This window comes from Triturus cristatus, chromosome 5_2 (assembly GCF_964204655.1).
Source record: "Triturus cristatus chromosome 5_2, aTriCri1.1, whole genome shotgun sequence".
Classification (NCBI taxonomy): domain Eukaryota; kingdom Metazoa; phylum Chordata; class Amphibia; order Caudata; family Salamandridae; genus Triturus; species Triturus cristatus.
In genome coordinates, this window is record NC_140588.1 from 462907359 (window position 1) to 462979447 (window position 72089).

The following is a 72089-nucleotide window of genomic DNA, read 5'->3' on the forward strand; positions in this document are numbered from 1 at the left end:
GGCTCGCTTCTAAATGTGGACTCTGCTGGATCTGTTAGTGTAAACCCTAGACCTGGCAGTCTTTCTGCCAAGGAGTTTCCAGGTCACATTGCATGCCTTATTGAAGGCATGATTCGTGCCACGTATTTTCTCTCCCAAAAATAGGAAGGGAAAAAAGCAGATTGACCCCCACCAGCAGGAGGAAATCTCCTTGCACATTGGATTAGCATTAGGAGTTTGTTTCCTCTGAACAAAAATGTTTGCTGAACGGGCACTTTAAACATGGCGCTCACTTGGCAATTTTTCAGTGTTCTCCAGGGAGCCACCATTGCATCAGCTCCCAAAAGAGTACACAGATCCCTGCCATACAATTGTGGATCTAAGAGGGCTGTAGGTTATAAGCTCAGCTTCACCAGCATGCAGACAGATGGACCATCTATCAGAACCCAAAAAAGATCCTAAGTCTAAAAATAGATTCAGGATTATCTTCAAGGAAGAACAAACCTCCTCAGAAAGGAGTAAGATGATAGTTGGACAGTCTGATGCCTGGTACATATCACAAAGCCTGCAATGACTGAATTAAACAACATTTGGTCAGAAAGGAGTCAAAAATGATGGGTTCAAGGATTGGCATTTCAAGTTGGCAACATAGAAATCTTTTGTATGTTCTTGACGAGTAAAATGGCATAAGAAAATGCGTCCCTTCAAGCCTAGGGAGCATAAGAAACATTCTCAAACTAAGTAAACTTATACATTGATGTTCAGTAAACATATTGAATTATCTTTCATTTAGGAGCCAGATTTGAAGACTTCATAGTTCTGTTTGTCTAAGAGAAAGTATCTAAGTTAGAATTGTCTTCCTGGCTGTTGAAGAACCAGAACCTTTTGGACCTGGCGGCGCAGGGTACACCTTAATCTCCTGGGTTCTCCTGCTTAGCTACACAGAGACACAGGGACACTCTGTCGGCGTAAAAGATTAGATTTATTAGCTGCAGCTAGTACAGTTGTCCTAGAAGTACACACAGTATGTTCTCAGGAGACTGCCACTTCACTCCTTGGCGCACAATCTTATATAGTATATATGTGACATATACATTAACTAAGAACACACCTAAAACATATAAAAGGAGCCAATAAGGAAAGTTGGAAAACAGAACGGAACCAATAGGAAAGGTTTGAAAACAGAGTATCGAGTAACTCGAAGAAGCCTATCCTCTAACTGTGTTTGTTACCCCACCCCACAAGCTAATTCATTAACTGACTTGTAGCTATCTTGCAGGTGACGAGATACGTTTGTGTGTTTTTGGAGGATTGTTGTGAAACAAGAGAATACGAGCAGAGGTCAGCGAAGGCCAGACGATAAGCTAAAATCAGAAGAGAATAGTGTGAACCAACAGATAGGTGAGACAGGGATTAGGAAAACCAGACAGGAATTAGTGTACTCGGCCAGTCTCAAACACCATCTGTTATAAACAGAGGCACAAGGTTATTTTAATACACTATTGCAGGAAAAGCAGAAAAAGACTTAGATCGTCGTGCTGCCTGAGTGAGGGCAATACAAAATGGCGGCGGAGCACAAAATGGCGGGTCGATACGATCGCGATCGAAAATCGAAGTTCCTCAGACCCTCCTTTTGCCAGAACTCAGGCAAGATTCACGGACTTACATTAATCTGAGTCAATGTCGATGGCCATGAGGTCATCGAGCTGTTGCTGTAGCATCATTCTGATATTCTCCGCTCTTTTTGACTTGGGTTTAGGGATGCACATAGTAGCACAAAGGTCGCAGATGGCGGGCCACAGTGCATACAAAGGCAACAAGAGAATACGATGGCTAAAACTACTCCAAGGAATGTCAATACCTTCCAACCCCATTTGGACAGTAGCCCCCAAAACCACTCCAATAATGACCAATCTCCTTCGTCCTGATGAATCGACTCAGAGATTATATGTAATTTAGAGATAGCTTGGTATACTGTCAGAGCGTCATTAGGTATGAAAATACAGCAACTTGACCCGATCAATTTGCACACTCCACCACGGTCTGCAAGAACAAAGTCTAAGGCAACTCGGTTTTGTAAAGTCATAAGACGATCTGCCTGTAGTTCTGCCGTGATATTACTTAAGGCTCCTACAGTGATGTCTATGGTGGTTTCTACGACACAAACCAGTTGCCTTATATTTCTGCTGTTGGCCATCGGACCCCAAAAAGGAAGAAATTCTTTGAGGAAATCTCTTCCCTCTTGTCCTGCTGTGTCCTTGGAATTAATAATCCCTCTGCCATATCTGTTTCGATGATGATTTGCAGAAGCGGTGTATGTAGGGGGAAGAAGGAAAGCTATATAGCAGGTACCAGAAAAACCAGTTGGCAACCACGTGTAAGCCCTATTATAACAGATGAAATATGTACCCTGAGATGGTACTAGAGGCGGTGAATTCTGAGAGGAGTAGACGTATGTGTGGGAACAGCTATTTCTTTGTACGGTGTCAGCAGACTGACCATTTATCTGTAGACAGAAATTACCCTGATGTGGTATAGTCCAAATTGGTGAAGATTTTCCCTTTTTAACTTTATCACTAAGGCTAGTGACATAATGGGTGACGTTCCAGTTAGTGTACGCTTTGCTTTCGTCTACGGAGATCTTACTGTTTTCCATGATTTTAGCCATAGCTACCATTCCCTTTATCAATGAACTATGACCAAAATCTGGATCACCAATATGTGAACTAACGGATCGTCTGAATTTGCTTTGCTAGGCATTGGAGAAGATAACAAAATAAGCCCAAGCAGAACCTTCATAGGAGAATGGAAGAACTAAATATGGCATCCCTTTTTCTACGGTATGTGGCATAAGCCCACACACCCAACAGTCAGTTGTATTGATTACTAATTGGTGTTGATGTAACAACTGGACAAACGAGTTATTGTAATATTCAGTTCTTCTAGTGAGTTTGTGTTGAGGAAGTGTATGAAATAGATGTGGAGATACAGTAGAAGAAGACGAAGAGGTAGAGGGAGAGACAACTTTTTGCTGCAGAGCAATAACAATCCAATTTATACATGCCAAAAGAATACACAATAATATAATAATACATAAAGCAATACCACAACGACTATACATTGATTTACAATGATTCATATTATCCTTACTTTCTCTTTTGCCTAATGTAGTCTCCATCTTTCTAAGTGGATGCTCACGGCAATCTTCCTCAATCACTTAATCACGATTGTCTGCCGTCCCATGACACTGCAAGTCCTGCAGGCCAATTGCCACTACTCAGGTCGCAACCAAGACTCCTACCATGACCCTGCAACCGGGACAGAATACTACAGAGGAGAGAGAAATCTTAAGTGTTCTTTAGTCTAGGTCTTAGGTTATAGTGTTCTTTATCAGGTACAGTTTGGTCTTGGAACAATATTCGCGGATTGGTCGTATTCAAGCGACGATGTGGTGGTATTGCTTCCTGAAGAATGTCGTCATCCTCTTTCTCAGACAAAGTACCACTCAGGCGTGCATCACTGAAAGGTACAAATCGTGGAACCTTTTCACTCTCAGAGTCTCTAATGCCTTTACGTACCCACTGATCGAACGGAAGAGGCAAAGGCACTTTCTTGCAATGCACACCGTGAGTCCAATTTTTCTTTCCTTCGACTTTCACTGCTGTTCTCGTGGTGAGCAAAACCATTCGGGGCTCTCTCCACCTGGGTTCCAAATTTTTCGTTCTTTGAAAGTTCTTTGTGCAGACCCAGTCACCTTGCCGAATGGAATGACCTGGGTCTGTGGAAACCTCCGGCAAAGCACTCTGAACCTGTTGATGGAGAACACGCAATTTAGTCGTAAGGTCATGCAAATAGTCAATTAACATTGGATATGGTAAGTCTGAGTATTTCTTAGCGCGAGGTACTCCCCATACATTAGCTGGACGTCCAAAAACCACTTCGTACGGGCTAAGTCCCAAACGAGAGTGTACTGCAGTTCTGGTGGACAGAAGAGCCAACGGTACAGCATCGGGCCAACTAAGTCCTGTACTAGCCTGAACTTTCGCTAGTTTTAGCTTTAATGTTCCATTGTAACATTCTACTTAACCCGCTGACTGTGGATGATTTGCCGCATGGAAATTTTGCTTGATACCAAGACCCGCACAAACTTTTTGCATGACCTGGCCCACAAATTCGCTCCCATTGTCACTCCAGACAATGCGCGGCAAACCAAACCTGGGGAAAAATTCTTTTAGTAGAACTTTAGCTGTGGATAAGGCTGTGTTGTCTTTTAGAGGGTATGCTTCTATCCATCTAGAAAAGGCGCATACTACCACCAGAACATATTTGAGGTTGTTGCATCACTCCATATGAATGTAATCGATCTGCAACACCTCAAAAGGATATGTCGGAGGAGCAAAGTGACCTGCCGGAGTTGGGGTTCCCTTTCCCGGATTGTACATCAAACAAACAATACAATGTTTCACTACATTGTCTGCACACTTTGGGATTCCTTCATTCTGCCACACTGGAGCCAGAAGCTTGCATATACCTTTCGCACTTAAGTGGGCTAGACCATGCGCCATAGTGACTACTGGCAGCACATAAACGTCCGGTAACAGCCAACGTTGGTGCTCAGACAATTCCACCCAACATCCCATCTCATCCAACATTCCTGTACTTTCTTTCCACTTGCTCAATTCTTTCTCTGTAGCCTCTTTCTGAATTGATCTTACACTTTCTACTGTATTCTCATACATTCCTCTCTCTCTAACCCAATTCGCAAGACCCGCAACATACATTCAACTTGTTGCATCTCTCGCTATCTTTTTCGCTACTTCATCTGCAAATGTATTTCCTCGACCAACATCGTCAGTAATCTTTTTGTGTGCACTACACTTCACAATTGCTATTTGGGTAGGCAAAGAAAGTGACTCAAGAAGATCAGTTACCAATTGACCATGTTGTATTTTAGTGCCATGTGAAGTAATGAATCCCCTCTCTTTCCAAAGATGCCCAAAATTGAACGCCACACCAAAGGCGTATTGACTGTCAGTATACACATTCACTCTTTTTCCTTTTGACAACACACATGCTCTCGTCAAAGCTATCAGTTCTGCTGCTTGAGCTGAATTGTGTCTAATACGTGCTGTTTCCACAACTGTATGTAAAGTAGTAACAGCATAGGCTGAAACTGCATCTCCATTAGGAAGCTTGAAACAAGAACCATCCACCCATAGAATTCCATCCGGATTTTCTAGCGGTGTATCTTTCAAGACAATTCTTCCTTTTGTTTCTTCCTCAGTACGGCGGAAACAATCATGTTGTTCTTGTTCATCTTTGTCTACTGGAAGAGGCAACAAAGTAGCTGGATTTAAAGTGTTACATCGTTTGATGTGCACGTGACTAGGCAAAAGTGTCAACTCATATCCAGACAAACAAGCACTCGTAAGATGTTGTGTTTTCGTTCGGTTTAATAAGGTATCTACTGCATGCGGCACCATAACAATAAGTGTGTTATCTAGCACTACTCCAGCAGACTGTCGAATAGAAATTGCTGCTGCTGCTGTCGCTTTAAAAAAACTAGGCAATGCTTTAGCTACTGGATCTAACGTAGCCGAAAAATATGCACATGGCCGCTGTTTGTCTCCAAAACGCTGTGTTAAAACTGACAATGCACAACCTTCTCTTTCATAAACGTAGAGTTTGAAAGGCTTACTGTAATCGGGAGTACCCAATACAGGAGCAGAACATAGCGCAGTACGCAAGTCAGTGAAACTCTTCTGACATTTGTCAGTCCATGGAAGGGGCTGAGGCGTATCTTTTAAAGTGAGTGCCAACAGAGGTTAGCCAACAGAGAAAAGTTCGGAATCCACTGCCTACAGTAAGAAGTGATACCCAGAAAAACACGTACCTCCTTTTGTGTGGATGGCACAGACATTTGCGTAATCGCCTGAATTCGTTCTGGAGTTAATCGTCGTCCCGCCTTTGATAGGAGATGACCCAAGTAGGTAACCTCTCGATGAACATATTGTAGTTTTGAAGGTGAAACCTTATGATTCAGATTAAACAGATGACGTAACAATGCAACAGTCACATCTTTGCAAATATCTTCTGAATCAGCGGCAATCAACAAATCATCCATGTATTGAATAAGAGCAGCACCAGACGGCAAATGAAAAGCATCAAGATGACATTTTAAAGCTTGACTGTAAATAGAGGGACTTTCACAATAGCCCTGAGGTGCGCGCTTAAACCGGAAGCTTCGGCCTCCAAGAGAGAAGCCAAAAATATCCCTACTCTCTTCTGCAATGGGAATACTAAAGAAGGCATTCTTTAGATCGATAACAGAGAACCAAGTTGCTGTGGAAGGTATCATCGTCAACAAAGCAGTGATATCTGGGACTACAGGAAATTGTGGTACAACAATTTTGTTTACCTCCCGAAGATCAATTACGAAACGATATATAGGAGGCTGAGAAGGATCAGTGCGTTTAAGAACAGGAAGAATAGGGCTATTGCATATGTTACCTCTCGTTTCCTCAACCACACCCTTCTGAATCAAATCATGAATGATTTCCAAAAGCACTTTTTCACCTTCAGTAGAAATTCTATACTGCGGAATACGTGGCAATTCAACATTAGGCTTAAGAGTGACAACATAAGGTGGAATCTCCAGACAACCCACATCATTCGGACCCGTGGCCCAAAGCGTTGCCGGAAGAGAAAGCAATTCAGGTGGAAACTGATCTTTGGACAAATACATTGGAGAAATCAGTTTCTGTCCTAAAGTAAGATGTACACCAGAAGGAGAACAATATATCGTAGCATGCATTCTTTTGAATAAGTCCAAACCCAACAGATTTTCACCGCAACCATTCGTCAAAAGAAGCGGAGCTTCCAAATCATAAGGGCCAACTGAAATAGGCAAAGGGCAAGAAACCGGATTACGAACAGGGGCGCCAACAAATCCTACAGAAACATTTGTTAAGCCAGACAAAGGTGCCCCAGGGAGTTTGGAATGAATGATAGAACTTCTCATCGCACCCGTATCTAGGAGAAATGGCTCTGAAACACCCATTGTAGTGACATTAACATAGGGTCCATTCTGATCTACTGGAATCGACACAACTCCCTTACTTTGTCCATGGCTGTCCTAGTTAGTGCGAAGACTTTCATTCTCGCCTTCAACATAACAATCCTCATTGTAATACTGTGTAGACCTAACATTTTGCTGATCAAATAATTCACGGAATTAGGAGGAGGAAGGGAACGCTGTTCTTGAGTCGACATACCTCGATCTCTACCTCTGTTTACTGACTGGAGGCCACCACGACCTCGTGGAGCAGATAATGCTCCATTGCGCTGTAATAAAACCGAACAACTACTCTTAAAATAACCTTCTTCTCTACAATAGGCACATTGATTAGGTCCTAACAAAGGTCGCGGAATATATGGCTCAGGTTTTTGATACAACCTCTGAAACGGCGGAGGCTGTTGAAACTGAGGCTGAACATAGCGAGGAGGATAAGCTTGTTGCAAGAGAACCTTCGTTTTCAATTCTTTCGTCTTTTTCTCTTGCTTTTCTCTTTCTTCTTTATCTCTATTTTCATAATATTGTGCAGTAGCCAATATCTGGGCAGAAGAAGAAACAGCCCATGAACTTTCAGAATCTTTTAATTTGTGTGACAACTCGGGAAGCAAATTACATACAAATTTGTCCACAAATAATCGCTGGCCACCCTCTGTAGCCATATCTTGACCACTGTGATCAATAAATGTCTCCTCGAAACGAGTAAAGAAATCGGAGACACTCTCATCTTTCTTTTGTTTGCATGCTGCTAATTTATCCCAGTTAACTCTCAAGGCAGGCATCATCGTTTTCATTAATGTAATAATCCCACCAGGGAGTTCTGAAATTAAAGCATCAGGCTTAGCACCACCCACTTGAGCTGCATCCGTGGCAATTATAGCAGTCCAATTACCACCTAATGCTTGAGCATGATCTTCTCTACGAATCTTAGCCCATAAAGCTTGTGGAACTACATTCCCCATTAACATATCAATATCAGCTAGATTCATGATGCAAGCATCAACCGTCTGTGATAATTCTTTATAATAACCTGCAGGATTCTTACGAGGATCCGGTAGAGTCTGTTTAAGGGCTAAAACTTCAGATCGTTTCCAAGGGACATGTACCCATATACGTTGAAAATGAGCAGGAATAGCTGGATTATTACCTTGAGCCGCAACTTCCTCCTTCCAAACTGGAGGAACCTCTCTCATAGGATAATTTTTCAGTGTTAGTCTAACCCAGGGGTCGCCAACGAGTAGCTCGGGAGCTACTGGTAGCTCGCCAGTACCTTCAAAGTAGCTCTCTGAGGTGAAGTCAAGCCCAGTATCAAATTCAGAGAGTAGGTGCCTATTAAAGAAGGCAGCACGATCATCTCAAGACCCTTAGAGTGACAGCCAGCCAAATTTATGACAGTAACTAATACTAACACTCAAACACACACTATGTCGGATTATAGGACCTGCTCCATGATAGTCTGTATCCAATCTCAATATAATTAAGTCACAGGGAGATTAACCATGTTGTGGTCCCTCCTTTATCAGTCACAACATGTGTGTGAACAGTGCACCATCAAAAAAACTATGGCAGCAGTATCCTGAGCTGTAATCAGTGCTTACTCACCAAATTACGGGACTTCAGGAGTCAGAGTGAAAATGTGTCTGTTAGATGCATGATCAGCTCAAGACCCGAGGAGAACAGGGTATGATCCAGACCAGAAAAAATTAAGAGATTTATCAACATTTATCTGTGTGTCCATAATAAACACTATTGCTTCCTGAAACTATGCCTGGTGCCAAGAACTGCCAAATATATATTTGCTAGCTCCCATCATAAGAGTGTTATCTTTGGCATAATTGAGTCCATTCCTGGCATAAAAGTGCCAATGGCATAATAATGGTCATCCTTGACTATTTTAGCATTTGTGGTCTAGTTGTGGTATACTGGCAGCCATCATAGACCTACTAAGAGCATGACTGGTCTTTATCTACCTATTCCTGGCATATTAATGGTCATGACTGATATATGGTCTTATCCCTGATCCATATGGTTTCCAGCCTTGGCACAACTGTGGCCCTAGTATAATGGTGGGCATTACTGGCATAATCCAGGCATCCGTGGTGCTATGGTGAGCATCCATGGCATATGACTGTAATACCTGGTAATTCAAAGTAGTCTGTCCATATGAGGCATTTGTACATGGGAGTACATGATGAAAATGACAAGCTAATGTTTTGACAATGTGCACTTCTCAAAAACTGAAAACTGATATTTTAAAAGCGGTTTTAGTTTTAAAAAATGGGTTTTCTTCTGAAAAATTGAGTTTGTTTGCCCACAGTGGAAAGTGGTATTTGATAGAAGAATGTGCATTTTCAGAAACTGGTGAATGATAATTCAAGCTGAGCTGGGGAGACGTACGTCTGTGCTTATGTCCTTTGTGCCACTGGGCATGTCAAGATTTGAATGTTACTTCATAAGTCAAGGGGAGGCATTTAATATTGATGAACTTTTCCCCACCATTTCTGCTGGTAACCATACTTGGTATACAAGGGTGGTAACTACTGAAAATCTTGCATAGAGTGGTCATAGTGTAGTCACTATTTTACAGTTAGAAAATTTGCTAGTAGCTCAGGAAGACTTTCCTTGAGCAGAAGTAGCTCTCACTACAGAAAAGGTTGGAGACCCCTGGTCTAACCGACGGATCGGAATCAAGGAAAGTTTGAGAGAACAACAAGGATCTAAAGGAAATAAGTGTCCTTACAGCTTTCTCAACCTTAGAACCCACAACAAGTACTTTGTCGAAATCCTTCTGAACATCTAACAGATCCTGTGGAATCGAACCCGAATTCACATCCTCCCATTCTTTAATGAGAGTATCACACATTACATTAAAAACATATCTTTGCGTAGGCACATTCCATAGTGAGAAGGTAGACATAATATCAGGTACACTATACTGGGGACCTCTCTTGATCCATTTACGTGCAAGAGAGTCCAACCTTTCTCGTTCTTCAGAGTCTGGGAACTGACTACGAGATTGTCTTCGAGCAAAAGCCGGAGACACATTTAAAGCTTCAAAGAAAGGAGATAGAATACCAGTGACGGTGTCCGTGAGACGCTTACGCACAGACGGAGAATTGGACATAAGAATAGGGGACAAGGTATTAGGCGAGCTAGCGGAAGGAGAACCGGTGAGTGCAGGAGGAGCAGAAGGCAAAGGAGATCGAAGATCAGAAGATGAGGGCAAAGAAGTTGAAGTTGAAGGAAAAACTGGTAGAGGCGGAGATACTAAAAGGGGCAAAGGCGGAAGAGCCGGAACAGGCGGAGGTACTGCTGGGGGCTGAACAGGCTGTAACAACTGGGGTGCATTAGTACCTTGTACATAGGGCGGAGGCAACCTCAATAAATGGGACATTAGGGGATCTTCTTCTAAATCTTTCTTGTTATCGGAAGGGGAAACAGGCAACACCGGATAACATTTATTTATCGCCATACGATGCTGTCTTTCTGAAATTTCCATCGCATTATTAGTGTCATCATCTTTGAATTGTTGGGCAGCCTGTATAATTATCATACCCTGTGCTTTCTTATCTCGTTTTGCTTGCTTAATTTCTCTCTGTTTGGCTTCCTTACGCCAAAGGCGGAAAGAGTCAAACATTGCCGGCCGGGCTTTTCTTTTGAATAGAACTGCTTCCAAATTATCTAGCACATCAGAATCGAAACTACCATTTTCTGGCCATTTTAAAACACCATCTTCCTTCGTGTATCGGGTCCATGCCTCGTTAAAGGCAATGGGGCCAACACCATGTTTAGAATAGAGCTCATATGTGGGAGTTCCAACCGAAGGAATCGGACAAGAGTCCTCAAGCCGGGAATCCCTATTACAACCAAAGCAACAAAGTTTTCCAAACTTAGTCAGACCAGGCATCTCGTGATTTCACCTGACTGTTCACAAACTTCAAGGGGGTAAAACTCAGTTTACGCAGCACAAATGCACTTACCCTCGGCTTCGGCTATTGCAATAGTCGAATCTAAGGACCAAAGAAACTAAGGAACAAAGTACCAAAATTGTGGGCGCGACCCACGAAATACTTAACTAAGGACGTCTTCTTACGCACACACAGGCCCGTCTATTGTCTCGCCTTACCATACATTACCAAAGGAAGGGCCAAGGCAGGGCGGCAGTTAGGGCAGCAGTCGTTAGTAGCCGTCAGGAAGGAGTAACCGCGCTGAAAAAAGACCTTCGGACCACTTTCGACATACATGGGGTCGCTTGACGTGGCTCGCGATTCCTCCAGAATTTTCTTGCGGGGTTCCTCACGGCCTTCGGGCAAAACCGGTACCACTGAAGTCGCCCCACGTTGGGCGCCAGTTGAAGAACCAGAACCTTTTGGACCTGGCGGCGCAGGGTACGCCTTAATCTCCTGGGTTCTCCTGCTTAGCTACACAGAGACACGGGGACACTCTGTCGGCGTAAAAGATTAGATTTATTAGCTGCAGCTAGTACAGTTGTCCTAGAAGTACACACGGTATGTTCTCAGGAGACTGCCACTTCACTCCGTGGCGCACAATCTTATATAGTATATATGTGACATATACATTAACTAAGAACACACCTAAAACATATAAAAGGAGCCAATAAGGAAAGTTGGAAAACAGAACGGAACCAATAGGAAAGGTTTGAAAACAGAGTATCGAGTAACTCGAAGAAGCCTATCCTCTAACTGTGTTTGTTACCCCACCCCACAAGCTAATTCATTAACTGACTTGTAGCTGTCTTGCAGGTGACGAGATACGTTTGTGTGTTTTTGGAGGATAGTTGTGAAACAAGAGAATACGAGCAGAGAACAGCGTAGGCCAGACGATAAGATAAAATCAGAAGAGAATAGTGTGAACCAACAGATAGTTGAGACAGGGATTAGGAAAACCAGACAGGGATTGGTGAACTCGGCCAGTCTCAAACACCAGCTGTTGTAAACAGAGGCACAAGGTTATTTTAATACACTATTGCAGGAAAAGCAGAAAAAGACTTCGATCGTCCTGCTGCCTGAGTGAGGGCAATACAAAATGGCGGCGGAGCACAAAATGGCGGGTCGATACGATCGCGATCGAAAATCGAAGTTCCTCACTATGACTCAGTTCTAATTTTAAAAGCCCTGAGGTACCTTTGGGAAACTAATCTTCGAACAATATAATGAAAGCAGTGGAATGTTCTATGAAAGATAAGCAATACTCTTCCCTCCCCACCTGTGAGCCCCAGAAACTAATTGACCACTGTCCAGGAAACAGTTGCAAATTCCAAAACCCTTGCAAAATGTAATGGTAAGTACCATTCGGTAGGCTGCTCTTAACCAGAGCAGTTTTTTTGGAGGGTGTGCAATAGCCTAGCAACCCTCTCCTTCATGTGCTCGTTACTAAAACCCAAAGCAGCTTAACTCTCTTCCTCTTACTGAATGAGTCAGAAGATGACATGTCCATGTATTTTAGGGGTGCACTAGAATGGATAAGCATCCCCCAATTGCACCAGTTGTGAAAACAGTTTTGTGTCCAGTCCCATCAACAAACCAATATCCATTATTGAAGCCACCAGAATAGGTTTCTGTTTTTTTATCCTTAATATTTGTAGCATGCCTTTTTGTGCCATGTTATGAAAGGTAACTTTCTACTATCTAGGCCTGGGTGAAAATATAATTCCGCTTGCGGAGTTGGCGGAATTTGGGAACTCCACACTACACGTGTAACTCGGAGTTCTATCTAAATTCCACCATCTGGCACATGGCGGAATTATTTTAACCTTAGCGCATGTGAGCCCTGTTTTGGCACGTGCTGGTGAGTGTGAAGAGATTTGTCAGCCTCTAGTGAGCGTGAGCGAGATTTGCTGACCAATAGAGTGGCTTCCGGTCACCACAGCCCTTTTTGGCACCATTTGTGTGACGCTGAAAGCACAAGTTAGATTTGCAACCCACTAGTGTGGCTTCCATTCGCGACGGCGCCTTTTGGCACCATTTTTGTGATGCTAGCTAGCACTAGTGGGTGCATCTCAAACGGATGTTTTACTTGAGAAGCAGCTAAATTCACACAAAAAGACCGTTTGGAGTTAATATTCTACTCCAACAGACCGTTCAGGCTGTTTTTTAATTTGAGAAGCATTTTTATTATTTTACTTTTCATTCTCAACAAGAAGGAAGTGCCCCAGAGATTCCAACTTTCTGTTCTTGTCCAGCAGGCTCCTCCCAGTGCTTTCTCCATCTCCTGGTCACTTTTCATATGGATTTCGAGGTGGAAGGATCACTTCCTTTGTCTGCTGCATACATACCATTGGATTTAAGGACTTTGTGTTTGTGATATTACAAGTAAGTTCAAAAGCGTTTGCATAAGGGTGTTGTTTGCTTGATAAAGGGCATGCACCAGTGTTTATTTGTACTTTTATTTGATTTTTGAATGTAATTGTGGTGTTGTTCTGCTTGGGTTTTCGGATCAGATAGAACCCGCTCATCAGAGCCTCACTAACCCAGCCAGAACGTTACCCTCTCCCTAGAACCTATTTATAATCCTGCAACCACATATATCTATCACCTAAGGACAGGGGATTCCTACTATGTAAACCAAGACCTCACAATCGGCGGCCTCGCAATCCCATATGGATCCAGACCTCTCTGCCCATACGACAGTATTACAGGTTGCGGCCTCGCGGTCCCATACAAACCCAGACCTCTCTGCCCATACGACAGTATCACAAGTGGCGGCCTCGCGGTCCCATACGAACCCAGACCTCTCTGCCCATTCGACAGTATCACAAGTGGCGGCCTCGCGGTCCCATACGAACCCAGACCTCTCTACCCAGGCGGCAGTCTCAGCACAATCGGCGGCCTCGCGATCCCATACGGATCCAGACCTCTCTGCCCATACGACAGTATCACAGGTGACGGCCTCGCGGTCCCATACGAACCCAGACCTCTCTACCCAGGCGGCAGTCTCAGCACAATCGGCGGCCTCGCGATCCCATACGGATCCAGACCTCTCTGCCCATACGACAGTATCACAAGTGGCGGCCTCGCGGTCCCATACGAACCCAGACTTCTCTGCCCATACGACAGTATCAGCACAATCGGCGGCCTCGCGATCCCCTACGAATCCAGACCTCTCTGCCCATACGACAGTATCACAAGTGGCGGCCTCGCGGTCCCATACGAACCCAGACCTCTCTGCCCATACGACAGTATCAGCACAATCGGCGGCCTCGCGATCCCCTACGAATCCAGACCTCTCTACCTAGACGGCAGTCTCATACGACAGTTCATCCTATGATCACCATAACATACAAAAAGGGAATCAGTCTCACTATTCATCAGATCACACAAGGATTGCCAGTTCGGGCATAGCCTGTTCTCAGGTTCGAGGGGCTCCTCTTTCCTCCATTCAGCTACCACTTACCTGATCATGGTTAACATCTGTTCATGTAGCCACAGCTGACTAGAAGAATAGGCTACCCTCTTATACAAGAACACGCATCACATGTCGGTTCACTACAAACTGGATACTTTATTACTCATTACATACACAATCACATAACATTATGATATAACACATAACCTGCAAAGAAAAGTGAAAGATTAAGTTATACACTCTAATAAGAAAGGGTCGACATCACCTTAGTAGTATGTAGCCTGCACTCAGTGGTCATCTAGGCTCCCTTCTCGTCTGTGCCTCGGCTCGCCTGGAATCACCCTTCTCCGAGTCACTGGGACCTCTTCCTTATCGGCTACTCTCTCCTCTCTGGCTATTCTATTAGGAAAGCATCTGTCTCTCAGTTCTTCTCCGCCTTCAAGATGGCGTCTGTCTTCCCTGGAATAAGTAGTAGCTTTACTGCTAACGGCTAGATGCCGCCTACGGACTGAACATGTAACTGCCTCAGACTTTCACTAATATAGAGGTGCATTTCCTCATGGAAAATTCCGACCCGTAACCTGCCGCCCACCAAATTCTTGTACCTCCCCGTACCAAGGACACGTTCCCAGCCGGCCGGCCTGATGTAGTGTCTTCGGCATGAAGAAAAATACAATCCTTCGATAAGGGCCGGCCTGAACCGGTTCTCTCCAAGCGAATAACACCTCATAACTAAAACATTACTCTTGGCCTAGAAGCATCCCAAGCTGCCGAAGCAGAAAGAAAGATGGAGTCTCTCCCGTTTGAGGCCTACCAGGCCTGAATTCAGCACAGCTCCATGAAATACCCTCACTACAGGACAGGTTATCCCTAATACTAACGAATCTATCCCCTAGGCTATGTGTGCAAGCCCTGATCTATGGGGAAGAGCACAGAATCATGTCGAAGTGCCTAGTAAATAGGCTCCATTCACTACTCTAACCCTTAGGCTTGAATGGTAAGAGACTGAAGTCACATTCAATCACTTGTTAACACAAGAAGGCCAGGAAAATCGAGCAGAACATTTCACCCTTGACTTCAGTCTATTATACATTCATTAAACAGAACTAACATCTGTGGAAGAATAATATGAAACAAAACTAACTGATCTATGTCTAGTACCAGGTGTGCAGAATTGAAGTAGTGAAGGAATACACTGAATAAAGCAACAGATGGAAATCAAAATGGCGATAGTAATCAGAATACCTCCTAATATTTGACGTAAGAAATGCAAATCAGGTAACCAATTAAAGAGCCAGTCAAACCAGCCCTGGTCAATGTGTTTTCTAACTTCTTCTGTCAAGTCATGTAGCTTATTAATGTGAGCTCGAATGGATTGTGTATGATCAGACAAGTTAAAACAACAAAGACCCTCAAAATCAGAACAATCGTGTCCATGTTTAAGCAAAAGATAATCAATGGCCGCTCGATTTTGCAAGATAGCCCTTCGTTCACCCTGGGCGTCTAATAGCATGTCCGACAGGACTGTAGAAGTATTATTAATGGATTTCACCATCCAGCAGGCCATTTTCTCAATATATTTGGCATTATAAACTGCCAAAGCAGGAACACCAATAATTGAAATAGCCAGGCTAAGGTATTCGGACTTAGAATATAAATGCAAAGATGAGTCACAATCCTCCTGTAACCTCACTGTATCTCGAATCACACGAGAGTTGGCATTCGGATGTGAGGAAAACATCAATAAACTCAATCTAGTAATGGCACAAGGGCCTCCAGAAATATTTGCGGGGACATATGGCCAGGAAGTATTACCACATGAGAAAAGCCATCCGGCAGGTAGTAACATCGTGCGATAATGACTGGGGGCAACTACCATACTCTTGCAAGTCATGTTATTCTGAACAGAAGTACATATTTTCGGTGTCCTTTGAAGGCACAAAGTTCGTTCATGAGCGGAGAATGAGGTGGCACCTTTCAATTTTAAACGCATACATTCCGAAATTGCACTAGGATTACACGTAAGGAAAAAACACAAATCACCTTGTGTGATATTATAGGTAACTATTTGGGACTGGATGGGGGGTATCGGGTCTGACAGTTCAGTACACAAGGGGCAATACTCATGGGTAGCGAAATCACCCAGAAGAACATTGGGGCGAGCAGTTGATATATTGAAAATATGAGTCAAAGTCTCCAACGAAGCAGGGACAGCAACCAAACAAGTTGCCAAAATGTCATTCAGTGATCTCATCGGTGTCAAACAGAAATGAGGGGCGTTAGTCACCCGTTTCGCTAGTGAAGTCCAAAAGTTCGACGACGAATCCCACGCAGCGAAGGAACGCGACACTCGGGTTCTCAACTCATCCCGGGTTGATGGGATCCCTCCTCTCTCGTCGTACCAGCCCAAAAACAGTCCAACGCCGACACATCCTGCAGCAACAGTCCAAAGAATGATCTGAAAGAGAATCAAATACAGGCATTATTCATTCTCGTAAGTAACATTTGTCAGCCGGGACTGCTTCCCAGCTATCTTTCCCTGGTCTCATAACTAAAATGGTATTATCTTGACCGGTTGCAATGACTTCTGCTTGTTCAGGGGGATTCTTAGGCGACTGCACCCAAACTCTGGCCCCAGGATTATCTGTGGAGCCAAAACCTATCTGGCCTCGTACCGTTAGCAACGTTGGGGCAGTGCCTTTTGTGATCTCACCGCTGAACACAGGCATTATTAGCAATTGAGCCACTCGGTCAGTTTTATGTATCAGTAAGTCAACCTCACTGCTATTCAGCAGGAGTACCTTAATCTCTCCCTGATAATCACTATCAATGATTCCTCCAAGCACCTGAATGCCTTTTACAGCCAGCCCCGATCTAGGGGCAATTAATCCGAAATTTCCAGGTGGTATCTGAACACCAACACCTGAATAGTGGTACTAATCTCTTCATGACCACCTGGAATACGATACTGCTTCTGACGAACCACTTTTGTCGCCTGGGGAACTTTTATGGGGGGCATTCTTAAACGACCAACCCGTACAGGCCTGGACGATATATAATGTTTAGTTCCAAATTGGTAACATCCATCATCTAAGTGCAAAATCATTCCTTTCAAAATATCAATTCCAATTATGAATTCTAAGAGTGGCACCACTAATACAGAGTATTCTTTTCTAGGAATTCTACCTATTCTCATTTCAAGTAAGGTTTGAACTGCGGGAGTTTCCTTTCCACCTAATCCGGTAATTGTAAAAGGCTGACCTTTAAACTGCTTTGATTTTCCATGAATAAGAGTGGCCTCCGCTCCTGTATCTACCAATGCTCGGGCCCTTTGGATATTACGATGTCTCCAAAAAATATCAATATCTACATAGGGTCTATTATCTCTGTGAGCCCATCTGTGTACTGGAGCTTGACCTATTTCCTAGTCCTTTTTATTGTGTTCTGTGTACCAGGATAAATCAGGATAAAGACTCTCACGGTTCCTAGGTATCGATACCTCCTGTTCATATCCATCTCCATTACGAAATGGATTACTGTTCCCTGCATTGTACTGCGGGTTTCGATCGGCCAATATGTGTCGATCCTCTCTCCTTCTCAACTCAGGGGATTGATCCCTATCATCTCTACGTCTGCTGTTAACATAATCATCTCTCCCCCTCTCTCTTTCCCCCTCTCTCTCCCTGTCTCTCTCACGACGGGGGGACAAATCACGCGCATAACGTCGATCATCACGACGATCAGAGCGCCCACGGCGGTCGTCATCACCGCTACCGTCAGAAAAACCACGATCATACTCAGTTGTCCGAACACGCCGGGCACCCTCCTTTCGATCCAAGCCACGTTTGCGAAACATTTCCCACAAACGAGAAGTAGTCTCACCATCAATGTCCTCCTTCCGCACACCATCGGCCATAAGACCAAAAAACATATCACGTCTAGTAAGTTTATTGTCACCAGGAGTACGAGTGTCAGGCCGGGACTGCCGTTCAGGTTTAAACCACTCACCCAACTCACCGAGTTGGCGTACCGATTCCAGCACCACAGATAACATGTTACCAGTCTGATTAATCAATAAAGTCATCATGACCTGCTTATAAGCAACAGGGGAAGAACGAATAATACTATTCCGCACAGAGGATGTTAAGAAACCATCAAGCAACTGGTCAGCATTATTCAGAAAAATTGCCGTTTTCATCACCTCCTCTTTGAGACGTTGCGCAGCATCGCTAAAGTATACCACGGTTTGTCATTCAGAGGCCAGTCAGACTCAGTAGGATATTTTTGATTACAACCCTCAGTCGCCAATTGAAGCAAAGAAATTTGACCACCACCATTAAAGTTACGAAAATGATCCTGTACAGTAGAATCCGAACTCAAGGAACAAAACTTCAAACAATCGCCAGCATCCAGCATAATGCCAGCAGCGCCCAGTTCATAAAGGCGCACCATCCATGTGAGCAAGGGCTCACCAACTCACTGTCGAAATCGCTGCAAAATATCACTAATTTCTTGTTGAGTAAAATCCTCCAAAGAGTCTAAAGCAATACCATTCGGAGCACCGGGAGCCTGCTGCACCTTCCGTCGAAAAACTGGATGCGCCGAGACCGCGGGATGAGCATCACAAGGAGCTCGACCAGTACACGTAGAGGAACAATCAGTGGAAGAAGCATCGACCCCGCTCGAAGGACGAGCGCAATCACGGGGTGCACCATCAGAGGCGCAAGAAGCAGATTTACAAGCACGGCCGGAGTGAGAGGACTCGCGCTTGGCAGACTCCTCACCCGAGGAAGGAGAATCACTCGAGTTCCAGATATTACCATCCCATTCATCAGGATTCCAATCCAGTCCGGCTTTCGCCACGACCAGACGCACCTTCCGCATCGAAACCCGACCACGCCGATTCTTGTATTTATAACGAGCAATTCGCACAGCCGCCCTCTCGGCAATAGTTTGGTACGTCTCAAGTTTGTCAGCAAGCAACTTATTTTGACACCGCAACAAAGTATGAGCATTCTGAATCTCAACAAAGTTCGCTTCCACATCCTTATGCACATTCTGTAACTTCAACAACCTCTCATGCAGGATCCTGTACGCAGACAGAACAATCCAACCTCTGCGCCCCAAAACAGGAAGCTCATCACCCTTAGATACCGGCGCCTTCTGTAAACAAGCAATCACATTAGCCGGCTCCGCCAGCTCCAAAAAAGAATTCCAATTCTCACTCAAACCAGTAGAATCAGCCCACTCACGGGCTAAGGCTTCATAAGGCGTTGAATCCACACCGGGAATATCAACGGGCAACTTAAAAGTAGATTTCGACTTTCTAGAAAACATCTTTGAAAAGAAAGAAAAAGAGAAAAAGAAAAAGAAGAAAGAGAAAAGAAAATAACAAACAATTATATACAAATAAAATACAAACGAAACCACGCACACGCCGAAAGCAAACACGATACAACCACAACGCACACAGGTTTCGTAAACGGTTCGTGACGCCAAATGTTCTGCTTGGGTTTTCGGATCAGATAGAACCCGCTCATCAGAGCCTCACTAACCCAGCCAGAACGTTACCCTCTCCCTAGAACCTATTTATAATCCTGCAACCACATATATCTATCACCTAAGGACAGGGGATTCCTACTATGTATACCAAGACCTCACAATCGGCGGCCTCGCGATCCCATACGGATCCAGACCTCTCTGCCCATACGACAGTATTACAGGTGGCGGCCTCGCGGTCCCATACAAACCCAGACCTCTCTGCCCATACGACAGTATCACAAGTGGCGGCCTCGCGGTCCCATACGAACCCAGACCTCTCTGCCCATTCGACAGTATCACAAGTGGCGGCCTCGCGGTCCCATACGAACCCAGACCTCTCTACCCAGGCGGCAGTCTCAGCACAATCGGCGGCCTCGCGATCCCATACGGATCCAGACCTCTCTGCCCATACGACAGTATCACAGGTGACGGCCTCGCGGTCCCATACGAACCCAGACCTCTCTACCCAGGCGGCAGTCTCAGCACAATCGGCGGCCTCGCGATCCCATACGGATCCAGACCTCTCTGCCCATACGACAGTATCACAAGTGGCGGCCTCGCGGTCCCATACGAACCCAGACCTCTCTGCCCATACGACAGTATCAGCACAATCGGCGGCCTCGCGATCCCCTACGAATCCAGACCTCTCTGCCCATACGACAGTATCACAAGTGGCGGCCTCGCGGTCCCATACGAACCCAGACCTCTCTGCCCATACGACAGTATCAGCACAATCGGCGGCCTCGCGATCCCCTACGAATCCAGACCTCTCTACCTAGACGGCAGTCTCATACAACAGTTCATCCTATGATCACCATAACATACAAAAAGGGAATCAGTCTCACTATTCATCAGATCACACAAGGATTGCCAGTTCGGGCATAGCCTGTTCTCAGGTTCGAGGGGCTCCTCTTTCCTCCATTCAGCTACCACTTACCTGATCATGGTTAACATCTGTTCATGTAGCCACAGCTGACTAGAAGAATAGGCTACCCTCTTATACAAGAACACGCATCACATGTCGGTTCACTACAAACTGGATACTTTATTACTCATTACATACACAATCACATAACATTACGATATAACACATAACCTGCAAAGAAAAGTGAAAGATTAAGTTATACACTCTAATAAGAAAGGGTCGACATCACCTTAATAGTATGTAGCCTGCACTCAGTGGTCATCTAGGCTCCCTTCTCGTCTGTGCCTCGGCTCGCCTGGAATCACCCTTCTCCGAGTCACTGGGACCTCTTCCTTATCGGCTACTCTCTCCTCTCTGGCTATTCTATTAGGAAAGCATCTGTCTCTCAGTTCTTCTCCGCCTTCAAGATGGCGTCTGTCTTCCCTGGAATAAGTAGTAGCTTTACTGCTAACGGCTAGATGCCGCCTACGGACTGAACATGTAACTGCCTCAGACTTTCACTAATATAGAGGTGCATTTCCTCATGGAAAATTCCGACCCGTAACCTGCCGCCCACCAAATTCTTGTACCTCCCCGTACCAAGGACACGTTCCCAGCCGGCCGGCCTGATGTAGTGTCTTCGGCATGAAGAAAAATACAATCCTTCGATAAGGGCCGGCCTGAACCGGTTCTCTCCAAGCGAATAACACCTCATAACTAAAACATTACTCTTGGCCTAGAAGCATCCCAAGCTGCCGAAGCAGAAAGAAAGATGGAGTCTCTCCCGTTTGAGGCCTACCAGGCCTGAATTCAGCACAGCTCCATGAAATACCCTCACTACAGGACAGGTTATCCCTAATACTAACGAATCTATCCCCTAGGCTATGTGTGCAAGCCCTGATCTATGGGGAAGAGCACAGAATCATGTCGAAGTGCCTAGTAAATAGGCTCCATTCACTACTCTAACCCTTAGGCTTGAATGGTAAGAGACTGAAGTCACATTCAATCACTTGTTAACACAAGAAGGCCAGGAAAATCGAGCAGAACAGGTGTGTAGCTTGCAATTTCTGTAAGGGAATAGTTATTTTTTGCCTTTAATTTATTTATCTTTTGTAAGGGAAAAAGGTTGCACAGTTCAGTGCATTTTCTCCATGTTTGCTAAATTTGAAATATTCATTAATTTTAATATGTGGCTTGTCTGCCAGTAGGCCCAGTACTAGTCATGGGTACATGAAACGACTGTTTCTGTGGCATACGTTGTTTGAAAACATCATTTAGGGTAGGGACGGCATTGGATTAAATAAAAAAATTGTTTTACTTTTATTTCTGCAAAAAGTGTATTGGTGAGGCAATATTTGATGTGTGTTATTGTAAACATTTTATGGCTCACTTAAGTTTTGTTTTTGGCACTTCCGAATTAATGGTAGTGTTTTCTTCAATGTTACCATGCCTCCTTTGTCTGACCAGTGTGTTTGTTTGTGTGAGTGTGAGTGTCTGTGTGGGTGGTGTGCATATGTGTTTGTGTGGGTGTGTGTGTGTGTGTGTGTGTGTGTGTGTTGGTAATAGTCCACAATTTGTCTTTGCTCTCCATGCCATGTGGCCAGGACCCTTTTTGTGTAGTCAGTATCCATAGGCCTGCATATGTTCTTTGTTGTCCATGTCTCCTTGACTGTTGTTTGAACATGTGGCTGGTGGCTATTTTGTGTAGCCAACCAGTGTGCCTCTGTTTTAGGCCTGCATGTGTTCTTTTTGGGGCCATGCCTCCTTGCTTGCATTTGTTATTTGACCATGTGACCGATGACGATTTTGGGTTGCCACCCAGTGTGCTTTTGCAATTGGCCTGCATGGGTTCTTTGTTGTGGCCATGCCTCCTTGCTTGCTGTTGTGTTTTGACTATGTGGCTGGTGGCCATTTTGTATAGCTAGACAGTGTTCTTTTGCCTTAGGACTGCAATGTGTTCTTCGTTAGAACCCTGCCTCCTTGCTTGGTGCTGTTGTTTGACCATGTGGCCAGCAACCATTTTGTGTAGCCAACCAGTGTGCTTTTGCCATAGGCCTGCATGTGTTCTTTCTTGGGGCCATGCCTCCTTGCTTGCTTTTGTTGTTTGACCATGTGCCCGATGACCATTTTGTGTTGCCAGCCAGGATGCTTTTGCTATTGGCCTGCATGGGTTCTTTGTTGTGGCCATGCCTCCCTGCTTGCTGTTGTGGTTTGACTATGTGGCCGATGGCCATTTCGTGTAGCCAGTGTGCTTTTGCCATAGGACTGCATTTGTTCTTCTTTGGGGCCATGCCTCCTTGCTTGCTGCTGTTGTTCAACCATGCGGCCAGCAACCTTTTTGTGTTGCTAGACAGTGTGATTTTGCCATAGGCCTGGATGTGTTCTTTGTTGGGGTCATGCCTCGTTGCTTGTTGTTGTTGGTTGAGCATGTGGCTGGTGTTGTTGTTCATGCCACTGTGTAAATCCCTTTTTCCCTTTTTCAAAGCCATTTTCGATGCTATGTCTTTTTGGTTTTGTTAAATTTTTAAAAACTTTTCCCTGATATAGTTTAATATGCTTGAGGAACATTGTAGTACATGTACAGTGTTTAATATTATATATGGTATTTTCTAAATTTTTCCCCTGCGACTCCTTGCCTCCAGATGGGTGTCTCATAGTCTCTTAGTATACCAGCAATGATTTGTTTTATAATTCATTTAATGTTTTTATTTTTTGTTTACATTTTCCCTCCATACATCCTCTGCCTACCATAAGTGCCTGTGGCACACCAGCATTCTTTTTTAAGAATTGTCATTACTCATTTTCCTTTTTACCCGGGACCGGTGGACCCCCTGCCTGCCATATGCACACAGCCACACACCAGCGATTATTCCATTTTCCCCTGAACCCCTTGTCTGCCATAGCTGCACACACACCAGCATTCATTTTTATTCCATTTCCCCCTGGACCCCTTTGCCTGCCATAGGTGCACTGCACACCATCATTAATTTTTTTAATATTATTCCATTTCACCCTGGATCCCATTGCCTGCCATAAGCGCACCCCAATATTCATTTATTTAAGGATTATTTCATTTCCCCTGGACCTCCTTGCCTGCCATAGTCATAAAACAGTATTCATTTTTTAAAGAAAATTACATTTCCCTCTGGACCCCCAGCCTACCATAGGTGCACAGTGGACACCGGATCATTTTTAAGGATTATTCCATTTTCCCCTGGATCCTCCTGCCAGCCGTAGGTGCCTCCCTTAGATGCACATAAAGCAATCAGGTACATATGTATGTTGTTATCCTGATTGAATATTAAGTATCATGGTGGTGTGGTTTGACTTTGGAATGCATACACTATTGTTGTTAATTGTTTAGGATAATAAGTAACCACACTAAATTATATTGTTTGTACTATGAATAATTCAAGCTTGTAAGTGCCCCGTTTCACTAAGTATTTTTCTTGCTCTTTTGCTTTTACGTGCACAAGAGACATCGCCACAGTACTGCCAGACAGAAGGCCTTTATAAAGTGACATGACCACAACACGTGACGTGAGTCCTCCAGTTTGGTCCACTTGTGCAGCTAAGTGCCACAGCCAAATGACAGATTCAAAATGGCCCCAAAGAAAGGTGCCTCCAAGAACGTGGTCAGTCAGGAGAAGTAGAAGCAGATTGCCACCACTGGCTTGCTGACCTTCTCGTTTTTCAGGAAACGCTGTGTGCTTGCTGCACTGTCCTCCAGGCAGCAAGCTGGGAGCAGCACTCCCGCACCAATGATGACACCATGCCAACCTAAGCCCTAGCCTTTGTCTCTCAGTGAGGCAGCCATTGCAATTATGGCGACGAGCAGTGAGTCTGAATTGGATTTGTCCCAGCTGCAAACTAGTACTCGATCATCACAGGAAACTGAGCAAAGAGGACTACAGGAGACGTAGCCAGCAATAGTAGATCATCCTGAAGTAAGAGCAGAACCGGAGGCTGAGCTTCCTGCTGAACACCTTGGGGTGTTGAGCCACTCGAAGTCAGGCCGTGGGCGTCGGGTGCAGAGTGGTGCAGAATCGCAGATTGGACAGAATCCTGATTCTGGAGGTGAGTTTTTGTTTGAGCAAATCTGGTGCTCATGGGAGACAGAGAGTATGTGGGAAGGTCGCAGGGCAGGTCCTCCGGGCTCTGGGGTCACTGGCTGCTGGACTCACCGGGGTTCTTGCTGTAGGCAGGTCGTAGACGGGACAGGCCAGAAAGGCTGGGACCAAGGCAGTTGGTGTCTTCTTCTCCTTCCTGGGTCAGCACTGCTCTTCATTCTTCTTCTTTCTTCCTCAAATCTAGATTTAGAGGCATTAAAGGGGTGTGCAGGTCGGGACCAAGACTGCCAATGTATTGCTTGCATCAAAGAAGAGAATTGTGTTTCACCGTGCTTGGATTGGAACAGGTAAGTATTACACCAATGAGTGATACATTATTGAGTTATTGTGAGTGATGATTTATGATTTTTGTTGTGGCAGACATCAAGGGAGGGTGTTCAACTAATTTGCAAACTTGATTTCAACGATTTGCAATGTTTGGGGCCTGATGAGTGGTCATTATTTTCCTAAGGGTAATTGTCCCTTCACCCTTAGCGAGATTTAATTGTATCAACAGCAGTGCAGTACAGGTCTATCACTCTCATTTGGGTTGGGACGGAGTTGAATTAATTCATTACTTGGAGTCAGGAGGACGATAGAAGGACTCAGGGTGGGGCTACCTCAACAGCCAGAAGAAGGAAGTTATTGACTTCAAAGGGAAATCAACATGATGATGACTCTTAGAGGCCTACTCAGCTCTGTGGACTGGAGAGAGGTGCGTTGATTTGGGAAATGCTGCTGAGTGTGTGCTGGCTAAAATGTGAAACTCCTCTTATTTGGCTGTGGTCGGTGGCTGCCTCTGATACCACATAATCATCATATGTTGCATGCACTCGGCTAAATGTTCTGATGACTGATCAGCCTAGTCCATGCAGCTACTTGTCCGTGATTGGTTGAAAATTGCTCTCACTTCTCAGTTAATCCCACATGATTCATAAAATGAATGATTACAGCTGCCTATGCTCTTGCATTGCCTCTGCCTCTGAGTCTTGTTACAATCCTCATGAGGGTTACTTTCTGTCCTTCTCATTCTCTCTACAATATCATTTCTGTTTTACAATACGCAGGCCTTCTCTTCTCCTGTATGAAAGGCGAAAGCTCCATAACACTCCTGCTTACCTTACCGGACCTGTTCAGCCAGGCACCCAAAATAGACATTTCAAAAAGAATGCAGATGCACCACCTAATTTCGCATTTATATACAGTATCATTTTTATTTTAAAAATCATAATTTGTAGAACTGTTGGTTCACTCCTCCATAATTAGTATTTTTCAAACCTAGATGAAAGAACATTTAGATATAACTTGGCTCTGGCGCTGAAGACCTGTTTGCAATGCATTTAACTGAACTTTGTCATTCCTTCATTTCCTTCTGCGGTAGATTTGATGATGATGATGTGCTGCTAATTGCCCTGAAGCATATTGTTTCTTAATAGTGTTTGACTTTGTCACACCTTTCCCCAACACCTGTTTCCCATTTATTCATCAAACCCCTAACCCTCTTCCCCCAGGCTGTGTGATTTATTGAGGTGTGACATAATTGATACCATAAATGGATCACTCAGTTGGTGGGGCGGATGAGGTGAAAGTGAAACCAACTCACTGCAGGATCTTCTATTAACTGACCTGGAGCCCACACCAGCCTCACTTACCCACCCACTCATAAAATGGATCCATATTTTAGATAGAAAATATAATTCATCAACATCATCATTCAGACCTTGTGTTGCATAAATGCTCAACCTTGTCTACTCCTTCCTGGCTTGAGGATTTTGTAAGTTTAGTTTTAATTGAAACTAGCTCCACATTTCTCTGAAGAAGTTACTATTGCTAGGTTTTGTTATAATATCAGGTCTTCTTAGTTGGGTCATAGTGGTAGTCTTGCCTCAGTCTTTATAAAGTAATGATATAAAAGAAACAATTAACTCTGTGTTTTCTTTCAATCTAGTTACCTGTGATGGATAATCCTTTTGATTAATCCTACAGATGGAGTTCACCTAGATGGGAGTGGGATCTTGCTTGTTATGCTTTCACTGTTAGCGCGCAAACTTTTTGGAAGATTGAAAGAGGTAGCAGCCATCACTTCAACTATTCAGGTAAGAGAACTATGGAGTGAAGTGAACTAGTTTAGTTAGTAAGTAGAACACGGGTGTAACTAACTGCTATACACTTTGATAAGTAGATTTTAAAAAGGCTGTGCGAAAAAGCAGCAGTGCAAATTTAAAAAGTAAAACACAAAAAACTATCTCAGGCATAAAGTATCAGAATAATTGTTCCCTTTACTTTTTCATATTACCAACAATATAAATAAAACAAACCCTTTCCAACTACAACAGACCCACCCCCTCCGTAAACAAATCAATAATTTAGATAATTTGTCAACATCATCCTTCAGATCTTGTGTTACATAAATGCTCAACCTTGTCCGCTCGTGACTCGCAGATTTTGTAAGTTTACTTTTAATAAAATACTAGCTCCTCATTGCTCAGAACAAGTTATAATTGTTGGGTTTTGTTAGAATATCTGATCTTTCTTGTTGTGCAATGTTGGTAGTCTTGTCTCAGTCTTTGTAAAGTTATGATATAAAAAAAACTAACTCTGTGTTTTCTTTCAATCTAGTTGCTTGTGATGGATAACCCTTTTGATTAATCCTACAGTTGGAGTTCACATAGGTGGGAGTAGGATCTTGCATGTGATGCCTTCCCTGTTAGCGCGCTAATGTTGTTGATGATTGAGAGAGGTAGCAGCCATCATTTCATCTATTCAGGTAAGAGAACTATGGAATGAAGTGAACAAGATCGGTTAGTAAGTAGGACAAGGGTATAACTAACTGGTATGCACTTTGATAAGCACATAAAAAAACAGGCAGCAAAAAAGGCAGCAGTGCAAATTAAAAGTAAAACAAAAAACTATCTTTGGCATAAAGTCTCAGAATAATGATTCCCTTTACTTTTTCATATTACTAACAATATAAATAAAAACCCCCCTTTCAAAGTACAACAGGCCCACCCCTCTCCCCAAACAAATCACCCCGTCTCCTAACTCGTGTCAAAATGTTCCTGCTATAGGCTTGCCACCTCCTGGTGAACAGTGCCAGCTCACAGCGATGGAAGCGGTCTGGGTAAGAGAGGGGGCAGCAGTGGTGGTTCGGGTGGATCCCAGCTGCTGGCGGGGCTGTTGATGTTGTGGCTGGGATGAAGGTGCATGGCTGGAGGAACTAGGGCCTGGGGCAGTGGCAGATGCCGCCTCTGCCTCTTCCTCCTCCTGAGCCACCAGCCAATTGAATTAAGTCTGGATGGCCTCCATCCTTTGCCGCCAAAACCAGGCTGCTATCTCCTGCGGAGTTGGTGATGGTGGTGGGCCAGCAGGAGTAGCTATATCAAGAAAGAAAAAAGAGAAATTGTAAAGAATGTTCTATGCAAACACTTGTTCAAAATTATATAGAGGCACATTAGCAGTACATTGCTGGCCTCCTAGGGCCATTGGAAATTTTTATGTGATTAGGAGTCGGAGAGGCATTTTTTACCCACACATGCCTCACATGAAAGTATTGACTGGCTGCAAGGATTCAAGCCAGAAAACTACCAGATTAAAAAAGCAAAATGTTTTTTTTTCTTTTAAAGGATTTCCTTGTAAAACATGTAACAGGCACTTTGTGTGTAAAAATAAAAATAAATTACCTCTCATTAATGAGTATGGAATTATGGACCATGCAGTACAAGTATTCTTGTTGTGCTAATTTAGTGGAGTCATGCTAGTGCATCGGCTGCTTTGCTACTTTCTGCAGTTTGTAGCTGAGGCAGCTGTAATGGACAATTATCTTACTTCAATTCTAATGGCCCTGCTCTTCTCTAAATGTCTTTCAATTCTACCCTGATTCCAAAGGGGTAGATGAATAATAATGATACCACGTCTCACACATCAAGCATAAAACGTGGCTATCCTGTCTGCCATAAGTGGACAGTGGGAAAAACGATGCTCTACAGTACAGGGAAAGGAGCGAGTTTATAGATTTTATTTGACACATTTTCACGGCACAGAGTTTCCCATCTGCAAAACTCGAAATCAGGCACTTAGTCCCACTTTACTCCCTGGCAAAGCCCTCCACCACAAATTATTTTCAACAAATACATTCGCTTGGCAGTAAGGATAGGAGAATTAGCATACTCCACTGCAGGGTAAATTAGAGGGATTACGCCAGGTAGATAAAGGTTTTGCTATAGAATGGTGTGGTGTCACTGATCATCATGTTATAAGCTTTGGCTTAGTCAGTCTCTGTAGTTGACAAATGTCAAAAGGGAAACATCTTAATGGGTGTAAATCCATTATGAAAGCCATGAAATATATGTGCCTTAATCACTCGGGCAGAAAAATATGTCACATGCCAGGAATGGATTTTTCAATTTTTTTTAGTAGGCTTGCACTGATCCTAAGAAAGAATAAAGGAGTGAAGTACTAGGAGGTGACTGAGTGCGCACTGGGAAGCACACCTTGTTTTCAGTTTGCAATGCATTGAAAACTTTGTAAATGCTGCATTACCTAAAACAGATGCCCATTGAACAGCTAACACTGCTGTGCCGAATTAAACCATACTGCTGTTAGGTCATGGGTGGTGAAATGCCATGAGCAGGGAGGTGATGAATGATGATGGGTAGGAAACATATCTGCCTTGCTTAACAAATACAGTGAGGACACTAATAATTTGTCAATAAGCAAACAATGTGACTTATCAATGCCCGTCTTTGCCACCACTGGGACTCTCCCTCCAACCGCCTCCACTCCACTGACGCTGCCACTGGCCCTGGCATTGATGATCTGTGCGACTAGAGAAAATATTACACATTTTGATGCCAGATACACCTCCCCTTATTATTATTTTTTTGCAAAATATAACTGCAATGCCTCACTGCAGTTCAGTTAGCAGTATCTTTTATCAAAACGATCTCTTTGGATATTTTGCTGGTTGACAATGTTAGAAAAGCTAGGTAGTCAAGTCAACCAAAAACCTTTCATAATGGAAGGGCAGAGCTATGATGTCTCTGAGTCATTGAAGCGCAATGAAGGGGTGGAATACATTGGTCAATGCAGGACATATGGTCTTGGTAGGCAAATGCAATGGGACCTCATACTACTTTCCAGCCATGCTGCCCTGTCATGGAAACTGTTTGTACACTGTATAAATAAATGATAACACAACACAACATTGTGGATGGTCCACCATGACCATGGCCACTCTCTCCTTTTATCTTTTGAGCATGGGCAAGAAAAAGAAAGCCTTCTCAACAAACTGCTTAGAGAAAAATAGCTTACTTGGGACTCCAATCTTCACAGTAGAGTACCTAAAATCTGTTCTATATGGAGCATATTTACAAGGGGATTGCGCCACGGAACATCACTTTTAACAGTGTTGCGGGAGCGCAATGCCCTGCACCATATTTACAAAGTGGTGTTAAGCCATCTTTTATGGCTTAGTGCGGCTTTGTAAATATGGTACCCTTTCACGCAGGTATCTGAGTGAAAGGGATGTGCAATGAGTATTGCTGTGGGCGTTACACCGCAACACCCATTGCTTTTTGATGCTGCCCCAGATTTACAAGGATCTGTAAATCTGAGGCAGCACCAAAGTCTAACGCCATGAAATAGCAGGTGTTAGAATGGTACAATGAGGAGGAATACTTTTATTTCTCCTCATTTTTGCTTTTTCTATGTGTTCTCCATTTAGCAGCACACATTGAAAGAGCAAAACACCATTAATGATTGTTTATGTTGAGGGAGGTGTCCCTTCCTGCACATAAACAATCATTCAATTATGATGATTTGCTACTTTTATGTGTGCTGCAGAACGCAGCACACATAGAAGTAACAAATCGCCATTATTCATTTTTTATGTGAAGGAAGGGACAACTTTCTGCACATAAACAATCATTCCCTGCAACGCAGGCACATAGAAGTAACAAATCGCCATTATTCATTGTTTATGTGAAAGAAGGGACAACTTTCTGCACATAAACAATCATTCCCTGCAATGCAGGCACCCTTGCACTATAGCGCAAAGGTGTCTGTATTGGCAGAAATGTTTAGCTCCAGTGCTAGTAAAAAGACAGGGATGCGCCATATTGTTGTATGGCACATCTCTGCGTTTTGGAAATGGCAGAGCGCAGCGCTGCAAAATTAGCTGCGTTCTGCCATTCCTTGTAAATATGTACCTTAGACTTATAGTACCAGTCCACAAGATATATAAGGGGAGAGGGAAAGCCTACCAGCAAAGCAGAAGACAGCCACAGACTAGTACAGCCAGGAGGAAGTGAGCGACAGAAACATGAAATGTAGAAAAAAGGATAATACAGGCATAACAAGAATTTAACAAACATTAAATAGAAGAGGAGTTTTAAAAAAGGAGACAGTATAAACAAAAATAAACAAGGCAAAATTATTTTAATAGTGGGTAGAGTTAAAAGTTAGGGAAATAATATTAATAACAGGACTTATTGGAACTAATAGAACCATTGTCTGGCACTCATCTTGCCCTTGGGCACTGATGTAAGAAATAAAGAAGATACAAATATTGATTAGTGGTACAATTAATCTCCCAGAAAATATTTGTTTCAGGGAAACACAGTAACATTGTACTTTTCTAAATCAGATCACCTATAGTACTAGTTTTGAGATGACCTATTATGAATTTCCTAAACCTAAGCCCTATTCCTAATTTTCTAAACTTAATCTACATTTGGACCTACTAATGAATTGCAATGAATGATCTTTGATTCTCAGCCCCCTTTGATGGGCCAACTTAGTATCCCTTTTCAACGCATAGATGCATACTACACATCACTGGAAGATTGGGACTGTATGAGCTACATAAACAAAGGCATAGAGAACACTAACTCTCTGATATTACTACTACCACTGTCTTAGTGATAGGACAGAAGAGTCTGCATGACCTCCTGGATGATCAGCCCAAGCGAGTGCCGGCGAGTACGATGAGGTAGAGCCAAGCTCCTAGCTAGGTCAAACTGGATCACATAATATTTGTAACATAATCTTAACTTACCTCTGAGGGTGAGCAGCATGCTATTTGAAAAAACAATATTAACATTGTAGAATGCCAAAAATAAATAATTACTCACCAAGCCCCACAACCTTGATGCCCAGGAGGTCCTGTTCTCGATCAAGTAAGTCGTCCCAGTGGTGCATCAGCTGCTGCATGGTGCACTGGACTCCAGTGGTCTAGCTCACGCACTCTACCCCACAGCAGCCAACGCTCCAGCAACCTGTACCCCTTTCCAGGCCTGCTACCAGTATGGAGGATAGGTGGCGCTGCACGCAAAAAATAAATGCGGCCACATCCACCTCAGAAAATATGAGGCGGGGCTGCACCCCTTGGCGGTGCTGGCGACCGCTAGTTGTGCGGCTAGGAGCAGCACTGGCACTGCCATTTCTACTCTGACACTGCCCCTCTGACATGGCGCTGGGTGGGAAAGGAATAGGAAATGCACGACAGAAGAGTAGAGAGAGAGAAGCAGAAAGGAAGAGCTAAGGAAGTGGAAAGGGAAAACAAAAAAGTGCAAAAAGTTATGGAAAGATATTTTTTTTTGACAAAAACATAAAATACACAAAGACACACACTGATAAAATAAAGGTAAATGAGGGGTGGATGAGTAGGGTAGGGGGAGGATCAATAAGATATTAGAGGGATACAAAAAATCAGGCTGAGCACCATGCAGAGAACAGAAAGCAGTTAAAACCATATGGACCCACCCATGAAAAATCAGCGCAGAAAACTCTACTGGCACAAAAAAGAAGAGCAAATAGGCGGCCGAGCATTCTTCCGCATGTTCGTGGAGTATTCTTTTCCATAAAATAGCTCCATTCATTTCTTATTCCCATGCTCTTGTGCCATACATTTTCAGTGGTGTGACCAATTGGCTCAAAGAATGAGGAAAATGTGCAGTCAGCAAGGAATGATGGTAATCTTTGCCTGGATTAACTAGAAAAGCTACTTCTTCAGTGCAGTGATGTGGTACTTGGGTAAGAGCCTGGGGATAATATATTTGAATCCCTGAAACCCCACTTAGAAAATTAACAACACTTTCTTGTACTTGCTGAAAACCTCAAAATTGATCCCAGGAGATTGAATCAAATTCTAAGCATACTGCAACTGCTAAGCATTCAACATCTTGTGATATTACTCATAATTGTCCTCTTTTGCCATGACCATGCAGGAACACTGCCCAGATATAGCACTTCATCATCCTAATGCAATGCTCGGGGACTCGTTTTTCTATTCCACAGTCGTTTTACAAAAGTAGTATATCCATCTTCAGCAAATGTTATTATTTCTCTGTTTTTTTTAACTTTCTTTAAACAATCCCAAATCTCTAGAACTGATCAACGGCTAACTTGTTTTTCTCTTAAATCCAACTCCAAATTTCCATGTGGTTTTGAAATGAACACTTCTTGAAAGATTGACTTTGTTGTTTTGGTTCTAAACCTTTGTAAATATTGTTACATATCTTTACATATGTACCTATGTAACCAGCCGCGGTCTGTGCAGGTAACAGCAGTGGGGTGGTGGGGCCGTGTAAGGGGGAATTCCAAGGGACGATGCAGAGGGAAAATTAAATAAATATGTGTGTAACTTCCTACAAATAATTTTGGGTCTGATTTAGAGTTTGGTGGATAGGAACTCCAATACAAATTGTGCACAATATAATGCAGTTGTAATTAGGCACACAGGATAGTTGTCACATTTGTGACGAAGTACCAGTCCGTCAAACTCTAAATCATGCCCTAACTCTTCCTGCTGCCCTATATTATGAATAGAAGAGGGTGACACCCTGCCTGCTTGGACATTTTGGGCCTCATTGCAAGTGAGGCACATAGTGGCGTGGTTGTCACACTTCCCAGAGATACTGATACAGAGGGCAATAATAACACCTGTGGGGGTGAGATACATCGAGACTCTGAGTTGTACCTTTAGACACTTAAAAAGGCTTTTAATGGTGGATGTGTTCTACTTCCCACACAGGCCAGAATGTGTATCATGGCAGTCCTAAATGTTTGTGAGAGGACAGCAATGTCCTAGAACCCGAGAGCAGTTTAAGCTGGGCTGACAAATTAGTGGAGCTGAATATTTTGAGCCTTTATAAGACTGCCTAAAACATTCTGCAAACTGAATCTTGCATTCTTGTTTCTAGAATAATCCCATGTGGATGTATTTTTTTGTATAAGTTTTAGGGTAGATTTGCCTAATGCTGTATCTGAGGCTAGACTAATACCCATTTTGCGACAATAATTGCCAAACATTTTCATCTGTCCATTGTATCTGACCACCCAGATTTTGCTGCCTTTCAATAGAAAAAAAAACGAATCTAAATTAAACAAAAACAAAAGATTATAATTCATTGACCTTCTAATTTGTATTAGTTACTAAAGGATTCCATGCTGTGTAATATTTTGCTCTTGTGCAGCAATGGTGTTGATGGGTTTGCAGCTTATGCAAAAAGGGAAGAGTTAAACAGATTTGCTTCACCCTTCAAGCCAAAGAGGAATGTCTAAATTTGAAGCAAAATCAGGTGAATGTATTTTTACATTTTGTTCACAAACATTCTCACCAGTACGATTAGAAAGCTGTGTCAGGCATAGGTTTCCTGATGTACTATTGGAGATGTCATGTGACATACCTTTGGAATTCTATTCACCTCATATGGCAATCTACATAGTGTAAATTTAAACACTGATGGTACAAAACTCTGTGTACAATGCATTTATTTTCTCCATGTCTAAAGCATTTTTCTTCATTGAAAAAAGTTTAGGGGTGAGCCATTCTGACGAATTCCAAGTTAGGAAGAGGTCAGATTGGAGTTTGGGAGCGCCAATTTAAAAGGCTAAAAAACTGGTAACACTCAATTCTTTCCTCTTGCATGGGATTTACTACTGTGGAATTCTCTACACCCGTGGTGGAATCCTTTTGTGTTTTTCCATTTGGTGTAAATGGAATTTCTCCCAGCTGTAAGTATACATTCGGATCCAAACATACAGTTGTGAATTAGGCCTAATATGCTTAAGAAAGATAATCAGAGATTGAACAAACTTTAGGGTCACAAGCACTGACAGTATGTGCATATGATATTCAGAAATTAATATCTGTATGAAGTTATTTCAGTTGGGCAACAAATTGGTCAGCAGAAAGGTGCCATGTCTACACCTGGTTGGGGATGGTGTGATAAGAGGACACTAGACATTTTAGTTATTTTTTTTAATCCTATGTCCCCAAGGTAAACCCTTAGGGCCAGATTATAAGTCTGGCATTCTATGGACTGCCAGACTCAGAATGGCTCAGCGGTGGTGGTCTGACCACCCTATTATAAGTCGGGCAGTCAGGACACCATTGCAATGCCGCAGCCACAGGGAACCACCATTTCCTGGTGGTGGCATGGCAGTAAGTACCTGAGTAATATGCTGGTGGTGCACTGCAGCACCGCCAAGCATATTACGCGTTTCAGGACCACCAGCATTGTCATTGAGGTCTTCCCTCCATGAAAAGGCTGGCGGTCTTGAAAGAAAGGGGGCCTACACTTCCCCCTGTTGCCCATTTGAGTGGGGATACATGAACGGAGGCACAACATGTGCCCCCATGTGTGCATGCACCCCAGTTATTGCACAGCATGGACTTTAAAGTCCATGCTGTGCAGGAACTGTTTATGGTGTTCCCATTGCGGTGCCCATTTTCAGAGGCACCGTCATGGGAATGCCAAAAAGAGCCCCCCAGACACAAGAATCTCATCATATGGTGGGTTGCCCGACCATGGGTTTGTCAGTGTGGGAGTGGTCCACCGGCATGGTGGTTCGCTCCCGCACCACCAAACTCGTTATCAGGCCGGTCAGCCTGATGTCGAGCCTAATCAGACTGTGTAGCATTAGCACTGTTTTGCTGCTGTCAGGAAGACCACCAGGATGTGACTTATTCTTGTTACTGTATGCTTGGATTAACCTTGAAATATAATATTCCTTTAGTTTGATTCACACATCTTTATTTAATGTATTCAAAGCCCAGGTGGTTCTTGGCTGGAAATGCTAAGTTGAGTCTTGGTGCACTGTTTTAATTAGTCACTGTTGGCTAATCACTGGTTTTTCGTTCTTAAACTTTTTAGTGCATGTCTGTGATTATCAATGCTGTAATGTATGGCATTTCAGACCAAACTAGTTTGCGGAAGATGATAACCAGGGGAATTTTGTAAGCTGGATATACTCAAAAGTATTAATTAAACCTGGCACATTACAGAGATCATAGAGAACAGAAAGAAAAGTCGCACAAGCAGAAAATCTATTTCTTCCTTGCAGGAGACGAATAGGTTTATTGCACAATTCAAAACCACAAGTCTGTCATAAAGGGGCCAAGAGAAACTGTGGTTGCTGAGCACAATTGTTAATCAGACCCTAAGACCTTGAAAAGTTTTTATGGAACTCAGAAGTGTAGATATTTGCACTACAATAAGATGTTGAAGACCCTGATTTCAGTAGAATTTGAACCATGAGATAAAACATCACAGCAGGACCTAGATTAAAAAGGATGTAACCTCAAGAAGTTAAAACATGCAGAGAAACAAGCCATTGTGTACAGTGCTACTGGCAGACTGCACCACATGAAAATTGATTTGCAAAAGAGAAAGTGTGGCATCATTCGCCCCATTGAACAACATGAATGCTATTGGTGCAGTAAAAGAAAGAACATTGCAAGTCTTATCTTCCAGTGATGATTTGCACCTGAATCAACAAAGTTAGTAATGAAAGAGTGTATTCCAGCTGAGAAAGATAGAAGTAGTGATTATTCATTCATTCCCAACCTCAACGGCAGGAACTGGTAAGGTAATTGAGAATGCAGTAAGAGTTTGCTAACAAGGAAAACTAATATATGTGTGTACCAGAACAATACATTTGACTGCTATCTACGAGAACGAACCAGACAAGAAAGAAGACATGTATGAAACATGCATAAAAACTATGTAATATTTGTCAAATATATAAAGAGAACTGTTGAAGCCTGTGGTTTAGTCAAGAATGGTATTTGAGAATAAACACCCAACTTACAGATTTCATCCTTTGGGAAATCCTGATGGTTCTTGAAAGGACAATGCACCTTTGTCACTGTGGTAGAATGGAGAAAGAACGAAGACATAAACTATGCATATATCATCAACAATCAGATTATAAATGTTCAGTCAATAATGAGAGATTGATGAAGTTTTAACACCCTTATTTATCTTAAAGGTTTAGTATAGTTTTGTCATCTTTATTCATATTAGTCAATATACAGAAATATCAATAAAAGATTGATTAGTGACAGCATAAAACAATATAAATGAAAATTGTCACTAAGCTACCTAAGGCAACCTGACCTACCCTAAATAGGACACATGAAGAGTTATTTTTGGAAAAGAACAAGATTAAGAATATAAAATGAACTACCCATAAAGAGTCATTCTGGAAACTCAGCTGAGTTCCCTACAGCTGCAATAACAACCATCAATAATAGAATAATCGTTGTAGTAGCATTGATCAGAAAAGGTCTATAGATGAAGAGAGAATAAAGTCACCTTTAGCAGTAGCTGAGTCGCAAGGCAGAGGAAACGGAAGGATCAGAGTCTGAGAAAATCTTCTTCTGTTAACTAGCTAGGAGCACTCATTAATATAAAATTACACAAAAATGTATAGAAACTTGTTAGATGTTAGCTCCTCTCATCCAATTGAAACCGCTTATTCGATGATGTCATCAACTTCCAATGCTCCTTCTCCCGATTTCCACAGTAAACATTCACACCGATAAAGTGTAAATCATTGTTTCAGGACTTTGTTACATGGAGGTCCTTCTTACCTAAGCTAGAAGAAGCACTCTATGCCCATTGTGAATACAAAGCAAGCTGGATATGAGGAGGGTAAACCAGCAATAATATTCTGTAAAGCATTCATAAAATATATCTAATTAATTATTTATTCAAGCTGTTACAGCAAAGCTCATTTTATTAGGTAGCTGATCTGGTGTGGTGTGATGAAGATAAAAAAACATCAGCGTAAAGTCAGCACATTCTTAAGCAAATTGCTGGTGCTAGGCAAAATGTTCTAAATAAACGTCTATTAAGCTATGAGCAAGAGTCAAAAGAAAAAGGATTTTAGGCCTAACTAAAGAGGCTCATTTAAGAAATATTGTCTAGTACAAAATGCTTCTACATAACTTCCTATAAACTTTAATAAACACCATATCCTCTAAATATACTAGTAGTTAATATATTATTTGCAGCATTAATAAGGATTATTTCACGTTTACGGAGTAAGCCCATTTTTTCTATGTGTCATTTTCTATGTGAAAATATTTCTGCAGCAGTTTAAACGCATTCTAAAGTTCATTTCTAACATGGTCTGTAAGTCAAATTTCCATTATAGAAATAATTTCCTCCAGAACTATACACCGTTCTTTCGATGGAACATTGCCACAAACGAATCCTTCAAAATCCAGAAACAAACACATTTGGAAGGAGCTTTCCAAAAATGTTTTACTCTTTAAAATTGTAAAAAGACTGGGTGTTAGAACAACATTTATGCAAGACTCTGTTCTCTCCAAATAAAATCAAACTCTATTTTAGGTGCAATACTGTATTAGGCAAAGAAAATCTTGGATAATGTATTTCTAGATTGAGACTACATTTTTGTGCTAAACATTTTTTCATAAACTATGTGAATTACGTTGGAATGTTGCAGTGTCTACTTGACTTCAGAAATGAAGAGTGTTAGCATACTGGAGAGTGATTGATATGGAATTTTTTTTCTCTCTCTTGTTGGCCTTAGGATGTGGGTACTCGCAAACATTTTACAGGGGCCAAAAGGTTTGGTCTGTGATGTGCCCTAGTGCCGCATTGATGCCAGCAGGGAGGCCGTCCGACGAGGGGGGGGGTTGGTTCTAAGCTGGGGGTATGCAAAGTGAAGGATATACATCTAGTGGCTGAATTGAAACAATGTGAATCCAGAAAACATGGGAATAATCCTGGGCTCACCACTTTACCAAATTGTGTGATCCTAGACAACTGTTTAATTTCACTTTCTGACTTTTTTTTCATTATCCCATATTAGAGGACCTCGAAACACATGATTTCAGGGTGTGCGCTGTACAAAACCCTCTTTTGTGTTCGATTTCATAAACTGTAATGTTGTTCCTGTATAATAGAAACCCAGGCCACCCAAAGAGTGCACATAACAACTGACATGTCTCTGTAGTTCACTATTGAAGTTGTTGTGAGGGTAGGGGGAAAGAATGAATGTTTCTAAATGTATGTTGGAAAAATATCACTTTTAAATTAATACTTCTCAATGCACTGATATAATCAATTGTACTAAGGTGAAAAGGTTCTGCATGTTTATTAAATACACTTTTTTGAATTTTGAAGAGACTCATATCTTTACACTGTTGCTGCAAGATGTCTTTAAAAATTAACCTTTTTCTAAAGATAAGCACAGAACTCTGTAGGTCCTTTCTTTCTTTCACACCAGTTAAACTTGAAATAAATGCTTGCCTGTCTATTTAACATCTTTTCAGTGTTGAGTATCAATGCTTAGGGCAATGTGGCTATTTCTGAGCTTGATTCCATCGTCTTAGCCATAAAATGGACCCCTTTCTCTTCTTTTCGTGACGTGGCTGTGATATTTCATATTTCAGTGTAACAGCGTCACAGATTGTTTTTTTCCCGTGTGGTTTTGCGATTTGCGCTTCTGTGCTGCTCCAGACAAGATTGTGTCCTAACTGTATATTTGCATTGGCCAGGAATCCACCGGTTGGCAGACTTGCCTAACCAAGATACTTTGTCCTCCGTTTAGGCTGAGATATTGGTACACACTCCCAAGAGAAGGTGCGCACGCAACTTTGTATCCTAAACCAATTTTGGAGGTGGCCTTTCGTTTGCAGGCATTTGGCCCTCTTAATTATTTGTCTATGTAAATTTCTGTGGCAAAGTTATACTCATTGAGAGGCAAGGTAGAATTTTGGAACACGCTGCCGATATCAGTCATAAGCAATACAGAGCTCTCAAAAGTGGCGACGCTGCATTGCCTTCTATAGTTTTTTTTGCCAACCTCCCCATATTGATCATTGGAACCTTTTTTCAGAGACATACATATCTTATTGTCCCACCACATCTGTCGCATGAGTAGATAATCAGTCACACTCGATAAACTAAAACTCCCAGCCACAGAAAGGGGGCTGGGAGCGCCAAATTTCCAGAACTATTACCTGGCGTATCAAAAGTGTGCAGCAGAGTGCCTCCAAGACACCTTCAAGAAACTGGAAAGACAGAAAAGATGTAGTCAGAAAACAAAATTAACTATGGCATATGCAAACAAAATAAGTCTGAGGGTCTCCCAAACCAGCAAACCCCTATACAATCAAGTAAATACATCCGGTCAGTCACAATCAAGCAACTGCATCCGGTGCAGTATAGTTACTTTAAAACCGTTAGGCGACTGGAATAACAAAATAATTCATAGACTTGATGTAAGAAGGCCTCCCTGCTGGACAGTGTCTAGTCTATGGGGCCATAACAAAAATGCTGCAAAACAAATGAGAGTCTGGCGACACTGAACCCCAAACACATGCTCTGATTCAGACATTGTACACACTGGGAGATAGCAGAAGACAGGTTACCTGGATTTAGGAGTCCATATGAACCATGACACAAATCAGTCTGAATGACGTCAAATGCAAATGGAAACTGAGCCTAGGTGTCGACATAGAAAATGAGAAATGGAAGACAGTGCTAGATTATCCCCATAAAGGGGTTCAGAAATGCAAGCCGTACATATATCCAGTTTAGCAGCACACACGGCACTTACTTGAGATGGCATGCCTCAGATGCTCAGTGCATGATGCTGGTGTCTTCCCTATGATGCAGAACTGTCCAGAAGTCAAAGGGTATAAGAAAGGTGACTACTGACCCTCTCTCAGAGACACTAGAAAGAATGTCCTCTGCATCCCTAAGCAATGTCTGCCAGTCATATTTCATCACCCCAAGCCTAACAAAGTGTGAGATTATTGAATCTAGCTCTACTGCTGGCTAATAAAACCATAGCAATGAGATGGAGGTCGGCAGAACAACACTGGGCTGCTTGCAGAAAGTCAAGAAATATACACTCAGCAAAAGGATTACTTTGCATGGTGAGGAGGCATTCATAAACGTTCAACAAATTACCTTCGGGATGAAGTGCTTACAGAATTAGTGACACCTTCAAAATGGACTGAGTCCTAAACACTGCACTATATAGTGAAGAAGGAACAAATGGATTGCAACACCCAACAAGCAACACATAGTTGTAACCCTCCCCCACCTTACTGCCTTACGATAATCATAATCCCCACACTGCAAAAAATGATGTACCCACTCTCACATATGGAAGGTGCGCGGAGCCTCTTCTAGTGTGTGTTACTCAGAGGCATACCCATAAAAACATTATATTATTGCCACCGCTATAGTATTCATAGTACACTGATGTATACTGATAGTCTCCTGAAGGACCTGAGTTAATTTAGTGTTAGTTGGACTGGTAAATAGAAACACAAACAATATCCTTGCACTGAGAGCTAACAGATAATGCACACACCTGCATATTTGTATCAATCAAATTATATGTAACTTTAATTATTAATGTATTGCTATTGTTGTATTATATATGCATTAAACAATACAACTATCTGTTTAAAAAAATCTATGTTCATTTCAGATCTGATCATAGAAATCTTAATTTCTTGGAAATATAGAGATTCTCCTATGGCTACTGTACAGGTAGTTCCTTTTATTGACCGCACCCCCAGCATCTTCTTTTAGCAGGCGGATCATGCCTGCAGTGGTGCAACATTCTACAGTAAGTTTCCTGTAATACTTTCCTAGACTCTTGTAGGACAAAATGAAGGATTCTACAGACACATAAAGCTTTGGCTTGAAGTGTATAACGAGATACACAGCGGTTTTGACTGTTATGAAGTTTCACTGTCAACTTTGTAACTCAATTTACAGGGTCCTAGACCCATACAAACATGGGACAATGAGAAGAGATCAGACCTTCTGTTCGGGGGAGGGGGGCAGGTGGGAAACCAAAGGGCAAGGACCATGGTGGCATCTGCAAAATGAAAAACAAACTTGCAAGAAAACAATGGCCTACAGAAACCCTCAATGCAACAAAAATGTCAAATGTGACAATAATTTCTTATTGCCAAAACTAGTCTCTCATGGGGTGTATTGATGCCTTGAATGATTCTCTAGGAAAAAAAAAATAGCTACTGGGTAACGGCAGCCCCCCAACTCCTGTTGGAATGCAGGTGAGGTGACCAAGAGGTAGGAAGGATTCTGTTTGGTTGCAAGTCTCAAGTGAAGGATCCCAGGATCCAAAGTATGTTTTGCACCATCACCTTCTCTCCAAAGGTAATTCAAGTGTGAAGTATGACATTCGTACAGATGTTGGAGCCTTGCCATTGTGAAAGGTCACCAGAAAAATGTGATGTGTACTCCCACTTTTCACAATTAGAACGAGAAGCTCAAGTCAAGCTGTACACTGTTTTTGCACACTTCTCGAAGGTGTCAGACCTGTTAGAATTTGGTGATTATTTTCCATGAACGCACCATTAATGATCATTAATATACCATCTGTGGAAAAGAGGCGCCCAGTGCTGGGGATGCATTTGTTACACATTATGTGAGATTCTTCATTCAATCCCATCACTAACGCTTGTCACATTATTTATGAAAACAATGAAAGTCTACGTGCATACAATTATCAAAAAATGTGCTTCCTGTGAGTAATGAGCAAGCTAAATAATGGCCTTCAACACTAAATCAGAGATGTTTTGCTCAACCTCATCTGTTATGATAATGATTCCAGAGATTGAACAAACATTATGCAAACCTTATGGTGGCCCTCCCGGACCAAACAGTACAGAACATTGACACAGATGGCTGATTAATGTGAATGACAAAGAAACACATGTGAAGTGAGGCTGAAGGATGAACTAGAATTTGAAGAATTTGGGCCTGATTCACAAACTGTACTTTTGAATAAGTTTGCACTATTGAGTAAGTTTCCAATGTTTTATCATTCACAAACTGCACTTTTGTAGTAACTTACATTATTGTAGTAGGACTAGAACTACACATGGCCAACCATGGGCACTGCAAACCCATCGATAAAAAATATAATGATGGTCAGGATCACACAGGAAATAATGTTAAATTAAATTCATTTGATTTAAAATAGTTGAAAATATATATGTATATATATATATATATATTTATATAGATATATATGTGTGCAAAAAAGAAGCAGAGAACTCTGGGTAGTTCCCAAGTTTAGGTGGAGAGCAGCTCCTGCAAGGAGCACTCTACAACACCAACAACACTCTGCTCACCTCTATTGTGTGTTTTTCTAGCAAAGTTTTTAAGCATATGATTAGCATCAGTGCTATCCACGCCGAGCTAGAAAAGGACAAAGGGGTAGATTTTCAAACATTTTGCGCTGGGTTAGCATCACAAAAGTGACGCTAACCAGCAAAAAAGGATTTTTTAACAATTTGAAAGTACCCTACAAGTAAAGTAAAGCAGTACAAAGCATTGCTTTGCATTACTTAGCGCCAAGGGGGCGTTACATGGTGGTTCATGGGCATTGCCATGCAACTACCCATGCCTTTTAATGCAAAACCTAGACAGGGGTTAGCTCCAAATGCTAATGCCATCTGAAAGGAAGGGTAAGGAGGAATTATTATTTTTCTCCTTTCTTTTCCTACTTGGCATGCTTGGTGCACTGTGTAGCACACACACAAAGTGGGGAAAGTGTTTGAAGTTGTCTAGGCATAGTATTTTGTACAGGAAGAGTACCCATCCTAATCAAAACATATGCTAGACTCATGCACACACCTTAAAGGCTATGGCACTAAGGTGTGTGCCTGTTGCATGGCAGCTGAAATCAGTGCCAGTGCTAAGAAGAGGGGAAGAGAGAGCGATATCTCTGTAGATATGGCGCTCTGCTGTTCCCTCCCTGTCATGCAACACAGTGCGGAATTTTTGGCTGCTGCGCTGCATTGTGTGACTTATTTGAAAATCTGCCCCAACTTTTTTTGCCATTTCTACAGCAAAATCTTTAAGCATAAGATTAATACAGAGCCATCCAAGCCAAGCTGTAGAATGACAAAAGCCTTTTACCCCTACAAGCACAGTATTACAGCTCCAGGATGGTAATTTGAGTGGCTGTATGGGTGTGTGAGTGAATGTGTGAGTGTCTGTATGGGTGACTGAGTGGCTGTATGACTGAGGGAGTGGGTATGTGAGAGGATATGGTGAGTGAGCAGCTGTTTCAGTGTGTGTATAAGTAAGTGAGTGGGTGTGAGTGACTGTATTAGAGAGTGAGTGTGTGTGTGAGTGGCGGCAAGAGTGAGTGGGTTTGTGAGTGGTTGTATGGATGTGTGAATGGGTATGTAAGTGGTTCTGTGGGTCTGTCAGTGGTTGTATGAGTGAGTGAGTGGCTGTATCAGTGGCTGTATGGGTGAGTGGGTGTGTGAGTGGGTGTATGGATAAATAAGTGTGTGTGAGTAGCTGAATCAGAGAGTGAGTTGCAGTGTGAGTGACTGTATGGTTGAGTGTGTGGATGTGATAGTACCTGTAAGGGTGAGTGAATGGCGGTGTGTTTCTGTATGGTGATTGAGTGGCTGTGTGGGTGGCTGTAAGGGTGAGTGAGTGGATGTGTCAGTGGTTGTATGGGTCTGTCAATGAGAATGTGAGTGGTTCGGTGGGTATGTGAGTTGGTTTATGTGAAGATGTATAGGTGAGTGAGTGGCTGTGTCAGTGGCTATATGGGAGTGTGAATGGGGGTGGGAGTGAATGTATAGGTGTTATGTGGGTGTGAGTCTCTTTGTGTGTGAGTGAGTGGCTGGTTGAGTGGCTATACTGGTGAGTGTGTGAGTGGCTTTATGGGTGAGTGAGTGGGTGTGTGAGTGGTTGTATTGGGTGGTTGTGAGAGTCAACTGTATGGGTAATTGAGTGTCTGTTTGAGTGAATGTATGAGTGAGTGACTGGGTGTGTAAGTGGTTATATGTGTGAGGGAGTGGCTGCTTGAACAGAAGTTTGGTTAAGTGAGTTAATGTATGAGTGGCTGTATTGGAGAGTGAGTATGTGTGGAAGTGGCTGTATGGGTGAGTGAGTGGCAACATGAGTAGGTATATGGGTGAGTGGCTATATGAGTGGCTCTGAGGGTGAGTGAGTGGGTGCATGAGTGGCTCAAAGGGTGAGTGAGTGGGCATGTGACTGGTTGTATAAGTGTGTGAGTGGGTGTATAAGTGGTTGTCTGGGTGCCTGAGTGAGGATGTGAGTGGTTCTGTGGATGATGTCATTAGTAATGTTATCAGTGATGTCATTTGAGAAGTCATCAGTCATGTCACTGACCTTGTCATGAGTGATGTAATATGTGAGGTTATAAGCAGTGCATTGCGGGGGCATAAGTTATAGTTTGCTCAGGTAACTATAACTGCTGAATTTCACTGATTTTCTGACTATAATGTCCCTGAACCCTTTGGTTTTTTCAGTTAATTTCAAAGGCTTTTTTAATTCTATTTCCTAACTATAACATCCCTGTAACTTTGGTTTTTTAAGTGAATTTATAAGGTTTTTCATATTCTATTTCCTAACTATAACACCCCTATAACCTTTGGTTTTATAACTAAATTTCTATGTTTTTTTAACTAGTAGTTGCGTTTTCAGGATGTTGGAGAAAGGGGTGGAGCCTCTGACCAGCTCTCAGGAATCCCGCTGTGTGGGACTTACTGGAGGTAAAAGGAGGGCTTCTTGCCCTAAGGTCCCTCAGCATCCAAGAAGACCTTATCCCCCAACCAAAAGTGCACCAGGAGGTGTGTTTGCAAAGTGGTGAAAGAGGGTGTGGCCTCTGAACACCTTTCAGCAATCCCACTGTGTGGGCCTTGCTGGAAGTAACAGGAGAGGTTGTTGGCCCCCAAGTACCTTCAGCAGCCATGGGGACTTCAGCCCCCAACCAGCATTGTGTGCCATGAGGTGCGTTTGCAGAGTAGTGGAGAAAAGGGGCGTGGCCTCCAAAGACCTCTGAGCAATCCCACTGTGTGGGACCTATTGGTGGTAAGAGGAGGGATTGCCCAAGGACCCTCAGCAGCCAAGGGGACTTCATCCCCGAATCAGTAGTGTGACAGGAGGTGCGTTTGCGGAGTGCTGGAGAAAGGGGGCAGGCATCCAATGACCTCTCAGCAATCCATTGTGTGGGACTTACTGGAGGTAACATGATGGGTAGATGGATCCCAAGGACCCTCAGGTATTAGGGGGACTTCATCCCCAAACTAGTAGTGTGCCAGGAGGCATGTTTTCAGAGTGGTGGTAAAAGGGGTTGGGGCCTCCGGCAACTTGCCGAGGCATGGCTTTTTTTTAAATGTATTTTGATTCATTAGTGGAGGCGGGCCACGAGGCCCCCCTCCCGGGATGATTTCGGCCCAGGACCCCATCCCCTGGGGTCTGGCCTTTTTATATTTTAATTTTTTTAACAGTAGGGAAGGTGGACTGCGAGGTCTGTCTTCTGGGCTGATTTCGGCACCTTGAACCCCTTCGCTCGGGGCCTGGCTGTTTTATTTTATTTGTATTTTTATAGTACAGGAGTGGGCTTGCACTGTCACTCTCCAACGCCAATTTCCCCCATGGCTTGGCCTCTATTCTGAGTGGCCTGGTCCCACCCAGGCCACCAAGTGGCTTTTATTGAGATAGCATGGAGATCCTGAAGGCCCATGCTCTCCATGCCGACTTCCTGCCTCCCAACTGGATTGGGACATTACTAAATGGAAAGACGCTGGCATTACTAACACGAGCATCTGCGGGTAAGTGACGAATAAAGGGTAATATGCGGCTGAACGAGAGTGGTGAATTACTGTTTTCAAATGATTTCAATTGTGTTGCAACTGACTGTCATTAGGAGCATTAAATAATTGATAAATGGTTGCCCTAAACCAGAGTGGAGAGAAACCTACTGAAGGGATTATAATGTCGTGGACAATGTTATTTAAAAAAACAAAGTTCATGATTACATGTAAAGATGGGAGTGGAATATTCATGGAGAATGAATAGTTCTTTCTTTGTGATCAACAATTCCTCATCCAATGGGAGAGAGTCAAGCCGTTTTAAAAGCTGTAATGTGATGTCATTGAGCAACACAACCATTGATAAAGGTGATACTGCCAAAACACATGTGTTTGGGCTAATAAATTCCGAACCCCCTGATTGATACACTTTCCTTGGTGGAATTTTGTTGGACGATATATATATATATTTAATAGGAGGGGGTGGGCGCACACTGCTTCACACTCCAGCACTCAGTTTGCCCCGATGCATCATAATAAATGCAGTGCATGATAATACTTTCTTCGGGGTCAGGCTTTAGTTTTTCACCCTTGTTGGTGCAGTTAGTTCTGTGTATCTCTAGAAACCTATTTCAGAATAATTGTCCTTCTTCAGTAGAGAGCAACACTTTCTTGGGGGGTGCTGGAGATGCTGCCCAAAGTCTTCTCAGATCTCAGTACCACTCGCTGGACGCAGGTGCATCAACCAGAGCTCGTCAGCTCGTTAGCTCAAGGGTGCCATTTCAAATAGGAGGGGGGTGGGCGCACAGTGCCTCACACTCCAGCACTCAGTTTGCCCCTATGCATCATAATAAATGCAGTGGATGATAACACATTCTTCGGTGTCAGGATTTAGTTTTTCACCCTGGTTGGTGCAGCCAGTGCTGTTTATCTCTAGACACATGTTTCAGGATAATTGTCCTTCTTCAGTAGAGAGCAACACTTTTTTGGGGGGTGCTGGAGATGCTTCCCAAAGTCTTCTCAGGACTCAGGACCACTTGCTGGGCACAAGAGCTCATCAGCTCGTTAGCTCAAGGGAGCCTTTTGAAATAGGAGGTGGGTGGGCGCACACTGCCTCACACTCCAGCACTCACTTTGCCCCGATGCATTATAATAAATGCAGTGCATTATAACTCTTTCTTCGGTGTCAGGCTTTAGTTTTTCACCCTTGTTGGTGCAGCCAGTGCTGTGTACTTCTAGACATGTGTTTCAGGATAATTGTCCTTCATCTGTAGAGAGCAACACTTTTTTCTGGGGGGGTGGAGATGCTGCCCAAAGTCTTCTCAGGTCTCAGTACCACTCGCTGGGCGCAGGTGTATCAACCTGAGCTTGTCAGCTAATTAGCTCAAGGGAGACTTATTAAATAGGAGGGGGGTGTGTGGTAAATAATTTTCCTTTACCTGGACATAATTTGATACAGAAACATAATTAAATAGCTCAGTAAAATGAGAGGCAGAATCCGTGGTATTAGAGGTTCGGAATGGGCTTTATTCCAATGATCGATTATAATCGGTTGCTCCAAGTTCCATCACCACGGAGGTTCAGGAAGTGAAGTACATACTTTATTGACATGAAGTAACCTTTATAGTACATACATTACAATGAAGCGAATGCAATAGGCGTAACAATTGATAAGGAAAATGACGATTTGTCTGCGTAACCAAAAAATGGGTGTAATAAGGCGTAAAAAGGAACATAATTGGTTATGATGTCACCTATAGGTGGATCTATAAGATAATACTTGGCATAGATGCGCGCGCAGCAGTACGACGTGTGATTGACGTGCAACTAGGGGGTGAAGGGGACTTGACATTTAGCTCTACATGTGGAGACAAAAAGTCTGGGGGGTCAAGTCAACCTAATCCCAAATCATATCTAACATCCTATGTTTAAAGAACTATGTTATCCACAAAAGAAGGACTCTCGGACAGAATCTATTCTATACTGACTGTGCGTGCGTGTACAAGCGTCTAAATGTCTACACTGAAAGCGAGGGGGTAGGAATATTCCATGGTAACAGGGCTATGAATTACTTGCATGAGGACAGAGAAGTCGAGCCTTTTGCTCGGTAGCTGGAAGAATGTTTACTTAAACTACTAGACAGGAATGCATCGGCTGAGGGGGAAGCAGATAACTCGAAGGCGAAATACAGTTCTTGGCAGAGAATAGGCTGATGTCAGGCTTCGTGAGCCGCGCAGAGGATGAGACAAAGTTCATGGTCACAGATGCAGGCTCGAACTGGAGTTTTCAGAGGCAGAAGGCAAGAGGAGTTTGATGACAGAATCTGGGCCTACTTGCCTGGACTGTAAAATGGCATAAGTGAACCATATAAAGCCGGTGGCCTTTCATATTTAGGAATGGAATATCCGGCCTATTCATGGCGGATCTGACAGAGGGCATGTTGACGGTGGACGCACATGTATTTGCGTCTTCATAACTGGAACTGGAGGGAACATACATGTACTTGTGACATGCACGTAGAACCGTTGGGGTCCAAGATAGGGGACATAACTGATCGGAAAAATCCATATTTCCACATTCCCTCCTTGTCCCCTACTTGCCCGTCAAGAGATATCAATCTTCATCAATCCATTGATCTGTTAATATAACATCATTTGTTCTTCTTTCTTCTTCCGGGACGAACGAAATCTTGGTGGTGGAATACACGATGTGGTACACAGACCACAAATCGCTGGTCCACATTGCAGACATAGACAGCAACTGAATAGTATGAGAAGGCCAATACCTAGGAAGGATAAAACTCTCCATCCCCAGGCTGATATCACACTCCAAAACCAACTGGACCAAGTCCAAGTGCCTGGGTTCTGGTGTATCTGGTTTACAATCTTATGAAGGCGAGTGATGGCTTTATATACAGATGGCGAATTTTCTGGTATGAATACGCAGCAGCTTGATCCGATGACCCTACAAGCTCCGCCCCTATCAGCCAGGATGACGTCAAGGACAAGACGATTTTGAAGCACAACAATCCGCATAGCAGACTGCTCTTCCGTTAAATTGCCTAAGGCGGAAATAGTCTCATTCACGACTGCTTCAAGGGTTCTAGTTAGTCTACGTATCAGTTTACTATTAGTAACAGTACCTATATAAGGAAAGATGCCTTTATTGAAATCTGTGTATTTTTCCCATGCTGTTTCAGTGTAATCGACAATTGGGAGATCTCTCCGCTCTCTGTTGTGTACTAAATGAATATTTCTGTAGTAATCAGGAGGAGCTAGGAAAACAGGTGGCAAAAGGAATGCAATGTAGCAGGTACCATCCCAGTCTAGAGGTAGACGCATATATGCAGTCTGACCACATATAAAGTAGGAGTGGCGATAAGCTCTAAATGAAGATTTGCCTTGATCACTGAATTCTACTGTAGTGGTGCATTTACTATGGCCCATATGTATGGAACCAACCTTTCTTACACATAATTCACCCTTCGCTGGGAATACCGACATGGTGGGCAAGACTAGTTCAACTTCGGATACGACATTTAGAATCATGAGATTAGGTGTAAAATTACCTAATCCATATACTTCATTTTCTAGATCAGTTCCTGTTCTCTTGGGGCGACCCTCCTTGTCAGGGTAGCAGACTTTGAGTAAAACTAGGTTCAGATTTCCCCATACCCAATGATCTTGGTAAACTGCTGTGTCTGAGTCTATGGAATTGATTAAACTAAACCATGCTCCACAGGATCCATTATGTGTAAACGGATGTGGAAAGAAAGGCAGGACTCCTTCATAATTCTGATAGGGAGGGAGTCGGCCACACACCCAACAGTTAGTGGCATTACTAGTCTGATGGGAATGATGTAACATACTAATGAAAGTGTTATTGCGCAGCGCAAGTCTATAAGACAATTCATGCGGAGGCAAGTCACTAAAAGAATGTTCAGCAGTAATATTATAAACATGTCTGGAAATAGGGTAATATATGTGCAACAATATGCTTGCAGTAATTATTAAAAGACTCAAGAAAAACAAGATTATTAATGTCACTATGCAATGGCTACGCAGTGATTTACAATACGCCTGTCGTTTCATCATTTTTCGCGACTGTCCATGATTCAGGTCTAGAGGATACATGTCAGAGACAGATTCAACCGCTTCACCTAGGAGAGGACTTAAACAATCAAATCGTCTGACGTTCTAGGCCTCAATTTAACTTTGTAGAGTTCAGTTTCAGTCTTTTCAACCAAAGGAAGTTTTGAATCAGTCTGTGAGGGAGTGCAGGGCACAATGTCTATATCCGAGGATTGTCCATGAAATTTCTTGATATGACTTGAATGAATCCAGCCCTTGCGGCCCTCGATCTTCACGGCTGTTCTTGTGGTCAGCAGAACCAACTTGGGTGTCTTCCACCTGGGCTCCAGCTGAGTCTTTCGGTCGAAATTTTTCACAAACACGAAATCACCCGGAACTACGTCATGGGGTTTCACCTCAGTGTTGTCGGGAAATGCTGCAGCAACCTGTGAATGACAAGATTGTAGTGCAGACATCAAGGAAGCCAAGTAATCTGTCAGCATATTACAGTCAATATCAGTTATTTTGCGTGGTATAGGCGTCCCCCACATATTTGGTGGTCTACCGAAGATCACCTCATACGGGGATAGCCCTGTTCGAGAGTGTGCTACCATTCTCATGTAAAAGAGTGCAACTGGTAATGCTACTATCCAGTCGACACCTTTCTCTCTGCATATTTTGGACAGTCTGATTTTCAGTATCTGATTATGTCTTTCTACGAGACCTGCTGCCTCGGGGTGTCGAACACAGTGGAATTTCCACTGATATCCTAGCAGAAGTGAAACATGTTTCATTAATTCGGATGAGAACGGCTGGCCGTTATCTGAGTAGACAACACGTGGTAAACCGTATCGTGGGAAGAATTCTCGAACCAACTGTTTGGCAGTAGTCGGGGCAGTGTAATCTGAAACTGGGTATGCCTCCGTCCAACGGGACAGAGCGCAGACAACTACGAGAACATATTTGAATCCTCGACATCGTTCCATCTGGATATAATCCATCTGGAGGACTTCAAAAGGGTGGTCAGGAGGATGAAATCCACCCTGTTCTACGGGAACGCTTTTTCCTGGGTTGAACTGGCAACAGATCATACAGGTACGGACCTTTTGTTTGGCTGCTGCTCGTAAATGTTTATTGAACCAAATGTGTTGAATGCTGTCTAGCATAGCTTTTTCTCCTAGATGCGCTGGACTATGTATAGTGTTAATTATAACTTGGACCATTGAATCAGGGAGGAACCATACAGACTTTTCCTTCATCATCCATCCTTGGTCCGTTTGGATCCCTCCTAATTCAGTCCATTTCTTTATTTCGTCTGGTGTAGCATGTGTCTGTATGTCAATTACGTCAAGGGTAGGATCTTTAACTGTCATACAATGTGTCGGTGTCGGGACTATTGTCTTTGTCATGTCGGGGGTTTGAGTTTGAGCAGTCTGTTTAGCTGTTCTGTCGGCTAGATCATTGCCTTGGGAAATGATATCAGTAATCTTCGTATGAGCCTTACATTTCATAATTGATATTGCAGTGGGTAGATGTATTGCATCTAATAAGGCATGAATGAGGGGTCCGTGCTGAATGTGGGCACCGTGGGAAGTTAAATAACCTCTCTCTCGCCACAGCACGCCGAAGTCATGTACAACTCCGAATGCATAACGTGAGTCAGTGTATATGTTGACTTTTTTATTTGTGGCTTGAATACAGGCTTGTGTCAGAGCGATGAGCTCTGCGGCTTGAGCTGACAAAGTATTTATACGATTAGTTTCAATGACTTTAGTATCTGTGGTGACTGCGTAAGCAGCCACTAACTCTCCTGTACTTGTTCTCATACATGAACCATCTACATACAACGTCAGGTCTGGATCTGACAATGGGACATCTGTCAAGTCTTGTCTGGGTTTTGTCGTTATAGTAATAACTTCAATACAGTCATGAGCTAGTGGGTCTGTTCCGGTTACTGGCAAAAGTGTGGCAGGATTCAATGTGTTACAGCGTCTGATTTCTATATGTGGCTGAAACAATGTAAGTTCATACCCTGTAAGTCGCGCTATAGTCAAGTGTTGTGTTTGCGTTCTATTTACAAGGACCTCTACTGTGTGTGGTACTTGAACTGTCAATGGATGTCCTAACACTATGGCATCGCTTTGTCTGATTGCTAAAGCTGTCGCTGCTACTGATTTCAGGCATGCAGGCAAAGCCTGAGCTACTGGATCTAATGTACTAGAAAAATAAGCACATGGTTTGTGTGCTCCTGCTTGTTCCTGTGTGAGTACTGACAAGGCAGTACCTTCGCGTTCTGTAACAAAAAGTGTAAACTGTTTTCTGTAACATGGTGTTGCTAAAACAGGTGCTTGACATAAAGCTTTCTTTAGGCTTTCAAAAGCTTGTGTATGTTCTTGAGTCCAAGGGAGAACAGTCGATGTGGCTGCCTCCTGTGTTGTCAACTGAATGAGTGGTTTTGCTAGAAATGCGTACTGAGGGATCCACTGTCTGCAATATGAAGTGAGACCTATGAAAGCCCGTACCTCCTTTTGTGTCTTGGGTATTGGCATGTTAGCTATTAACTGAATGCGGTCGGGTGTAAGCTGCCTTCCCTCCTTGGACAGCGAGTGTCCAAGATAAACAACTCGCTGGACACAGAATTGCAGCTTAGAAGGGGACACCTTGTGCCCCTTTTCGGCTAGAAATTGTAAAACTGTCAGTGATGCTTTTTCACATTCCGGTTCGCTTCTCGCGGTGATCAGCAGATCATCGACATATTGAAGCAAGGCAGTGTTGACTGGCATGTGGATACTATCGAGTTCTCGTTTCAGTGCTTGGCTATAGATGCTGGGGCTTTCTGTAAATCCTTGAGGTGCGCGTGAGAATTTAAAGCTACGTCCATTTAAACTAAATCCGAACAAATATTGGCTTTCCGGATCTATTGGGACGCTGAAAAAGGCATTCTTGAGATCAATTACAGTAAAGAATGTTGCTTCGGAATCAATAGCTGTCAGTAATGACGAGATATCTGGGACCACAGGGAATTGTGGCACAATGCATTTGTTTAACTCGCGCAGATCAATAACCAATCGATATACTGGCGGGGCCTTAGGATCTGTTCGTTTAAGAATCGGAATTATCGGTGAATTACATACATTGGAGTCTGTTTCCACAACTACTCCTTGGGCAATAAGCTCGTCAATGATTTGTAGTAAAGCCACTACAGCATCTGGTGGTAACTTGTATTGTCGCATTCGTGGTAGCACCACTCCTGCCTTTAATGTGACTCTATATGGTGTAATATTCATGCAACCAACATCAGTAGGGCCTTGTGCCCATAGACGTGTAGGTAAAGTCTGCAGTCGGGGATCCATGTCTCTAGACACATAGTGACCTTTAAAATCACGTAAAAACAACCTTACTCCTTCCGGAGAACAACATATTATGGCTCCTAGAGCTTTCAATGTTTTTATTCCTAGCAAGTTTTCTGGACATGATTTAGTAAGCAATAAATCTGTAGTTCGGGTCAGAGGTCCTATCGTAAGTGGCAGAGGTTGTGACACTTCATTAACAATAGGTTTTCCTGAAAAACCAAGGGAAATATTCTGTGAGCCTGAGAGGGGTGCCCCTGGAACTTCACTACGTTTTATAGTTGTTCGACTTGCCCCTGTATCGAGTAAAAACTTCCTATCTTGGCCTAATAATTCACTATGTACATAAGGTCCTTCTTGATCTACAGGAATCTCGATAAGGGGTAAATCAACTTCCCTCTCTAGGCTTGTTCATGCGTAACGCTGATACTCAGGATATTCATACTGTGCGGTCTGATACATTTGTCGTGTTGTTGTCTGTGTGGCAGCAACAGGCAACGGTGGTGCAGCTGGCACAAACTGTATTGGCTGTTGTGCGGCTGGCATGGCCTGGGCATGCTGTAGAGCTCCTTGTTCATTCTGCTCTTGTCTAAATGGCCGTGGTCTTTCTTGTGTTTTACCTATGGCGATATTATGTTTTAAAACTGGACAATCGTGTACATAATGACCTGGCTTTTTACAATAATTGCATGTCCCTTTTACAGGTCCTGCTGAATCGGAATGTGTCATACCCTTTTTATGTCCTTCAGCTGGAACTGTCTGGGAAACTAACATTTTCATTTTCGTGTCTTTCATGCGTCTGTGTTCATGTTCTTGTTCCTCTCTAATTCTATTATGATGGTACTGTAACATTTGTAACATTTGTGATGGAGTGTTACCTTGCCAGGTACTCTCGAATTTTAATACTCTATTCTTTACTGGTGGCAGGGCATTTTCTACTAATTTTGTTACAAACAGATGTGGGTATGATTCGCTACTTGCTTTTATGCCACTATTTATACCAAAACATTTTTCAAATCGGGCATAGTAATCACTAGTGTCTTCATCTTGCTTCTGTTTACAGGCTGAAATTGTACCCCAATCTTCCTTTTTCGTAGTTAATAAACGTGGCAGTACCTGTACTAATAAACCTGGCAGTGCTTTAGTTTTATCCCCCAGTCCTGCTCCTGCAGTTCGGGCCTTTTCTTCCGCTTCTAACACTGACCATTCTATCTTTTGGTCTCCTACCTCCCACTCTTTTTCCTTGAGTTTCTCATAAATACCAGCAGGCATCAATACCTTTAATATTGTCATAATGTCGGGATAGGTATACTCTCCCATGAGTAACATGTCTTTAATTTCTCGGTGAAAACCCGCTGGATCTTTGTCATGACTGGGTACCACTTTCTTCATTTGTAACAATTCTATTTTCGATATGGGCGTATATACAAATACGCGCTTGAACTCGTTGTCCTCGCCTTTTATTGGGTGCACTTCTCGTAAGGGATTCTGTCTATCCATGTGATACGTGGTTCTTTCCTTGACGGGCAATGAGACATGCTCTGTGCATACAAAAAGAATATACTGCTTTCTTGATTCTAGAATTTCTTTAATTAATTTAGTACCTGCACCTCTCCATTTATTCATAAGCAATTCAGTCAGTATGTCAGGTAAGGGACCAGGGTCCGAATGCTGACTTCGATATAGTATAATGAGTTGTTGAATCATATAAATCCCAGCTAACCTCTGTTCATCTGGGGTAAGATTCAAAAATGTGCGTACTACTGTATCATCACTATATTTTCCGGGACTGTCCACCCAATGGACAGCTGCCCTGGCTAAATCTTGTTCATCCATAGAATCGAGAAAATGATAACCCCTTCGTTCTCGGAGTAGTTTGTCGGCGGTTTGGAACGAATGCTCGTTAGACCTTATATTAATTATAGGTATTTGGAAATTCCTGTTATTATCTGGACATATCGGACGTATCGAGTCAGTAAGACGTCTATTATTATTACAAGATCTTCCTCTACCTACATAGGCTATGGTGTCTGACTGTCCTGTGGGCAGTCCTGACCCTTCTTCCTCGCTTTGTTCGAACTCGTCTACTTCTAATCTCTCTTCGTGTAGGCGTTCTATTTCTTTACGGATCTTTCGGCACATGGCTATTATACAATTTTGTTTATCATGTCTCCCTTCTGATATATTCTGGCTCCATCGTGTAAGAATTTGCATTGCTTCCGGGTCTACCCCGGTCGGTCTTGATTTCTGATCACACAGTTTATGAGGAAACGTAACAGTTCCCCCTGTATCTCTACTTTCTGGTATTCCATAGCTCTGTTAATACATTCTGGATCTCGCCCTGTTTGGACAAAATGATATATATTATCTAGATGCGCAGTCATTCCTGGTAACTTTCCTAAATACACTGCGGCTCGTCTGATACGCAATGATGCCAGGGTCATTTCGTCCTCTTTACCGGGCACAGGGTCATATCGGCAATCTATAAGAAGTTCCTTCAGCGTACGGGCACTTATGAGTTTGGGTGTACGTGAATGTGCTGACTCTTGAAAAGTAAGTTTATTTATTCTGGGTGGCGTAGAAAAGATATTGGTAGCACCTCCCGTGGCCCCATCTGGGGTGTCGGGTGTGAAAGGATTCGTCGAACGTGACACAGCAACTACAGGTGTGGACACAGCTATAGAAGTAGCTGTAGGAGCGGATGCAGAAACAGATGTGCTTGCCAGAACTTGTGACTCGATTTGTTGCTGTAGGGATACGTGTGCTGGATCTTGGCGTTGGACCTCCCTGGTATGCGGTCTATGCGGGGCGGAATTAGCATATTCGGGAGCTGCGTCATCTAAATATGAGGAAAGAAAAACATCTTCTGCTGTTCTAGGATGCCCCTTAGGATGTACCTTTATTGGGAACAATGGGGGTGGCAAGTCTTTCGGTATCTCTGGAGTAGCCTTAGGTAATCCTTCGGCCAGAAGGGGATACATACCATTCATAAGGGCGTTTCTTTGTCTGTCTACTTGTTCTGATTTCACTCGGATACCTTCCTCAATTAATAGATTTTCTCGAACTTTATTTGAACTTTCTTTATTCCTTTCTTCCTGTCTACGTGCTTTTTCTGTGCGTCTATGAGATTCTTTACGCCATAACTCAACGGCGTCTTTCTGTGACTGTCTGACTTTCCTTTTCCATAACTCTTCTTCGACTTTCATGATGCACTCTGCATCCCAGGTTCCCGCTGCGGGCCACCTCTGACTTTCTGGTAATCCCTTGGTGTAGTCTACCCATAAATCAAGAAATAATATAGCGTCTAAGCCATGTTTGTGATACATGAAATGCCCTGGAGTGTCCCTAGGAGGAATAGGGACGGCTTCTTCGAGAACCCCTTTTCTAGTAGTGATCTGTCTTAATTTCGAAAAGAGCGGCATATTGACAACTGATCCGATACTTAATCTTGAACACACTTAATACAAAAGCACAATAATGAACAACCATTCATACCACAATATGCAGGACGTTTAACACATTAAACATTAAACATTTAAACATTTTTAACCTTTAAAATAACCAACAATGATGATCGTCTGCATAACTAATCACCAAGCTTAATTCTTGACAATAACTAGATACTTCGGAATACTTGATATACTGCTAAACAGTACAGATACACTGCTAAAACAGTGCAGACCGGATTTGTGTACCCAAACCCGTCTTGACCGGCACAACCTATGTGCACGTCAGAAATGCCTCCCCGGCAATGGTACTCACCGGGTAGCTTCGGAAACGGAAGGCCTCGGTAACTTGAACTTGAACCGGACTGGACTCGACTCGACTCGTCGGACACTGGGCTTGACTTCGAACTGGTGGGTCTCTGTATACCTCGGATCTTGCTCTCTCAGCTAGGCTCTGGTCGGGATACTTCGCACTTCTCACCGCCTCGTCTGGGTGTTGATCGCAGTCTCAGTCGCCCCCGCTTGACCGGAGGGAGATACAGGAAATCCTGCTGGTACGCGTTATTGTCCGTCCAGCTGTGGCAGGAGACCGGGCCTGCAACGCACCGCCGGCGCGTGAGATGAGAAAGTGTCCCTATTCGGGCGCCATTCATGTGGTAAATAATTTTCCTTTACCTGGACATAATTTGATACAGAAACATAATTAAATAGCTCAGTAAAATGAGAGGCAGAATCCGTGGTATTAGAGGTTCGGAATGGGCTTTATTCCAATGATCGATTATAATCGGTTGCTCCAAGTTCCATCACCACGGAGGTTCAGGAAGTGAAGTACATACTTTATTGACATGAAGTAACCTTTATAGTACATACATTACAATGAAGCGAATGCAATAGGCGTAACAATTGATAAGGAAAATGACGATTTGTCTGCGTAACCAAAAAATGGGTGTAATAAGGCGTAAAAAGGAACATAATTGGTTATGATGTCACCTATAGGTGGATCTATAAGATAATACTTGGCATAGATGCGCGCGCAGCAGTACGACGTGTGATTGACGTGCAACTAGGGGGTGAAGGGGACTTGACATTTAGCTCTACATGTGGAGACAAAAAGTCTGGGGGGTCAAGTCAACCTAATCCCAAATCATATCTAACATCCTATGTTTAAAGAACTATGTTATCCACAAAAGAAGGACTCTCGGACAGAATCTATTCTATACTGACTGTGCGTGCGTGTACAAGCGTCTAAATGTCTACACTGAAAGCGAGGGGGTAGGAATATTCCATGGTAACAGGGCTATGAATTACTTGCATGAGGACAGAGAAGTCGAGCCTTTTGCTCGGTAGCTGGAAGAATGTTTACTTAAACTACTAGACAGGAATGCATCGGCTGAGGGGGAAGCAGATAACTCGAAGGCGAAATACAGTTCTTGGCAGAGAATAGGCTGATGTCAGGCTTCGTGAGCCGCGCAGAGGATGAGACAAAGTTCATGGTCACAGATGCAGGCTCGAACTGGAGTTTTCAGAGGCAGAAGGCAAGAGGAGTTTGATGACAGAATCTGGGCCTACTTGCCTGGACTGTAAAATGGCATAAGTGAACCATATAAAGCCGGTGGCCTTTCATATTTAGGAATGGAATATCCGGCCTATTCATGGCGGATCTGACAGAGGGCATGTTGACGGTGGACGCACATGTATTTGCGTCTTCATAACTGGAACTGGAGGGAACATACATGTACTTGTGACATGCACGTAGAACCGTTGGGGTCCAAGATAGGGGACATAACTGATCGGAAAAATCCATATTTCCACAGGTGGGCGCTCACTGCCTCACACTCCAGCACTCACTTTGCCCTGATGCATCATAATAAATGCAGTGCATGATAACACTTTCTTCGGTGTCAGGATTTCGTTTTTCACCCTTGTTGGTGCAGCCTGTGCTGGGTATCTCTAGACATGTGTTTCAGGATATTTGTCCTTCTTCAATAGAGAGCAACACTTTTTTTGGGGGTGCTGGAGCTGCTACCCAAAGTCTTCTCAGGTTTCAGTACCACTCGCTGGGAGCAGGTGCATCAACCAGAGCTCATCAGCTCGTGAGCTCAAGTGAGCCTTTTCAAATAGGAGGGGGGTGGGCGCACACTGGGGCAAACTGAGTGCTGGAGTGTGAGGCAGTGTTCGCCCACCCCCCTTCTTTTTGAAAAGGCTCCCTTGAGCTAACGAGCTGACGAGCTCTGGTTGATGCACCGGTGCCCAGCGAGTGGTACTGAGACCTGAGAAGACTTTGGGCTGCATCTCCAGCACCCCCCAAAAAAGTGTTGCTCTCTACTAAAGAAGGACAATTATCCTGAAACACGTGTCTAGAGATACACAGCACTGGCTGCACCAACAAGGGTGAAAAACTAAAGCATGACACCGAAGAAAGTGTTATGATGCACTGCATTTATTATGATGCATCGGGGCAAAATGAGTGCTGGAGTGTGAGACAGTGTGCTCCCACCCCCCTCCTATATATATTTAATAGTAAGTTTACATGTGAAGAGACTGCCGTTGGAGCAGAAAACTCTGCATATAAACAGATAGGATAGGTCCAAATCACTAACCAACTCAGCTAGAAACCGCATTTTCAACATGTATCTCTTTTGGCACCAGTATGCAACATTCTTCATGCTGCTAAAAGAAAACTGGTACCGCTTGTCATGAAGGAACAGTGTATTAATATATCATACAAATTCTCTTATGGTAGTATTATCAAACACAAAAGTTCATTACCCGATTTCCTCATTTGAAGAAATTGGACATAGGTTATGGCCTGCTATTCCTCATTGATATGATCAAAAACAATGGAAAACGAATGAAGGAAATGTATTGCCCTGAATGCCTTGGAGAACTTTCTGGACTCCCTCAATGCTACTTGAATGGAGCTAGGTCCTGACCACAAGTTCAACAGACAGTGAAGACTATATCACAAATGTCCCCAAATCACCTTTGACATGACATGTTGATGACATCACGGTTATTATGTAATGATGCACAATGACCTACGTATCCCCTTGTTTCCTTCCCACTGCCAAGGGGTATATTCCTAGGGAGGAGGGGTGTTTGTGGTATTACACCCCACTAACAAATGTATTCTGTAGTACATAGTTGCATACAAGTATTCTGTCTGGTAATGTGAAGTGTCTGTAGGATTTCACTTGGTATTTCTACATGCAAACTCCAGTGCTTAATTTGAGCCGGTGCTTTCCGGTGCTCAGCACTGGTACTTAATTTCTAGCACCGGCGCTCATGACAAGATGCCTAATTTTGTTTTGTTTTTTTAACCAAATTTGTATTTACTGTTCTAGCAATACCATTTGTCATGGTTGTTCTTTTCCTATTTGATTAGATCCCACTGAAAGCTGTGCAGAAGTTGCGAAGCTGAGGTTTTCCACAACAGTATTTAATTTAACTTCTAGCTTGATTCTATTTTCAGGTCATGGACAGCAGAACCGAACCACTCACTATAAAGAAAGAGAGAGAGATTAAACCAATGCAGTGAAGGGTTTCTCTGCCTTGGGACAGAAATGAAAAGTGAACAGAAATACACGGGTCAGGAATACTAGCAGCACCGGGTGTGGCACAGCTAGACAGTGTTCCATTTTTCGGGTAGGGGCTCATAATAGCAGGCGTGTCTGGCAGCGAAGAATGCAGCCTGCAGGGGCAAGCAGCCAGCCTGGCCAGTCACCAGCCGATGCACATTTGTATCTGATCTTATTTTTCTGGGGACCCTGCAAGAGAAAGGCAGGGCTCTGAGGACAAGGGGGCCCACTCTCCGAGCTCCAGGCGCAAGTGTCTGGTGTGGAGGAGCTATTGGAGAAGAACTTATGAGCCTGGAAGAGGCTCCGGATTTGCACCACCTGCAGGAGGAACCTCTAGGGATAGGCTAGGCACAAGGGTTGCACGTGCACCACTTGCAGGAAGAGCCACAGACCCCAATTGATGCAAGAGCAGTCCATCGTGTGCAAGGGGAAGCACATAGGCCAGTCAATGCCCAGTAGAGGGGTGGTTCCACCATGGGTACTGAAACAACCTGCAAATGCCTGTGAACAAGCAGGGCCTGCACCATCTGTAACAGATCCAGGAGAAGGGGCGACAGCTGCTGCTTGACGATGGCTCTGAGGGCCTCTTTACCACCCTACAGGACCATATCATCTGCACCAAAGGCTTGCTAGCTGCCAGAGCCATGTTTCTGACCGCCCCAAGGGGTATGTTGACCTGGTATCCGTTCATGGGGGCATGCTGTGAAGAGCCACATTGCACTGTGGCTGTGATGGAGCTGTCTACTTCTTCAAGACACCAGTATGCTCACGCCCTGAGCTGCAACCTCTTCAATTGCATGTACCAGGGCCACAGAGTATGCACCTTCTCATTACACAGTGGCTAAAACATCTTTACCAGCTCCTGGGTAAATGAGAGTGCCACCTGCCAGAGAGAGCCCCCCTGCAACGGCCTGCAGAGGATGGCACTGATTGCAGAGCAGGAGGTAAGAGCAAACAGCTGCTGAAAGTGCAAATTGGCACATGTAGCACACTTGCAGTGTTTGAGGTTACATGATGAGAAAATGGACTAAATGTCTCAGTGTATTAATGAGCAATTTTCATCGGTGGCGGGGGGGTCATAGTAAAAACATGTTATCTATGATTGAGGTGATGACAATGACTCACTAAATCCTATTTGAAGCAGTGTTCACACACACATTTTGCCCATACATCAGAGGTGCTATCAGGTTATTACAACAAGCAATTTTTAAGATTGTACTGTTTCTGCTGCAGTCTCAGACAACTTAAACCACTTTTTACACTGAGCTTGACAGCAGAGCTGTCACCAGACATTATGTGATCAGTTAAGAAAAGGGCATTATGCGTCACTACCAGGTGAAGGACTTTGGCTCAGCCCATATGTTGGTAGGCGGTGTACATGTTTTGATTGTGCAGAATTTGTGTTCATCCACAAAAATGCTTACCCTCCAAGCAGCTGTGATCAATGTGTTGTTTTATCCAGCTGTTCTTAGAAAAGTGATAATTTACAGGGTTTTATTGTTTACTCTGGCAGCAGCATGGATGGGAGGAAGGCAATCATTAACTTAAGACTTCAGAGTGCAGTTTTGTGTTTAAGAGCCCTTGGATACACTAGTGTGCGTGTTTTTTTTGTCTGCCTTCACAGTTTAAAGGGTGCTTGACTTTATTTCATCAACAAAAAAGAACTGTTAGAGTCCTACTGAGACAGGGGCTTAGGCTCCATCCACATAGTGATACCTCAGCATACCTGAAGAAACCATAACCTCGAGGTATGGTAACTTGAAGAATCCATTTGACCTAACTGTTGTGTACATGACCCATAAACTGGTCTCATTATGTCATCCTATGCAAATATTACATTTTACAAAGCCACTCTTTTCTTCTTTATCACATTCGAGAGCACATTCCAATTTGTGAGTTCAGCATTCCTGCTGTAGAAACAAAATCTATTTGGTTTGATTGAATCGACAACCTGTATGCTCCATGCATAATAAGAATCTAGGAGGGGCTGAGCCAGTAGATTGGCAGGGGTTAGTTATCCCGTTCCAATGGTGGCTGGGAGGCTGCTTTCAGGAAGGGTTGCATTTCCAGCCCTGAAAGAAACTCACTCAGCCCTCTCTCCCTCACTCACATCACACTATGCCTCAGTCAAAGCAGGAGTCCCTCTATCCCCTTTGCTCGAGAGTGCCTATCACAACCACTTAAGAGGAACCCTATTATTTAAAGCAGTAGCGCACATGCACCACTACACCTTCAGCTCTGAGGGGAACACCACCTACTAATGTACACTACCTAGGGTTGCAGGATAGATTATTTCGCAGCCTTGTGCATTATGGAGCTGTGTTGGACATTTAAGGTGGTGTCATAGCTCATATGGCTGCAATTGGATTATACAAGGTGGTTGTTAGTAGGCATTTGGGCTATGCTTGGGCACTAGGGTCAGTGCGTGGGTGGTGAATTTGAAGATGTTATAGTGCATATTATCACTGTGTAAGCCTAATGCACCTGGATATTTGATGGACAAAAGAGTAAGTGAGTGGAGCCAGTGGAAGAAGTGGGTGGAGCCGGGAAAGTGGGTGTAGTCTCCTAAAAGTAATTGAGCACCTGCACTTAATATTTTACAAATTAAGCACTGGCAAACACTGACCAAAACACACACTGTTTTGAACAGCTTAAAAAAATGTTGATTAGTTTGAAAAATATTGTCTTTTAAGTACCCCTCAAAATCCACTTTTCTCTCTCCTTCCACTGCTCTTTGAGCTCCTTTATGTCCTGCGTCTCATATAGTGTGTTTTAACAAGATGCTTCAGCGTGATTGTTGGGAAATCTGAAGCTCATCCCCCTCATACTGCCCAAGGTATGACCCTGCCCACTCCCTGGTAGCCACCTTATTCCACTCGGTTGATAGCTCTCCTTCTGTGATAATGCCTGCTCTTGCTTGCTACCTTTATTCAGTTGAAGGATTTTGTTCCCTTTAATATGTTAGACCCTCTCCCCCATGTTAATTGGAACATTACTATAATAATGTGAATTGTGTATCATCATCATTGCATGTAGACAAATCGTATTCAGATATGAAGTCTGCTTTCGACTGTATATTGTGAACTGCTACGTTTCTTCCTTTCTATTTTTCAGTAAAGAATGGCTAGAAAAAAACAAATAAAGCTGATAAAAAGTATTTGGATGGACTATCAACAAAGTAAGTTAATGGAGTCTCTACCATGAATAACAGCTTCCGGTGAATATAAAGAGATATGCAAGGAAAGGACGAAATCCACATGGAGTAAAAACACACCAAAGGAATAAAAAACAGTGAGTACCATCCCCATAACAAACACAAGTTCCAACTCACAAGCACAAGCACAAATCATGTTTCACAGATCACCCGCATTATGCTTCTGCCAAGATGACCGTCAGGGAAAAAATGTTTTGATTACTACAGAACATGGTAAACAAGAGAAAATAACGATAAGCAAGGGACAAAGACTTATCACATCCACTCATGTTAGTGATACGTATATACAGCTGATAAAAGATTAAATAGACCATCATCTCTACCTTTGATTCAGTCATTTATCAAAATGCCTCGTTAGAAAACCATTTCTCCTCACTAGTCCAGTCCTATTTTTTAGTCAAATCGAGAACCTACATTCTCCCTTAAGGAAAAAACAAAAAGATCTTCCACAGAGGTAAAATAATCTTTCAATTTCCCCAAAATACGTAAAGATTCTACTACCAGAGAGACGATATATGTTCTGATCAAGGCACAGTGAAAAAGAGAGGTGCTCTGGAATATTGTGAAAGCCATTTGTGAAGTTCCAGATGTTCTCCTTGTCTGATTGATGATGTATGAGGATTAGTACGAGGATTAGTAAATAAAGATATGCAAATAATAGATCCTTAACTGTACCTGTAATAAAAACAGTTCTGTCCCTTAATTAAACAGTTTTAGCGTATGCCATCGGCATTGTAATGTTGTAACTTAATGTAAGTCATGATTGTATATCTCCGAAAAATATGAATTGTGACATCCAGTCATAGTTCGCGTTGGGTGGAATTGTTTAATGAAAACGTGCCATGGCATGGACCTGGGTTCCATGTGTCCTGTTCCTTTGTGGAAAATAGGAACTCTGGCTTGGGCCACTGTCCGCGTCGTAGATGGGCGTGGACTGCTTCACGTCATTGTTTTTGTGAAATATAAATTATAGGAGGATGTTGATTGTGTTTCGGGTACATGTGCAGTAAACACATATTACATCGGCCTATAGGGGGCGGATAGGGTGCTGAATAGGAGTGGAACTTCACTCTGCCAATGGTGGGTGTGAGGTGTTGTAATGTTGCACAAGATAATGGTTGCATCAGGGTGCCTAGGAGAGGTGGGGCATCAGGTCACCAATGGTGGTTGGGAGGGAGGCATTATAGTGATGAAAGATGTAAGGGTGCTGGAGGGGGGTTTAGGCATCAGGATCCTGAGGTTTGCTGAGAAAGTAATCCATTTCTTGATATGGGTGGGAAGAGGTCACTTATGCGAATGTAGAGAGGAAATCAGGGCTATAAAGGGGGGACCTGAGTACTGATTGAAGGGTAGATGGTATATGTAGAGGATGATGTTTGTTGTCTGAAGTAGATGGAAGCATCAGCAAAGAGAGGAATGGTTTTCATCATCATGGTGATAAAGTAAATGTGGAGAATTGTGAGGTGAAAGTGATCTGGATGTTAATAAGCTGACAAGGGGTTAACATTAGGGTCCAGAAGGTGGGTCAGTGCATCAGGTTTCTAAGGGGCAGTGGGATACATCGGTTGGTGGGGCAACAGGGAACTGAAAGGGAGGTAGGAGGCTAACCTGGGTCTGAGGTGACTATGACATCCTTATTGTGGCAAGCCCTGGGTATGAAATTCCACTCAGCTCGCAGAGTTTGTGGAGTTTTTCCAACTCCGTGCTCCGTTAAGTTGGCGAGTGTAAGTGAGTAAAATCTTACTCCAGACCACCTCCTGGCGAGAGATTTCCCAGCACGGGAGGTTGTGGATGGCCGCTGCTGCTCGCGCTGAGAAACCTTCCGTTCACGTTGAGGAAGCTGCTGCTCAAGTAGAACATATACTCCAGCAACAGAAAGATGCAGCGCCTTCTTGCACTGCACATGGTTCCGTTTGCGCTGATTTTCCAAAACAGAGCAAAGAACATGCACTAAAGTTCTGTTCAAACGGCATGCCCTAACTCACTCCACTGCTTACGGAACTCTGTCTAGCTCAGCAGAGTTTTTGGGTTACTTTGCAGAGTTCCACATAGCGGAACTCTGCCCAGGCCTTATTGTGGCATTGTTTTTTACTCCAGTGGGCCCCGCTGTGGATTTTTCCTGAAGTTCATATCACAAAATTTAACAACTGAGATTCATGTGACTGCAGAAAGAACAACATATCCCTATTTATTTTCACTGCTGATCACACAGCTGAAAAATCACTTTTAAAATGCAAAAGTGCACACCGTAATGTTCCTAGCACTTTCGTGGCAGGCTGGGTCGCAACCTAGTACCAAAGGAATTTAACCGTATGTTCTACACACTTTTTTGTAACTTTTTATTCACTGGTACCACAAATATAGGCTGGGATGCACAAATCCATGTTAGATAGAATTTTAAATCATTTTCAGACACCCTCAACTGGATATTAAGACAGGTGTTTTAATTGTCGTCCAAATCTTGACAGACTCTTGGCAGAATCTTCATTTTTGGAGAATTTCTCGAAAAATATTTAATAGAATATTTCCATTAAACAATAAATTCCAGAAAATTAGGTAAGCCCTGACCTCTTTGGAACTCTCACTGTAGAACATTTCTCCATGACTGATTTTCAGCTATTTCTCAAATACTTGTTTTTGTTTCAATTGTTAAGGGCGTGCAGGCGGCCACAGAAAATACTGAACTCTCTTTGGTATCATCAGTTAGTGCAGTCTGCTGGTATCCACAAGTCAGGTCAAAGGTGCTGGGGAAAACCATAGCCTGTCCCTTGACTATGATTCCAGAGCAGTAGATATTTCGAAGGGGGGGGGGGCATGTGTATTAGCTAAGACATTAACTTCTATCTGTATAGTGTATGTAAACATTGAAGGGCTCTACGCAAACACATGCCTGTGAAAGCTTGGTCAGGTAAAAAGATTTACAAAGAAAACTTAGTGACGACCTTAACCTGATATTTCTTGCATTCAATTCATTAACACCGAAATACAATATTGCATTATACTCCATCAGTGCATTTAACGTCTCAGTACCAAATGTCAAATGTAATCTTGTTTTTTTTACAAGTTATTGCTAAGTATAAAAAAATTGTATTATATATTAAATTGGTTGTATAAGGTTTTGTGTGTGATATGTTGTAAAGTGGATGGGGTTACATGGACGGTAAAAACAAAATACACTAAATTATTACTATTATTATCTAATCTCATTTAGGAAATTAACATCTATTGGGGAAGAAGTATTTTCTCAGGTATAGATTTTGAGCTGCACTGCTTCAACAAGAAGAAAGAATCCAACAGAAGCTGCAAAGCTGGCTCAGCATCACGAGTGCTGGTGGAAAGGATGGAACCAGTTGTGCTGCACACTACTGCCATTGTGACTCTGCCTGCAGAGAGAATGTGGCACTGCCACTATGGGCATCACCAAGCACCTTTGAGAGAGTGGTGCCCTGACAGCAACCATCGGATCCATGAACTCTGACTGGCCAAGGAGCCGTTTCTGCTCAACAAAAACAGATGTTGTCACCGTCCCAAGCCTTCATGCTGAGATGTAATCGGGAAAGTAGTGGTAATGAGCATTGTTCTGAAGAGCATAATCCTGAAGCGTTTATGGAAAGTAATGTAACTCCCCATGCATCTGATAACGAAATATTATTAAAAGGTTTATCTCTGTGCAAGGAACAAAGCCCTTGTAAAGATTGGAGCATCATTAATGACAATGTATTCCACATGGCTTGTGTTGGCAACATGTCTCACAGAGGCAAATGGATTTCCATGGGCTTCATGTCCTCATGATTTGCCAGCAGATTAAGGTTTTTCATTGAAATGCATGTGTAACAAGTGTTTGTAGGATCCAATCTACCAACCTATTTTGTAGCTAAATGTGGATACAATCTTTTGCAGCATAAAGTTAGAGTGGCATTTAATTGGTCCCAGCTCCATTCATATCTTGCCAGTTTTGGTTCCAAATCAATTATTAAAGTCCTGGGGGCCTATGCCAATTCATGTATGTGCCTGTGGACCACCATAGAATGCAACTATGCTGATGTTTTTCATTAAATTTGTGATGCCTACAACTCGTGTGCTGATTCGGGAACTCTACAAGTTATTGCATGAGCTACATTTCGAACAGCTTGGAGGCAGAAATCAGTGATTGCTTGCACACCATTTTTCTGAAATGCACGGTTTGTATTTCTTGCACTAATTCATAAAGTTACAGAGTCAATGTAGGTGCTGTTGACTCGGTAATTTGCGCCTGTGCACAGAAGTAAAATCAGATCGAGAAGCAGTCTCCAATTATTCTGAGCCTGGGCTTTGATTCCTCTAAGATCTATTTTTTAACACTGCTCTGTGCTACCTAATTTCCATTAGCCCTTAAAGGCTTTGCCTGCGATACAGTTTAGTTTCAACTACAGTGGATAACTTTTAGGGCTCTCACCTGGATACAGTAGGTTACCTTGCATGAAGTCTCTGAATATAACAAACAAAGAGTAAAGTCCTGGTGAGACTCAATATTTAGGGCCCAGTTCACAAAGCCTTATGAGTCAAGGTGGAATACTACACCTACCCTACAGACACACCATAAGCCTTATGAGTCAAGGTGGAATACTACCCCTACCCTGCAGACACACCATAAGCCTTATGAGTCAGGGTGGAATACTACACCTACCCTACAGACACACCATAAGCCTTATGAGTCAAGGTGGAATACTACCCCTACCCTGCAGACACACCATAAGTCTTATGAGTCAAGGTGGAATACTACACCTACCCTACTTACACACCATAAGCCTCATGAGTCAAGGTGGAATACTACACCTACCCTACAGACACACCATAAGCCTTATGAGTCAGGGTGGAATACTACCCCTACCCTGCAGACACACCATAAGCCTTATGAGTCAGGGTGGAATACTACACCTACCCTACAGACACACCATAAGTCTTATGAGTCAAGGTGGAATACTACACCTACCCTACAGACACACCATAAGTCTTATGAGTCAAGGTGGAATACTACACCTACCCTACTTACACACCATAAGCCTCATGAGTCAAGGTGGAATACTACACCTACCCTACAGACACACCATAAGCCTTATGAGTCAAGGTGGAATAATACACCTACCCTACAGACACACCATACCATATGACAATTAGCTGCTCACAAAAGCCTACCTTGAAACGTATGCACAGTAATAGATCGACATTCCTTTGCGTACATGCTTGCCACGAGATTCGTACACTTTTCTTGAACCAAGAGACATGTCACATCATTTGGCACAAAGTAATAGTTTGTGTCTCTTTTGCTGCACGATATAGACTATTACCATGTGACAAATTACAAAAGAAATGTATTGCGCCTGCCCTGGGAACAGCTTGATGGGGCAGTGTATGGCTGTATCCCCGTGCGAAGGATATCTGGGCAAGTCCCTGGCACTCTGTGCCACTTGCAAAAGGTTGCCATGGGAGGTGCACTAGTTGTCCATCACTTTCTATGTGGTGTACAGTCTGTGTGCCTCCCGACCGCCTACATCGCCTCCCTTGGCCATATGGCGTTGTGTGCAAGTGGAACCACCACAGTCACAATGGGGAAAATTCTCTTGGGAATTGTGCAGACAAAGTAATTGCACCCACGCAATCTGTATGACATAAGGGGTCCCACAAGTAAGCGTCTACACCTACTTCTGCAATAGGGAGATGCCCTAGGGTTGTAAGGAATAAGTGCAAACACCAGAGGCACCCTGGGGGCACATTAAGGCCTATCATGTTGCAGGGTTCCAGAGGGAACACTGCTTTACTTTTTATGCATACCCAGTTTCCCTGGTTAAAATAGGATTGCTCTATGTTTTGCAGAACATATCACATGGGGCCACTTGCCAGCTATGGTAATATTCCCATGATTGTAATTAGGACTGGTTTTGTGCTTGCTAGAGTGAAAACAGAATTGCAGGTAGGTAGGAATCTCTGAAAAAAACATACCACCCCCCTGCAATGCCAGGCAGACCCCGAATTATCCCAATGAGTCGGTTTAGCGCCTTGATGCTGCATGTAGAATGGGACTGGTCTGGTGACGCAATGATATCGATCCCGGAGACCCCGGGGACTTATGTTTCCCAAGCTTTGGGACAGTTGAGTGAATATCTCACCCACATGCAGCGCGTTGAACATGCAGATGAATCACACACATTCAGTTTAGGACTGCATTCCCACAGCTGCCTTCCTGCCGCCACCCTTAATGTGTGATTGTGAGTGTGTGCGAGAGTCGGTGTTTGTGTGACAGAACATGTGTGAGTTTTTGAACAAGGATCCGTCCAACTGTGTGAGGTATGTAGTTTGCGAGAGATTGCACGTGTAAGCATGAATGTGACTGATAATATGTGTGAGGGCAAACGTGTTTTTGTGAAGTGGTGTAATGGAATGAAGTTGGAGTGGGCTGTGAAAAGGTTTGTGGACAGAAACCAGTGAGTTGGAGAAGTGTTGGCCTAACGACTAGGTCGGTCGTCCTCGAATTTGGGGAACCGAGTTCGACTCTCGGCAAGAACGCACAACATCCTTGACTCTGGGCAAGTCACTTAATCTCCCCGTGCATAAAAAAAGGAATGTGTCCTCATGTAACGCAACTGGTGCGCGTGTAAAGAGCTCAGATACATACCCTCGGGTCAAGTTTGCGCCAAATAAAACTCTGTAAACACAAAACTCACAGGTTTTGTTTTTTACCATCTTTCCCTGGCATGAAATGCTCAGGAATTCACGTTCCCAGTGAAAAGCGGAGAATTACTCCCATGTAAAAATAACATCATACTAATATGATTATATCTGTTAGTAAATCTAAAGCAAATTAAAAGTTGCAAATTCTAAACTTCAATTTGATAATCAAATTGGGGAAATTATGCTCTCAGGCTCAACGTTTGCTTTCTCTTCATATGTACTAAAGTAATATGTGAAATGGAAGAAGAAACGACCGAGCCATGACTGTTTGGTAGAAGTGCGAGCCAGCACACTCCCCTAGTCAAAAGAATATTGGTTGTTAATGAATATTAAAAAAACATTACCTCAATTTTGCCCAGGCCCTCTTTTCTATAGTTGGTCTCAACCGGCCTACACACACACCATATTGTACTTGGTTCAGCATCACCTGTTTGAGGTTTTCCTTTGTTAGACCTGGCATCTTTGGCGTGGTTACCCCTGACTTTTTGCCTCTACCTCCTGTATTTTTGATGCTATGCTGGATTTCGTTTTTGCTGGTTTGGATGCTTTGGGCACTTTGCCACTGCTGATCAGTGTCAAAGTGCAAGTGCTCCCTTGGTAAATTGTTATATTGATTGGTTATCCATGATTGGCATATTTGTTTCACCTGTTAGCCCCTAGTAAAGTGCACTGAGTGTGCCAGGGCGGGTGATTCAAATGCTACTAGTGGGCCGCAGCACTGATTGTGCCACCCACAGGAGTAGCCCTAAAATGATCTTAGGCCTGCTTGCAGTGCCTATGTGCAGTCCAGGACTGCCATGTCGACCTGGCCAGTGCAACCACTGACCAGGCCTTATCCTTCCCTTTCTGTACATGTCAGGC